Source organism: Aethalodelphis obliquidens, unplaced genomic scaffold, assembly GCF_003676395.1.
Source record: "Aethalodelphis obliquidens isolate GAN/ISIS:26980383/991018 unplaced genomic scaffold, ASM367639v1 scaffold32, whole genome shotgun sequence".
Lineage (NCBI taxonomy): Eukaryota > Metazoa > Chordata > Mammalia > Artiodactyla > Delphinidae > Aethalodelphis > Aethalodelphis obliquidens.
This window is the reverse complement of record NW_020837976.1, coordinates 16,370,192-16,442,280: the sequence shown is the minus strand read 5'-3', so window position 1 is coordinate 16,442,280 and position 72,089 is coordinate 16,370,192.

Below are 72,089 nucleotides of genomic sequence, written 5' to 3'. Positions count from 1 at the left end.
CGTACAACTAGGTCAAATTGGTTGATAATTTTTAGGTTACATATATATACTTTCTGATTTTTCTACCTATTTGTTCTATTAATTTTGGAGAAAGAAATGTTGAAAGCTTCATCTATAATTGTGAATTTGTCTCTTTCTCATTTCAGGTCTATCTGTTTTTGCCACATGTGCTTTGGAACTCTGTTGTTTGTTTCATGGACATATTGGATTATTATGCCTTCTTGAGGAATGTATCCCATTATATAAATCTTTCTCTATCTGTGATATTCTTTCTTGTCCTGAAGTCTAATTTGTCATAATAAATACTCCCACTATATTTTTGTTTTGTTTTCAGAATAAGAAAAATAAAAGTTTTAATTTTACCTTCATTTCTTTCTTTGATGTCTTTCCTTTGTATAGATCTGAATTTCTGAGCTATATTACTTTTATTCTCTCTAATATACTTCTTTGAATATTTCTTGCAATGCAGGTCTACTGGCAACAAATTCCCTTAATTATTGTTTCCTCTAGAGTCTATCTCTCTTTCACTTTTGAAGGATAATTTTACGTCATACAGAAATCTACACTGATGGGGTTTTTCTCTCAACATTAAATATTTCACTCCACTTTCTTCTCACGTATGTGTTCTCTAAGACATTGGATGTAATTCTTTGTTCCTCAATAGATAAGATAAACATCTTTCCTCTTGCTTCTTTCAGGATATTTTTTTCTTTATCTTCGATTCCTTTTGTCTTTGTATTTTGAAAATGATATTCCTAGGTATAGTTTTTGTTTATTTATTTGTTTTGGCATTTATCCTGCTTGGTGTTCGGTGAGCTTACTGTATGTGTGGTTTAGTGTCTGACTTTAATTTGGGAAAATTTTCAGTCATTATTGTTTTGAAGATTTCTTTTTTCCTTTCTCTCTTTCTTCTCTTTTTGATATTTCCATTACATATATGTTACATCTTTTGCTGTTGTCCCACAGTTGTTGGATATTCTATCTGTTCTTTTCAGGCTTTGTTCTCCTTGCTTTTTAGTTTTCAAGGATTCTGTTGATATATCCTCTAGCCCAGAGATTCTTTCCTCAGCTGTGTCCAATCTATTAATAAGTCCATCAAAGTCATTCTTTATTTTGTTATAGTGTTCTTATACTTTAACATTTTGTTTTGTTTTTTCCTTGGATTTCCATCTCTGTTTGCTCTGCCCATATGTTCTTGCATGCTGTCTACTTTATACATTAGTGCCCTGAACATATTAATCATAGTTGTGCTAAATTCCCAGTCTGATCATTCCAACATATCTGCCATGTCTTGTTCTGATTCTTGCTTTGTCTTTTCAAATTGTGTTTTTTGGCATTTTGGTGTACCTCATAATTTTTTCTTGCTAGTCAAACATAACGTATCAGATAAAAGAATTGCTGTAAATAGGCTTTTAGTAATGTATTGGTGATGTGTAAGAGGGAGAGAAGCATTCTACAGTCCTATGATTAGGTCTTAGTCTTTTAGTGACCCTATGCCTCCAGGCTGTGAATTTCACAAGTGTTTCTCAGTTTTCTCTTTATTAAGTGGTACAAGATGGTTAGAGTTGGCTGGGATTGGGTATTTCCATTTTCCCGTGTGGGAGGCTATTGTTGATTGGCATTGGATATTTCCTTTCCCCAAGAACAGTTAGGATATGATAATACCCCAGCAGGTCAGGTTCTGGTTAACTAGTTTTCCCCTGATGGTAAGCCTTGTTAAGAAGAAAGAAGTGCTCTGGTATATATTGAAATGATTCTTTTTCCCCTGCTGGAAGCATGAGGGAATTTTTCTCCAGTGTTCACTGTAGGAACCTGGTCAACCTCTTGAAGATAAATTTCACAATATTGTGGGTGTCTCCTATGACTGGGTCCCCTGGGATTTTTAACTTTCAGACTCATCCACACTGAGCCTCCAGAAATTCTTCAATTATAGTTAAAGTTTTCCTAACCTGGCACTAGCTCCTCTGGTGGTTTTGGCTCCTAAGTTTCTGCCCTGGTAAACAGTGATTCCTGTATTCAGCTGTCTATCTCTCCATTTTGAAGGCAATGGTTTGCTCTGTGTCCTTCCCTCTCTTAAAGAGTCAAGAAAAGTTGTTGACTTTTCAGTCTGTTCACCTTCTTACTTGTCATTAAGAAGAAGCATTAAATCAGTCTAAGAGGTTGGAGAAACATGGAAGCTCGTTATATTATGTTGATAATTTTCCTTTTCACAGAAATTTTTTTCTTCATTATAAAGCTAGGGCTGCCAAGTTGAATTACCGAAGAGAATTTCTAAGAAAAATTACAAAATCTCAAAGAATAAATGAATTATTCATATATATATATATATATATATATATATATTATATATATATATATATATATATATATAGAAGAAGTGATGACTTCCAAGCTCCTTATATGTGGAACTGGAAACCATACTCGTCCCACTATCTTTTGATTAGTGTTTCTGTGGCATATCTTTCTTCAACCTTTTACTTCTAGATTAGCTATTTCTTTGTGTTAAGGGTAGCTTTTTGTAGAAATAGATTTTTTCAGCTTTGAATATTGGGAGTTTTTCAAGCATCCCCTTGATATATTCTCACCACCCCATTTTTTGAACACTTCCTCATTGTCTGGTATTACAAGATGCTCCAGGTATATCTTGCATATTTCCTACCCAAGTCCTAGAATCAGACTTATTTTCAAGGAATCCTGGTTCCTTGTATTAAGGAATGATTTTGGAAACTATGATCTGGATGCTAAGTGTACACATTGCTACTGGAATGTCTTTGCTCCTAAGCCCTCTTCCCTAATACAGCAAGGAAATATATGCATATGTATATATATATATACATCTGTATCACTAATAAGTGAAACATTAGTTCATACTGATGTCTATAACTCCAATCCATTACCAGATGGGTCGTTCTAGCATTCTTCCCTTGCTTATCTGTAACTTTCCATTCTATCAGTAAGAAACCTAGATCCTACCATCTGTCATCCATTTATATAATTGCTCCATTCCAGTATACATGTATAGTGGTTTTAGAATTGGTAACTTCTACCTCTGAGGAACACAAATTTATCAACTAGAATATTGTGGTTATGAATAGTTTCTTTTTTTTCTTTCTTTCTTCCTGCTAGCTTAAGTGACATTGTTTCAAAATTTTGTAAGTTATTTTAAAAGATAACATTTACTCTTTATCAAAATGAAAAAGTTTCCCTGTATTACTATTTTGCTGAGAGTTTGCTTTCATTCCTCTCCATCACTTCTATTGGGCCCCACTAGTGTTTTCAGGTTACACATTTTGATACCCCCCCACCCCCATGCAGATTAGGGCTTTTGTTCCTTAGGGAAGAAAAAGGAAATAGAGTGTAAAGACTTTCATGCTGGCCTCCATTCCCCTTCCCCAACTTCTGTAAGGTTCCACACATTCTTTCTGACTACTTTGGATGCCAGTCTCTTTTCAGATGATTTTATTCCAGAGGAAAGAAAGGTGAGATGGGTCTTGGCAGAGTTTGATAGTAGTTGTTCTTCCTTTTCACTACTGGCATTTTGAGGAAGCTTTCTCAGGATTCTCTCTCTCCTTTTTTTTGACTGAATTATAGTTGCTGTGCAATATTATATGACTTACAGGTGTATAACATAGTGATTCACAGTTTTTAAAGGTTTTACTCCATTTATAGTCATTGTAAATATTGGCTATATTCCTTGTGTTGTACAGTAGATCCTTGTAGCTTATTTTATACCTAATAGTTTGTACCTCTTTATCACTTACCCTTATCTTGCCCTTCCCCTCTTCCCTCTCCCTACTGGTAACCACTAGTTTGTTCTCTGTATTAATGTCTGCTTTTTTGTTGTTATATTCACTAGTTTGTTGTATTTTTAAGATTCCACATATAAGTTATATCATATAGTATTATTTGTCTTTCTCTGTCTGACTTATTTCACTTAGCATAATACCCTCCAAGTCCATTATGTTGCTGCAAATGGCAAAATTTCATTATTTTTTATGGCTGAGTAGTATGCCATTGTGTATATATATACCTCATCTTCTTCAGCCACATCTCAGGATTCTCTTAAAACTTTCCTTTAGGTACCTGGTTGGGGTTCTTTGAGGAAAACCCTGCAAGAATTTGTGAAACCCCCTATGTCTGAGGCCTTTCAGAAGCTCCACAATCTCACAATAGCTCACACACTACTTTCAGCTATTTTTTCAAAATATCTATTTAAATTGATTTATAGGCTTGTATCTTGCTAGATGCAATCTGACCCAGGTAAATGAATGCTCAGGTGTTCCTGCTTCCCTCAGGTGCCTGTTTCTCTCTACATTTTATTAGTTGTTTGCCCCACAACATCAATTCTCTGATAGTTTTCATAAAGTCACTAATTTGCTTTTCTTCCAGTTTTTTCCTTTATTGTAAAGGTGGGAATGGTGTTATTCACAGCTCTTTATATCTTTGTGCTGAAACCAGAAGCCCCCAAGACTATGGTTTTACTTTATTTAATTGAAGGGAAATTCCTGCTGTTCACCACCAGAAACATTACTTAAAGGCATATGCATATGAGACTATATGCTGAATATTGATTTTTGAAATAACAGGTTTGAATGTTTTATCATTCTCTTCAGGTCAGTCTTTTTAGACTTGCTTTCTTCAAATCCATTGCAGTAGTATGAGCTCTTGGCTTTGATGAACTTTGAAAGATGGAAAAATTAGTAGGGCAAAGAAAATAAAAACCTAAAATTGTCCTCATTTTATGAGAACTCATGAGCATTTGAAAAAGAGTTTCAACTGAGATATTTATCACCCAAGCATTCCCATTTCCCCAAAAAAGGTCATTCAACACAAGAACCACTTACAATACAAAGAGCTAATAGAAAGATATGCAAAAATGTTTAGCAAAATGTGAGACAAATTCTAAAATGAGGAACCAATTTAGAATTGGATCAATTAAAATATTGATCAATTACAATCCCAGAATAATGAGATTTTAAATGCCACAAATTAGACAACAATAGAAAAGCAGCAGCAACAATAACTACAACAACAACAAAAATGTTATTTGGTCTCTAGCCCAAACTTACTGGTTTATCCCAATTCAGATATAAACTCTTTCATGAAGGCTTCCTTAATCTTAACCAGAAAGAAATAATTACTTACATATCTGAAACACTTACCTTCCTTTACTGAGCCTAATTCTGATCTGAATCTAACTATATTGTGAATCTAACTACATTGTGGATCAAAGGTATGGACATAAATAAAGATCAATCAAATGAGAACAAGCAAAGTCTACTTAGAGCTATAGCAAGGGAGTCAGGCACCATGACTTATGTTTGGCAAAGGCTTAAATGCAAAAAGATGAGTGGGGAAATTTTCTTGTAGAACAAAGAGGAGGTTTCAGATGATGACCTTACTGGAGGCTGTTGACATGGTGTAGCTGCAGGTGAGCTAACTAGAAGTGGTGCATTCTAGATGATTGGTCAGGCAGGGGTGCGTATTTGCTTTATCTGGTTGGTCTGGTTAGTCCCCAGCTGGAAGTAAGGACAAATATTATGGAAGCTGTCAGTTATTAATCAAGGCCTGGTCATTCTGGGACAATTGGATAGGGGTTATTTTATAGCTTCCTGGATTGTTACTGGAGTTAGTGAGTGGTTTGACTTCCTGCAAGTCTGACTTATAGATAGATAACAGGCTGGTTTCTTGGGCTGGTTACTGTAGATTATGGGTTGGTTTCCTGGGCTTGTTGCTGCAGGCTGTGGGTCAGAGTTCTATTTTTTCATTTGGTCTGGTGATTGTATATTCAGTATCTCAGTGGCAAAGAAATAAGTACCCCAAAAGTCTAGACCTGACCTATTCAAAATCACCTGTCCCTGGACTCCTTCCCAGACATAGTCCCAGGTCTTAAAATTAAGGTTGAACTGAAGTCATCCTCATTAGGCCCCTTCATCTTTTCTAATGAAATGGTGTGCAGGGAAAAGTTTCAGGAAGCCCTAGGGAAGTAAGAGGAGCTACATAGCCATGTTAATAACAATGTTGTGTTAAGAAAGCTCTTCAGCTCTTTGGTTATAGAATATATTACTTAAATAAGGTATCTTGTTTTTAAACCTGAATTTTTAAATTTGTAAATGAATTTGGAAAAGATCTGTAGTTTTGCATTTAAACTCTCTAAAAACTGTGAAAAACCCATTAGTCATTTTTAATATTTCACATAGCTTAACAGAAATAAATATTGCAAGAAGACTGTACAAGCTAATAAAAATATTATATACCATCATTTTTCTTAATGCATTAATATTAATTATACATGATGATATCAATCTTTGAATATTAGTAAGTTAGGTAGCTAATTCTTCATAATAAATATGGAATATGCAAACTATTTCAAATAAGAGGTCTCTAGAGTGTATAAAGGATACACTCGTCACTTTACAGTAAAATAGTGAATAAAACAAACAAAATCTCTTGACAAATAAACTTTAAGGTCTCTTCTGATTTCTATAATTTTATGGTTACAGCAGATTTGTTACTCCATTATTTAAAAAAATATATGACATAAAGAGAACCATCTTTAGTGGGATTTATTTAACACAAGTAGAAAATGCAGTTATTACTCTAAAAATGTAATCAAGCCAAACATATACATTCCAGTTTGACTTTATAAAATTTGAATTTGTAATGAATATGAATTCAAAATATATTTCTTAAAGGAAAAGAGACTGGGGTAGCAAAACAGCAAAGGTTAATTTTTTCAAATAACTTTCATTGAGGAAGCTAATGAAAATTTAAGATTAGTCATTAATTTTTTGAATAATAAGATGGTTGCTTTGGAGAGCCTATAAATTGTCACTCCCTGATATCTAAACATTTCTCTTAGATTGAATTTGTATTATTGATTTGTTCATTATATCTTTTGTATTAGAACATTAAAGTGTAAACTTTCCAAATCATTGTGATTTCCTAATAATGGAGTCTGGAAGGATAATACTCAAAATGCATTTATTTGTTAGCATAGTGCACATATTTCCCATTTACTATGATATATTTATTGGGTTAAAATGTTGAGGAATAATCTATGCCTCTCCCTCCACTTCATTCAACACTTGGAAATAACATCCCTGTTTCAGGAGGACCATTTAGGGGCTGGCCATGGTCAAAGGAGATTTACTTTGCTCCCCTAGATCACAGAAAAGAAAGAACTTTAGAGAAATCCTTAACAGGAAGATTGTTTAAGCTTTATTTCATCATCTTCTAAGATGGCCCCAAATTTTAGTGACAGAGATGTAGTGAATGCTAGCTGTTACAAATAGTGAGAATGAAGAATACAACTTGCAAATTCCCATTGCCCATAATTTTAATAAAAAGTTACAAGCAACTTTTGAAACCATAATCAGGAAGAATTCATGGCCTGAGAGTTGATTTTGCAAAGATGAGTTTCTTTTTACTCTTTAAGATCCAATAAAACACCTTCATAGAATAAAATGACACATTTCCAGACACCAATAGTATCAAATTGTGTGGTTTTATTTGCTCTCTACAAAAATGGTACCAATATATTAACAAAAATAAAAACCCTCAAGAAAGAAAATTCCCAAATAAGATGAATAAAGTACTACACGAACAGTGATTACCTTGATTCTGTTAGCTCTGAAGATGTTCTTAATGAAACCCATAATCTGGTGCCTGACCTATAGTTCTAGGCTACTTTGAACATATGATTTCAAAATACAGTAATTCAAGGTGATCTTGCCATTGATTCATTATAGGAAACAAGGAGCTGTTAAGTGATGTAACTTGTTGGTGTGTATTTTACTCTGTTCATATAAACCAGTGAAGCAAGATCAATTTGTTTCTTGGTTGAATTTGTTTTCTTGTGGGCACCTCAAGCATACAGTCAAGAACAGCTTCCAAGAAACAAATTTATTTTCCTGAAATGATGGTCTTTATTGGCAACATCTAGTTCTTTTAATTTTACAGTTGGTTTCCCAGTTATGATCTCTGTTTTCATGAAGCATGAGAAAAATCCTAGAACAGTTAAATGTGCTTACCATATAGTTTATGAATTAGTTGCTTCTTCAGATTGGCAAAAGCCATAGACTAAAACTGCACTCTCAGTAAGTCAGTTTCTTTCTTTTCCTGACTGTCCCTCCTCCTGGGAAATAAAATTATTTGTTCTGCATGCATCACAGCTTGGTCATGGCAGGTATTAAATTATCTATCTATCTATATAATGTCAAATATCTATCTGCGTAGTGTGTGTATATGTGTATATATATACATATATATATATATATATATATATATATATATAAAGAGAGAGAGAGAGAAAGAGAGACAGAGACAGAGAGATAGAGAGAAAGAAATGAAGTGTTGGAAAAATCCTACTTCAACAGCCATTCATTCATCATATATCTTACAGATATCATATAATCCCATGAGTCTTGGGTGCCCAATCTGTAACAACAACAATGAAATTCAAGCAACCTATTTTGGGATTATCTGCTCCCAAAGGTATTATAACATATAGGGAACTCAGAGAAAGGAATATAATTTGTTGTTGTTGTTTTTAATTTTTTCATTGAAGTATAGTTGAATTACAATGTTGTGTTAGTTTCAGGTGAACAGCAAAGTGATTTAGTTATACATACACATATATCTATTTTTTTCAGATTCTTTTCCCTTCCAGGTATTACAAAATATTGAATGTAGTTCCCTGTGTTATACAGTAGGTCCTTGTTTGTTATCTATTTTATATATAGCAGTAGAAATATACTTTGGAAAGGTAAAGTATTCATTGCACATTTCAGGGAATATTAATTGTCTTTCTGATACTACATCATCAGACAGCTCTGATAAAGCTAAGACTAGCCTGTGTGTTGTATTTGATGTTCCTAACATCAATACAAAATCTCTTTTTGGTGACTTTCTGCTGCATTTAAAGAAAGGGAGGAATACAGGTGCATTTTAAATGACTATTCCAGCTCTGCCCAGAAGGGTTTGCTCAGCCCAGGAGGGACTGCCATTAGTAAGTGAGAAGTGACATGTTCTGTCTCTCAAAGGTTTCTTCGTGTCCACTTTGGTAGCTCTCATTACATTGCCTGAATCCATTAAGACTGAAACAAGGTTACCCCATGAAATGTTTTTGTCACTAAAGAGGACATACTGCTCTTTAATCAGTGACAGAACATCTTCTCTGACAAGACTGAGTGATGCAGTGAGCTCTGGTCCCACCTTTGCTGCCGAGAGGGAATATCCCTTACAAGGACAGACAATATTCTTATTAAATTGTCACTGGTTGATCTATCAATGCTCCAGCGAAAATAATTATTCTGAATATGTTTAATGTAAATATCTATGTTAAATGAAACCTCTGGGAGTGGCAGGTCCCTGAGATAAGACCTGGTTACTAGACCTTGGTACTTTCCTGTTGGTATTCTGCAAGCCTGTTTTTGCTGCTGTTACTGAAACTCAGGTCCAGCTCCTCACCACTTAAAAGCCAATACTAGAGAGGCAAGGTTGGTGGAAAGGAAAATTTGGCTTATTCCAGAGGCCAGCAGCTAGGGGGAGAAGGTGGACATATGTCCAAAGGCCAACTCCCCCACAGACAATCTGAGAGGAGGCACTTTTAAAGGGGAATTTCAGGGGTGTATAGGCAGAGGTAGAGGGGCTACATGCAGAAACAGTACAGTCAACTCTGACAGTCATCTTGAAATTGATCATGTGGTGGTCTGATCAGTGTCATGTTGGTTGTTTTAAGTAGTTAATCTTCAGGTCCAGGGTTGGTTTGTTACCATTTGTTTGAGGCCAGTTATTGGAATTGTGGTAGCTTATGTCATGGCTGCAATCTGGTCATCATGTAGTTAACTTCTTCCACCTGGTGGGGATTTCAGTATCTACAAAACAGCTCAAAGGATGTGGCTCAGAATATTTATCTATAGCCCTTGAAGAGGAACTAAAAGTCCTTGACTTTGTTTAATGACTAAACTATTATTATTTGGCCTTATTTGACTGTTTTCCTTTGTTTCTACATTTTCTCACTTCTCTGATTAAATCTATTCTTTGACTAAAGTTTTTCTACAGACAAAAGGCAGGCTGAGGACATGCGGGCAGGTTCTTGTTCTGGGAAGGCCCCATAGGGTCCTGTTTCATTTCACTTTTGCTGCTACACCCAGCCTAGGACTCTCTCAGTGCATCTCAAAGGTGAGAAACCCTCAGGAGCTTCATCACCTCCTACCACCATTTCCATATCAGACAGATTGCCATCTCCCAGCCCAGAGGCCGGACAAAGGGCAGATACTATTACATCCCCTACAATTACACTTCTCTACTCACTTTTTTCAGCCAATAGGCAAAATTTGACATGTAAATATGTCATGTAAATAGAAATCTAAATAAGTCAGCCACTCCTGCAGAGAGAAAGGTTCTGAATTTCAGCCACGGCTTGGATAGAGCTCACTGAGACTGACACCTTCTGCTTGCCATCACATGTCACACAGTGCCTTCGAGTAATCCTCTCCCTGTCGAGTATCCTCACTACTCAGTTACATACTACTCAGTTCTTCTTTCTTCCTCATCTGAGCATGAGCAAAGAGTGCATCTGAAAGTCTCTTCAACAAATGGCATTGGGAAAACTAGATATTCACATGCAAAAGAAAAAAATGGATCTTTATCTTATACTATAAGTAAAAAAATCAATTCAAAAAAACACAAGACCTGAAATTGTAAAACTCTTAGAAGAAAACATAATGGAAAAGCTTCATGACATTGGTTTTGGTAGTGATTTCATGGATATGACACCAAAAGCCCAAACAACAAAAACAAGTGGGACTAATTCAAACAAAAAACTTCTACACAGCAAAGAAAATAATCAACAGAGTGAAGAGGCAAAGAATGGAATGGGAGAAAATATTTCCAATTCATATATCTGATAAGGGGTTAATCTCCAAAATATATAAGGAACTCCTATAATTCAATAACAAAACAAAACAAAATCCTAATAAATTAAAAATGAACTAAGGATTTGAATGGATATTTCTCCAAAGAAAGTGTACACATGACCAAGAGGTTCACAAAAAATGTTCAATGTCACTAATCATCAGGAAAATACAAATCCAAATCACAATGAGTTATCACTTCACACTCATCAGGATGGCTATTATCAAAAAACAATGACAACAAGTGTTGGCAAGGATATGGAAAAAGTGGAACACTTGCACATTGTTGGTAAGCATGAAAAATGGTGCAGCCTCTATGGAAAATAGTATAGAGCTTCCTCAAAAAAATTAAAAATAGAACTACCATGTGATCCAGCAATATCATTTCTGAGTATATACTCAAAGAAATTGAAATCAGGATCTCCAAGAGATATCTGTACTCCCATGTTTATCTGTATGCTCTCTACAGATAAAAACTGTTTTTCTCTCATAGAACCAATTTATTTAGGTTTGTATTCTGAATGAGGATTAAAGGGGAGCGTCGCCTGCCCAGTATATTTTTACCTGTGAACAAAAAGGAGACTCATACCAAGGACAAGGGCAATCTCACCTATCCCTGTGTTCTCCATTCTTAGTCTTGAGCCTAGTAGTGCTGGTGGATGGACCAGAAAATGCTGGCATGCTCCAAGTTACTAACCAACCTTCACTGTTCACTTACAGACACCAGGAATTTTTTTTTCACTTAGTAATGTTTATACTATTTTTTTCTGATTAGGCATAGTAATTTTTGGCTTCAGAGAAATTTTTAATATCCCCATTTCAGAAAACCTACTTTGAGAATTGTGATATGCCCACCTATGGTGTATTTCTATGGCCTCTGGGTATCAGAGTTAAAGAAGCACAGTGCTTAGGTCACTTCCCAGGCTTGCCTCATGCTTGCTCTATTTATCAGTGGGCCCCCGTAATCCCTCACATTTCTAATATATCTACTTAGAGGATGAATACAGTTGCTCCCCACCTCTTTATCTTGACACCTTTTGCTAAATCCAGTGAATGTCTCAACTAGTTTAATCTACCTGAATCTCCATCATTTCCATTACTTCTTGATTTTGCTTATTTCTTCTACTTGATCAACAAACATATACATTCATCTCTTACAAACTCTTGTGACCACAAAGTCTCTGTCACTTTCTATATTTATTTTCAATTTCCCCTTTGCTTTGTTTTAACACATTAGTCAGCATCTAATATTGCAAGAGCAAATGAAAAATAGATGAAATACTTTAACCTTTACCTTTCAATACCCAATAAGTAAAGTATTAATGTAAGGCCTGTTTCCCTATAAACAGCCAAGTCATTATTTTTCAACTCTGCAGTTTTTTGTTTGTTTGTGGTACTCAGGCCTCTCACTGTTGTGGCCTCTCCTGTTGTGGAGCACAGGCTCTGGACGTGCAGGCTCAGCGGCCATGGCTCACGGGCCCAGCCGCTCCGTGGCATGTGGGATCTTCCCGGACCAGGGCACGAACCCGTGTCCCCTGCATCGGCAGGCAGACTCTTAACCACTGCGTCACCAGGGAAGCCCCTGCATTATTTTTTTTAGTAAAAGAAAAAGGGAAACCATCTACAGACAGCTACCTTACATCTTCTAAACCATGGGAAGGCCAGGTATTCTTGGAGTATTGTAAGAACTGTAGTCAATTCCAGTTTTTAAAATGAGAACTTTCTTCAATAATATTTCTAGTCATCACATTGTTTTACAACACATTATAACAATTATCCAAATATGAAAGTAGGTAAGATTTTGTAACTCAGAAAACAAGGTTTCAAATGTCTACTGACACTATGAAAACAAAGCTAGGCTATTTCTTTCTTTTATGAAAACCTTGCATATTCTATAAAAAACAGAGTAGGAGAACAAAATAATTTTGCTCAATTTCCTGAATATATAAATACAATACACAAGTAGCTAGGAGATTGGACTGAGTGGCTGTTTGATTGACTTATTTCATGGAGGTTTTATAGAAAGTATTAAGGCTTACAAGCTCTATTTTCTTCAAGACTCTGCTGTCTCACCTCCCTTCCTCCTCCAAATTTTCCATATTTTTGAAATTTTAAAATATTGGCTGATCAAGTCAATAAGGAATTTTACTTATGAACATTCTTCATAAGTTTCCAAGGAAGAGAACATTATGTATTGACTTCCTGGGAGATTTTCAAACCAATCGGCTAAGTGTTGTCTTCATAATAATCTCCGTTACAGAGCACAGTTCACCAGTTGTGTTATACTGTTTTTCCCCCCACATGCAGTTGCTTCAAATTACAAAAATAATTTTCTAGACAAAGTGTGTAGCCTCTCAAAAGCTCTAACTGTATTGTCTCCTTCTCTTAGTTTCCCAAACTGCTGGTGTGTGTGTGTGTGTGTACATATATATATATATATATATATGTGTGTGTGTGTGTGTGTGTGTGTATTTATATATATATATACACACACATATATACACACATATATATATACACATACATATATATATATATATATATTTAGAAAATTCCAATTTAAACCTTAAAAGAACTTTCAAACTTTTCTGTGATTCAGAGCAATTGGAACCCTATTTGTCAATGGTCAGAGTAGAAAATAGTACAATTACTTTGGAATAACGTTTGGCAGATTTTACTTATGTACCCTAAGACCCACCAAGTCTACTCCTAGTTATATAAAACAAAGATAAATGAAAACATATGTCCATACAAAGAATTGTGTTAACATGTTCATAGCAGATTTATTAATGATATCACTAAATTGCAAACAACCCATATGTCTGTAAGAGAAAAATATATAAATAAATAAACATATGAAGTAGTATTTGATACTTCTTACGTATAAAAAATGAACTATTAATACACACACAGATATCAAAACAAGTCAAACATTAAAAAGTGAACAGTATATGTTTTCATTCATATAAAGTTATAGAATAGGTACACCTAGTTGATACTTATAGAACTCAGAATAGTTCTTGCTTCAGGGTGAAGTTGTGGTGTGAGTATTGATTGAGAAGGGGAAGAAGGGAATTTTCTAGGGTGATGTAAGTGTTCTTTATCTTCATAGAGGTGTTGGTTACACAGATTTATTTATTTGTCAAATCTCATCTAACTGTACACAGAAACCACCTGCTTTTCACTGTGCGTAAAGTATACCTACTTATTTAAGTCATCTGCTTATCATGTAAAGAATATGGAATCTGTGGGAAAAGAATCTAAAAATAAAAAATATTATTCATCAGGGAAATTTAACTACTATTATTTATGTAATTAAACAGAGAATACAAAGTAATTTAAACATGCTAAAACTAAATAGTTAAGAGAAGCAAAATTAAGGTATTTTAATTCTCTTTCAAAGTAACAAAAAACAATAGTGTTACATAGGTTTTAGATGAATTTACTTCTATAATGGTTCATTCACATGGCTGTTTGTGGGAGGCCTTGGTTCCTTACTGCATGAACCTGTCCACTGTGCTGTTTGAGTGTCCTCATGACAAGGCAGTTGGCTTTCCTGTGAGCAGGTTATCCAGGAGAAAGCAAGGACGAAGCTACATGCCTTCTGAGGCTTTGGGTCAGAAATCACACATGGTTACTCCTGCCCCATTAGAAGTTAGTCACTAAGTACAACCCACACTCTGGGAGAGAGATACTAGGTTCCATTTATTGAAGAGAAACCTGTCAGAGAATTTTTAGACATATTTTAAAACCAACACACAGTGAATGACCTCACCTTCCCCATGTTTCTGACACTTGCAAAGAGAAAAAGGGGCTTACCCTGTAGAATTTCCAAAAATATAGTACTGCTGTCAACAATGAAGCACTGCCGTTTGGGGAGTGACCTGCAGGCTGTAAAGAGAAAGAATAGTCATTCCCAGCACCGATACCAGGGTGAAGCAAGTGAGGTACCAGAGGTTAATGAGACACTTGCCTCAGATACAGATTAAGAGGGTGTAAAATTAATGCAGAATGGTTGTTTTGCATTAATTTTCATTTTTAATAAATATTGCATTATAACATTATGTATGTTGATTACTGAATTTTTTTACTCCCCTTAAAGTTTGCACCCAAAGCTAATGTCTCACTCACTTTTTTTGCTTAACCCTTGCCCCATTCTCTTATACTTTCCCCTTTTCCTACTTTATATATATTGGTGGCTTAAGGCCAGTATAGAGTAGTCTGAAATTAGTAGATCATCAAAATGCTGGAAACAGACTAGGGGTAGCACAGAACAGTGGAAAACAGCCAGGCTTGATATCAGTGGCAGCATGGGTACCAGTGAAGTCCTGCTCTAATTAGCCACAGGACCTTAAGAAAGTCATTTCACCTCTCAGTTTGTCAGTTTCTTGGTGACAAACTTGAAAGCACTGAAGTAGATATTTTCTAATGCCCAGTGAAGGATTAACATTTTGACAGCAGAAAATCTTAGTCTTGGATGATGCTTTTCTTTCCCTGAATCCATCATCTGTAGCTAGAGACATGAAATCCATTACTCTTCAGGGTAAAGCTAATGCCTTTCCTATGTGATTGTTGTTTTAATTTTAATTTGGAATCATTTTTTGTACTCATTTGGCAAGTTTGTCCAATCTCGCTGTGAGGTAGTAATCAGGGCATGATGTAGTATTGGTATCAGTTTGTATTTTCATTAAGGTGCCCTGAGGACTTCCAGCACTAGATGCCAACAAATTTAAATTATTAATTTTATTACAACAAGAATTCTATAATGGCAGAGTTACTGAAATGCTTTTTAAATTGGTTTTTAAATAGAAAAATAAAGAGATCGAATTTAAACACTTGGGAAATAATGAAAAAGTGAGACAGAGCTGCTATTGATTTAAAGTCAGGTAAGGGAATACTTTTTTAAAGTTCAATATTCACAAATCATTGGCCTTAGATGAGATACTAACGAGAATACTCAACAACCTCATAGGTATGTAATAATGAAGAAGAAACCAACTAATAATGAACAAAAACTGTGACACTAACAAGTAAGAAAGAAAAACTGATATCACTGATTAATATTATTTTAATTGATTCTACTTTTTACTAAGAAAATACTACATTTCAACATGCTTATTTAAAAATCTACTGTAAGTAGGAGATATATAATCAGAAACAAGCGAGGGACTCATAGCTGCATTTCTGAATGATCTTGGGTAAATCACAAAAACCAATTTGAAACTGTCTTCACCTGAAAAATGGGGACATTAAAACCCTCACAGAGGGAGTTTTGTGTGGCTCAAATGAGTTACTGTGCATGACTGTAATTTGTAAACTGTGAAATACTCTGCATGTATAAAGAATTTATAAATTTGTAGATATTTCTCATTTCCAATTAATATTATTGGGAGTCCTGTGAAGGGGATAGAGATGAAAGAATAGTGGAATTCTAATGTGACTTTATCCATCAGATGACTCAAAGTTGACCTTGAAACATAGAAGTTCATAGATTTCACTTTCATTCAGAATGATGTGATGAGTTCTGTAATAAATGATAGTAGTGCAGAACTTTTGAAAAATCCTTGTCATTTTTTTGTGTTTATTAGGTACTTAAACAAGAAGAAACCTTTGCTGGCAGACACAGCAACAAATCAGTCAGCAAATCTCATCAGAGTTGCCCTGTGTCTGATTTGCCACAATCAGCCACCCTCATGTTCCCTTCCTAGTTCTGTTTTATCAACACACCCAACCCCAATTGTGGATCACTCTGAGGTGGAAAAATGTTCTTCGGTCTGGCAGGTCTAGACTGGGGCTAGAGCCATACCATTGGTGTAGGTCCAAGGAATCTAGATTGGCTTTGTGCATAAAGGAAGAAAACATTATATCTATGGGGAAGCCAGAAGCTTATTGGCTCATGTAAAAAGAGTGTGGCTGGTGTAGGAGGTTGTAGAGGCATAATCTGAAAGTTAAACCAGGTTACAAGTTTACTGAAAACATTTAAGGGTGATTGATGAGGTAAAGACCATAAAGATTCCAAGACTAGAATATGGGATGGAGAGTGAGCAGCTTAACACTGGCAAAGTAGGAAGGGCAAATCCAGAAACACCACTCCTCACATTCCCTGTCATCACAAGAACAGCCTGAGTCAAAAGAACTTAGTGAGAATCAGAACCATACCTTGGAAACAAGGACAGCCCATTCAGTGTTGAAGTGGTGTTCTGGTGGTGTGTTTAGATTTTTGCTTGTTTGTTTGTTGATGTTGATTCAACCCTCAGCTAGAGCAGAAGGACACAAAGACATCCTATTTGTTGTTCCTACAGGGCAAAGCCAGGGGCTGCTAATAAGAAAATTATTTTCTCTAATATGACAATATGTGGAGAATATTAGAGGAAAAGTAACGTTTGGGTGATGATTGCTTAACAGACCATCCTATAAGAAGAACATTGGGTCCATATATCTATTTGTGAACTAAAATCTGAGGAGCCATTTTCATATTGACTTTCCCTTTTCTCCTAGAATCTAGCTAGACAGCAATGAATGTCAGGGAACTGTTTGGAATAATATAATAGATACAATTTATTGAGGGCTATATGTGTCAAGCTCTGGGCTGTTTTCCATTTATGAGCTCATTTAGGCCTCACTTCAACCTTATGTAGGAAATAATATTATCTCTGTTTTACCCATGAGGAAACTGAGGTCTCCAACCAGCAAATAGTAGAGTGAGACCTGAACACAGTTTCAGTACAAAATCCCACTTTATAGCACCATATTCTACTATTTTGTTCTGGGACTTGTGGAGGAAACCAGATGAAGTTGTGCTCCTGTAGAGTGTGTGAAGTTTTTCTGATGGTGACAGGTCAGGGGGAGGGTGGAGTGTCTTCTGGCAGAGGTGCTGACTGGTCGGGTGGTTCATATAAGCTGGTCTGTAAATTAAGGGAAGGATAACCAAATTAGAAGTGAAGGGAGCACACAAAACTCACCCACTTTCTGAAAGGCTAAAACTTAAAATAACTGCCTTGAGGATTACTAAGGAAAAGTTTAAGTTAACTAGATTTTCAACCTCTGTTATTATGCTGTCATTCTCTCTGGGAGTACTGTGAGCCTTTGGGAAAGATGGGTCTTACATTCTGATAGAAGCAAAGGAGACAACTTAGGCAAATGAGCATTGGGTTGGTCTGGTCCAGTTTCTAGGAAAGAAGGTAACACTGAGTTCCTGGTAGACCTCTAGAGTGTACCCCACGTGGTTGTGGAGTACATGGTTGTGTACTCCACAACCATGGAAAAATCCAAAACTTGGGAAAACAGGAGATGTCCCATAGCAAAATAAAATAAAACCAAGCTTCTAGGGTCATTAAGGGACCCCCTTGGTAGGGTTCTGAATATAGAAGTTACACTCCAAGAGCCCAGGAGGTTACTCTGAGCAGTTTGCTGCTGGTTTTCTCCTGACTTTTGAGTATCCATCTTTTTTTTGAAAAGGAGAAAGGGCCAATAGCAGCTGACTACTTCATTTATTTCCTTTCATAGATTTAGCTTCAGATTCATTTTTTCTGATGACCGCTGAAAGATGTTTCAATGTTTTCTACCCATGGGAATGCCCATCTGTCTGCACTCCATCACTTCCAGCTGGATTTGACAGTTTGTCTCTAATAACGAGTTTCTTTTTCTTACTTTCCCCAATCTCAAACTGAACATCTACCTTGTACATTGGCAAGATTAATATATCCCACTTGAGCAAATGCAATATGGTTTCTTGGTGTCACTCTCAGAGACAGTACTTTGCTTGCCAATTGTGATAATTATACCATATTACACCAAGGAAATATGTATTTTTCATACTGGTCAGGGTAACCAGTGTGCATTGTGGCCCCACTGTCGAGGGCAGTGTCAGGGACCTTATAGGCCCTCAATGGATATTGGTTGAATGCATAAATGAACTTTGTCAAAGAATTCTTAAATTTAAGAATATTATGATTATTGATACTTTCTCGCACACATATTTTCCTTCTCAAAGAACTTAGAATATCACTTGATTTATCATTAGAGAATTCATGCTATCAGGTACAAAAATGTAAGACTTACTCTACAAACTTATAGATATTGTCAAACTACCTAAAAATGGAAAATATCCCCTAAAGTAAAGTTCATGAAATCAGTATTGTGATGTCATAGAATCAGTATTGTGATAAGGATCCAGAAGGTATTTTTTAAAATACAGGTAAATTGATTTCTCTACACCTTTGAATTCCTCACAACTTCCATTATATGGAGTAAAGAATTTTAACCTAGAACTGATTCGTAAACATTTTATGTTCAAAGCCTCTGCCCCAGATAATTTTGCTATGACAGTCTCCTCCCTATGGAAATCTTAAGGTTCTCTAACCTCAAAATTCTAGAATTATGGAAAGTTAAATTGAATTTTGAAATTCAGGCTATAGAAATAGAAGCAATCTTTTGGATGCTAATCTAAAATATGACCATTTCCCAAAGCTCCTGACTGCATCTGTTTTAGAAAGAGACTACTCCTGGGAAAAACACAAGTTACATGCTGTTTCTCTTCACACATAACCCCCCTTTATCACAGACACGACCTGAATTCCAACAGCTGGCTAACCTTATCACTAGTAATCAGCCATCACCCCAAGAAGTGAACATAATCAAAAGCTAAATCAAATAAATATGTCTTACTCTCTGTTCTGACGTCGGCCAAGTTCCATTTCTGGTGAGAGGCCAAGGGAAGAGGATGCCAAAGACATATGGCTGTGGGTACCATTGTGCCAGAAAGATGTCAACACACTGGAAAGGATTCAGAGAAGAGCAGCGGGGGTGATTAAGGGGCTGAGGAATTTACTTATGAGGGAGATTAAGAGAGCTAAGTGTGCATACATTGGCTAGGCAATATATGGGAGGCAGCAGAGTTGGATATAATTTGAAGTGTTGACAAGTCCACACAAGGAATTAGTGGCATGGGAAGCAGAGGAAATACTAAGGCTTGGGAAAGAGTAGTAAATAAGGATGAAAACCAGAGTTTAGTTGTCATCAACATTTCTTAAGAGAATGTTGATTTAAAGTAAGAACATTTTATCATAGATAAAAAGGAGATAAAAAAGGAGAATGTGAAAACAACCTGACTTGGCCTGGGACAAAAAGCTTAAGGAACAAAGAATATCTTTCCTATTCCCTCCCCTATTGGGGCATCATTACTAAGAATGTGTCTACTTCCCACTTTCAACTGCATGTAGTTCCTCAGACATATTCACAAGGATCAGTGGCCCAGGGTTCACCACTTCCCTTGCCCTCTTCCTATCAACACTGTCATCCCTGAACCTTTTCCCCACTTGGGTGCCTCATAAGCACTCAGTACATGATAGTGATATATATTTTTAAAAGCTTCATTGAAATATAATTCACATTTCATACAATTCTCTCATTGAAAGTGTACAATTCAATGGCTTTTAGTATATTTAGAATTGTGCTTCCAACATCATAATCAAATTTGCAGTATTTTTATTACATCAAAAAAGAACTGCACAGCCCTAAGCTATCATCCCCAAACCCTCACAACAATGTGTTTAATTCCAAAAATTAATAGACATTGTCCAAGCTTAATAAAAAATGAAAAAGACTACACTAAAGTGATGATTATACAATCATTACTTTGACTGGGATCAAGATGTGGCTTATAAATATGGGTAAACTGATTTTTCTCCATCTTTGAATATCTCACAACTTCTATCACATAGAGTGAAAAGTTTATAACCTCAAGTTTTCCCTTTCTCCAGCCCTAGCAGAACACTAACTTAATTTTTAACTCTGTAGATTTGCCTATTCTGGACATATCGTATAAATGGAATCATACAATATGTGGTTCTTTGTGACCAGCTTTTTAAAATTAGCAAAATGTTTTCAAGGTTCATCCATGTTATGGAATGAATCAATACTTTGTTCCATTTTATAGCTGAATAATATTCTATTGTATGGATATGCCTCACATTGTCTATCCATTCATCGGTTGATGAATATATATGACTAATAGAGAATATCACAAAATGTTTTTTCTTATGAAAATGCCTGGTCATTCATTTAATCACATGATTCAGCCTGGGGCATTATGAGCTGATTTCATCATCTCTCCCAGGAAAGAGATGCACTGCCTACAATCAAACAAATGATGTTGGAATTTGATGTTCCTTTTCAGGTTTTGTTGGAGATACATTTGGCCAGTCAATCCAATGTCCAATGGTTTGGATAGATTTTACTTCCAGTTACACATGACATAGAACATATGGACGCAGTCTCTCTTTATGGACTTTGCCCTTCAGTCTTTCCCCAGAAGGATAAACAGTATAGTGTAGCAGAGGCTGGCATATCCGTCTTACGCTTCTACAAAAATGAAGTGAGCTATTGTCTGTCTTCTTTGAATGCAGGTTTCCTCCTCAGAAAGTAATGGAACAAGATGCTTTGGAATATTCTAGCAATGGTCTCAAAATCAGACCCCAGTCCATAATAGTGGTGTGACCTTGAGAAAATTATTTTAAATCCCTAGAACCCAGTTTATTCATGGAGACAAAGAAGTTTAGAGGATTGTATGAAGCAAATTAAATGATATACAAAAGTACCTGGCACATACTTGGGGATCAATAATGTTGGTTGATTTTAACAAGAAGTGATCTTACAAGTAGTAAAGGAGTGGGAGCATATGAAGGAAGGAAAAGTCTTAAGGTGATTCATAACAATATCTAATAATACCTCCTATACAGAAGAATAAAAAATAACAACCATCATTTAATAGCTCTTCATATGCCGGGCACTATTCTCCAGATCTTTTCATATATTAGCCCTTGCAACTTTCCTGTGAAGTAGATATTATTATTACCTTCATTTATTAACAGAAGGGTTTTGCAAAGGTCACTCAGCTTGTCAGAGGCAGGATTTGCATGCAGGTAGCTAGTTTGAGGACTGAATTACTAACCACCATACACTGCAGACACCCTTGTTCCTCTGAGTACACAGGCTGGGGACATTGTACATGGAATGGGATATTCAGGTCTTGGATGTAAGAAGGACTTGTTCATCAAGAATCAGCTCCCTGTAGGTTAACAAATTTAGCTTTCACTATTAATTTTAAACATATTGTTTTATTTATCACTCTCTTTTCCCCGTGATAACTTCAACTTTAACAACTCTCTCTTTTACCATGTTAAAGCCCAAGAAAAGACCTTGGCAAAAATTGAGCTGTCCATATCTTTCAGAGTTGTTTTTTGTATGCCATCTTTCATTGCTATAAACTCACAAAGAGGAGCAGGTGGTGAGGATAAAAATATGTTAGTATTCATATTTCTAGCCAAAAGTCACCTACATTTAATTTGAGGCAAATAGGAAACAAGCAAAAATACCTCCGTTCTATTCCTATCGCATCTCTGCCCAACAGTCAGACCGTGATCCTACAGTCCTGGATTATTGCCACTCATCCTGCCTTCCCACGTTCTCTGTTACTTTAAGCCCTTCCTGCACCAGGCTGCCAGAAGAGCCTTTGTATAATACATTACCTGCCCCCGCTTCTTCAAGAGCCTCCAATATATTCCTACTTTTGAAATATATCCAGTTTTAAACCCCTGTACTTCCCCAAGCTCTCCCAACACATTCCTGTGCCTCAGTAAGAGAAATCTCATCATTGTTCCCTAAGCCTGGTCACCCTAACATCTCACATCTGTCTTAATACCCTTAGGAAGACACACTACTCACTACACACACACACACACATACACATACACACACACACATACACGCACACACACACACAGTTATGTATGCACAAGTGCACAGTAGTAGAAAGAATGATAAGCACACAGTAAATATCAGTTCTTCTTATTTATTTTTTTTTAATTTTTATTGGAGTATAGTTGATTTACAATGTTGTGTTCGTTTCAGGTTTCGCTCTCTTGTTAGGGAAAATGGTTTTCCTAACTTTCCCAGCCTAGAGTATCCTCTCTCTGCCTAAACCCCTGCCATACTTGGTGTCACACTGTTTACAATTTAACTGTTCTTTAATGATAAACGTCTAGGACTCATTCTCTGAGGTATTCGGTTAAGGTGCATTTTTGAAACTAGGCTGGTTTTTAAATGGTATTGACTACCTTCTATGTAATTGATTGATTTATAAGATATATCAATGTCTCAGATCAAATATTATCTCTTTTCTGTAATCTTCATGTACCTGAATCCAATTCTTACTACCCTCAGGGAAAACTAATTTCTCCTCTCCACTTCCATAATGATGTGACTAATAGATTGTTCTACCATTGCAGATAGCACCTTGTACTCTGGTTATTGTAATACAGCTATTTCCCCCAAACAGAATATGCACTTCTTGAAGGCAGGAGCCATACTTTCCTTCTATCCCAAGGGCCTCTGTACCTAATAACTTAATAAATTGCTAAACAAATCTGGATTAACTTAATTAAAATAACAGAACTCTGAAGGAAGAGGATTAAATGTGTCAAAATGGGTTAGGGGGTGAAGAGGTTGGGGTTGCTCAGATGTACAGGGTGCTTCTTCTTCTCATACATTGCATTAGATTTGCTCTTTATCCAGGACCCACTGTGCCAAATCAGGCTTGTGATTAAGATCAAGTCTACTGGGAAATCAGCAGAGTTGTAGAGCATTTGAAAAGGGCCTTGCTGTCCAAAGTTTGCAACTCTGGCAAACAGCTGTTATGGTTTTATTGTTTTATTTTTGCTTCCTATAAAGGGCAAGGTTTGAAAAATCAGGGAATTTATAAAAAGAATTTCAGTACAAAAAGAACACTCCAGGAATCATTTTCTCTGGAAACAAGGTGAGTTGCCAACTGCATAGTATCCTGGGTGCATGGTAGCTGTGCCAACTTCGAGAGCTGCTTAGCCCAAACTCACCTTTTTCAAGGTGTAAAAGACCTATTCTGCCCTCAGGGAGGACTGCAAACATACTGACTCTATTTCCAAGAACCGCTTTCAGATCCATTTAGAGCCTCTCAAAGAATGTGTCTCCCATTCTGTGGGGAACTGCAAGTTTTTCCTCATTGGATCAAAGAATATTCGGGCTAGAATAGACCTTAGAGGTCGTCTAGTTTAAATTTCTTTTATTTTGTTTTTCTTTCTTTCTTTCTTTTTTCTCTTAGAGAAGAAACCAAGAGAAAGAAAGAGAAACCACACAGCCAGTTATCACAGAAGGAAGGCTGTGATGTCAAGTTAACTTCATTTTCTGCAACATCTCAGAGCCTCTTCTGGTGTTGATTTTTGCAAAAGTTCACACCAATGTGTTAAAGGGTTCTATCCATATAGTTGATTAAACAAGTTAGTGATCTCATAAAGGCAAAATGCTACCTAATTTTATGTCTAAGCACTTACTTTTTCTATATCAATGTTATAGAAACAGAAGTTCTTGGACTTTGTTATTGTGTATCTGGAGGATGAAAGGTAAGTAAGTATGAAGTTTATACTGAAAATTCCATATGTACATCCAGGAGTGTGTGTGTGTGTGTGTGTGTGTGTGTGTGTGTGTTTGTGTGTGCATGCATTTGCATATGCTTGTTTGCATGGGACTGGTGAGGTTAAAGGTAATGACATATTTACAACATATTTACCTGGTATCCAGTGGCTTCAGGCCCCTTGACAGAAGGGAAAGAAGACAAATGGGGACTGTCAGATTGAGGGAAGGGTAACAAAGCATCCTTGGAAAGTAATGTCCCTGGACTGAGGCTCCCTTGGGGAAGAGCAATGGGCAGTTCTGCAGTGATGACTGGGTTTCACATAGCAAGAAGTCACATTACTAATGTAACTTCCTGCTTGGGTTCTACTTACCTTCTTTATGATTCTTTGTCCATTTATGTACACTAAATGGAACTAGTAACATGATTATGCTCTTGAAATAGTTGATGTAAGAAAGGAAATTTCCTTGAAAGTATAAAGGGATAATTAAATAGAAGTCATCTATTATTTTGACTGAAAGGACAATGTCTTTATAAATATAAAAGTGTTTCTCCATGTAATGCCAGTTCTCCATGGCAAGGACTGGCATAGGTTGGTCTGAAAATAAACCACTTACAGAGCCAGACTCTGCAATAGGAAAAAGAGAATAAAGAGGTCTACGTACTTCATTTAAAATGTGAACCATCAGTCATGTTCAGACATATATTCTGCCCACTGCTTACCTCACCCAATTTGATTTTGGAGCAACCCTCTTTCTAATTAGACATAGACACCAAAAAATATTGATAAAGGTCCAAGTCTGTGTCTGGTAGAAATTTTTCATCTTTCAGTCAAATCAATATTTTATATTTGTACTTCTTGTAGTTCAAAATCCTTGAAATTCTGTAATTTATCCATAAAATTAAGCATGGCTTAATAATATTGCCAGAGAAATTAATAAAGGAAGAGCACGTTTGGGAATTCCATGTGTGGACACCTCGGGTACCTGCGGTGCTCTAAGCTTCTTTGGTTTAAACAAATCACACTGTATCTTCATCTCAGCCCACTTTATAATTTTAATTAAACAAAATTAAAATTAATTATTAATGGAAATAGATGAATTAGCTAAGGTGAGCTGATACTATTTTTGTTGTTCTTTGTAAAGTGTCACTAGTATACCCAACATGAAAGAGTTTAGCTTGAATAGTGCTGAATAACAACAAAGTTCTTGCCCCAAGGAGCTTTCCTTCTATAAACAAGTCAGTAAAAGACAGATCATAACTCAAGGTGTAGCTGACAGAAGCTGCTACTTCCAAAATAAGAGAGTATCCATGGCAAATTCTCATCAAGGATTGAAATGTGGTTCTCTAGAGAATCTAAATAAGGAGTCAGTTCAGTCATTGACTCAGGTTTTATGAATATTTAGAGGCACAAAATGAATTTCTTCTCTCAGGGTACTGCCTCCTGAATGCTGGGACTACCATAGTTTTATAAAGAAACCTTGGTCTCTAATTAAACCTATTTTAGTCACTGAATGGTCACAAGCTGATTCTTACTTTGTGTTCAGTCTTCAGCTTGCCAACCTCAGGGATTGTTTTCATATCTTTGGCAAATATTTCTTTAAAATTTGTTATGGAGCAGACACTAGATGATGACTGTACAATGGCAAGTAGAATAGGTGTGAAGGAATAGATTTTTGGAGAGTATTTCAGAACACACCCCCAGAGAGTGAGGGAACGAAGTGGGTAGTGGTGGGTGCTGCGTGAGCTCTGAGGCTGAGCCTTCTGAGCTGTATAACTCAATGGTTGCAGGTAGAACTCACTCAGAGGCAGAGCAAGTAGAAGACCAGGCTGGAAGGAGGACTCGTGGGTTAGGTTTTAATCACTTTCCATTTGCAGTTAATGAAGAGGCATCTAAGAGCAACCTAATGTCCATAAACAGATGAATGGATAAAGAAGATATGATCTATATACACAATGGAATATTAGCTATAAAAAAGAATGAAATAATGTCATTTGCAGCAACATAGATGGACCTAGAGTTTATCATACTAAGTGAAGTAAGTCAAAGAGAGAAAGACAAACATCATATGATATCCCTTATATGTGGAATATAAAATAATAATAATAATACAAATGAACTAACTTACTTACAAAACAGAAATAAGCTCACAGACATAGAAAAGAAATTTAATGGTTACCAAAGAGGAAGAGAGGGGGAGGGATAACTTAGGAGTTTGGGATTAAAATATACACATTACTATATATACAATAGATAACCAGCAAGGACTTACTGTATATCACAGGGAACTATACTCAATATCTTATAGTAACCTATAAGGGAAAAAAAAATCTACAAAAGAATATATACATGTATATATATATATATATTCTGAATCACTTTGCTGTACATCTGAAACTAACACAAAATTGTAAATCAACTATATTTCAATAAAATTTTTTTAAAAAAGGAAAAAAAAAAAGAAAAGTGAGGTCAAGAGAGCATTTCCATATATGGGTTGGAACCCTGTGGCCAAATTGGACAAGATCCTTTTTTGCTGTCATGATGTCATAATGATAATAGCTACTATCTAATAAGACTTTTGACTGGGGTCTAATGTCCATTGAATGTTTTTCTGTAGGAATCCTGAAGTTGGCTGAAAGCACATGCTCTCACAGAGGATTCCTTTTTGCTTCAGTTGGTTGGCTTAACCAACATTGCACACCATTGTAATATAAAGACTAATTTGAGGTATTTCAGGTGACAGGCACATGAAATTTAGATCATGATCCAGAAGCTCATAGAAAGGTTCATTTAACATTACAAACCCCAGGGGAGATTTTTTTTTCCCTCTTCAATCCAGCATCAAAGTGAAACTGAGAGTGTTTCTTTGTTGGACATTCCTATAGAATGGGTCAATTCCTAACCCTTTGAGGTCTGGTTTTATGCAGAAGGCATAGATCACCCTTGTTTCATGGGCTATAGGCAATGTCTCCTTTCAGTTGCCTCCTCAGAAGATCAAAATGGGAGCTCAAAGACACTAACGTCCACCAAAAGCCCATTTGAAAGCAAATTTATTTCACTGTAGTTCAGCTTTTAATTTGTGTTTTGGCTTTTGAACTTGCCTTGATTTCTTGTCAGTTTAGTAACACATTTGAAAATGAATTTGAAAAGATATTTCATTAAGAACTCTAGTTGCTTTATGTAGTATAGTTGTTTGGAGTATCTAATTTGTCATGGACCCAGAAAAGAAAGTTTGTTTGTTATTATTTACAACATTTGCTATGTGATTTACATTCATTATATTATCAAATCCTTACAGTATCTACATGCAGTGCAGTAGGTATTCTTATCATAGTTTTCAGAGGAAGGGATTGAGGTTAGAAGAGATAAGTAAATTGCCCAAGGCACGAGAACTGTTAGTGTTTTAGGATTTGAACTCATAGTTACTTAGTTCCCAAGCTCATGTGTATAATAACTGTAGACAGTGGAACATTGAAAGAACACTTAGATCATTTTACCACCTGCTCTTTTGTCTATTTTTTTTTCCCCTCCAAAGTGTCTTGTTTTCTTTACCTCTCCAAATCTTTTGCTTCCTGAGTCTTTTATGTCTCAACAAACCACATCACTGTTCATCCAACTATTTGAGCTAAAGCAACCTATAAGTCATTCTTGATATATATATATATATATATATTTTTTTTCTTTAGCATCCACAGATATCCCTCTGGTCTAGGTCACTGTCACAAATTGCCTAGACTCCTGCAAGAACTCCATTAATTAGTTGTATCCCTTCTTCCACTAATGAATATACTTACAGTCCATTTTCACTTAATCAGTTTAAAAAATCTTACTAAAAAGTAAATATCATTGTATTCCTTTACTGAGAAATGTAATGGCTTTCCATCTTTAAATAATATTTCCCCTTCAAATCATAGCCTTTTAGATCTTATGTCATATGGCCTTACAAGTTTCTCCAACATTATCTTGTAAAACTCTCTCCCTCACTCACTACTATCCAGACTCACGGACTCCTCTGTTTATCCAAACATACCAAGCCTGTTCATATCTTACAATAACTGTACTCACTAGTTCTTCAAGTGACATGCTTTCTGCTTAGAACGTTACATGCCTATCTTTTACTTGTCCTTCAGATCTCAGCTCAATCACCCCCAATTTAAACAACCCTCTTATATCACACTGCTTAATTTTCATCTTGTCATTTATCTCTAAATTTATCCTATTTGTGTATAAAATATGTTTTATTTTTTTGTTTTCCTTACTAAAATGCAACTGCATGATAAGAAGAAACCTTATCAATTTATTCAAAACTGTCTTAATAACATCTCAGAAAAATGTGTTATTCAATGAATTCATTGCTGAAAAAAATAATCTGTAGAATTGGAGCATAGTTGAGTAGCATTACCTATGAAAACAAATCACCATTTTGGGGGACTCCCAGCATAAGGTCAAGAAAGGATTTATCATTATTAGCTGTGAATCAGCTACAGGGAGGTAGGGTTGAATTTGAATAAAGCATCCAGAAAGACAGTAAAGGGCAGTACCACTGGCACTATTGAGTTCAAGAACATTCTCCACAGAGAGCTAATCAAGGAATCAGAAAGCCAAATAAAGGATGCCAATGCATTCATAAATGTACCTCACTAAAGCTGAGGCTGATGATTTAACACTGGAATAACTGCCACACCACTGGTCCAATTGTCTCTTAACATTGATGATATTAAGAAACTTAAAATTCAGATGCTGAGTCAGATAAGCTCCCACTTTCCAGCCTTGCTAACTAGAAGAAAGGGCCAAAGCAGCAGGAAGATGGCCTCATCTCACTTCTGACTTCCAGTCTTGCTCAAGTGCATCTCATTAGAAGGAGTTAATTTTCCCTAGAACTTTAGCTTCAAGGAAATGTGAGCTATATTGTCCTTAGGTTTTTGGAACCTGTAATATAGAAGAGTACATAAGAAAGAGGAATGAATGGATGCTGAATACCTATTAAACACAAAATGGCATCTGTGTGCATCACTCAATGTGCTTCATAAAAGCCAGTGTTCCTAGTGTAAATTCATAAAGAAATTGAGCTAAGCTGGACTCCAAAAAATGTACTATGCTCTGAAGATATATTAAAAATGTCATGTGATACACTCTCCCAGGGAAATTAAATTGACAGACAGATTGGTGCTTCTCATTGATTAGAAATGACCTTAAAATCCCCCTCCCCTAATTGGATAACTGATAGTTTTAGGCAGAGCAATCCTATTTTTTTCATCATATTCATTAATCTTTCCATGATATGGAACACTTCTTTCTGAAGAATGAGTCTGGGACACATGTAGTACTGAACCTCAAGTATGATTTCATGGATGACCCTGTTATTTTCTCTTTGAGTGAGAGTACCCACTCTTGCCATACTCACTGGACTTTGCCTAGATCATTGTTGACACATTCCAGGGAAGTCCAAAGTCTTTGGTCATCTCATGAGGAAACTAAACATATGTGTAGAGAATAGAGAATATATCAACTACCTTTAACTGTGTGGAAAAGCTCAGTGCAATTTCTTCCTATATAAAATGGGGGAACTTCGGGAAGGTTATTACGTCTTTAAAATATATTAAATATAAGCATGTGAACCAGTTGCCTTCTTTAAGGCCAAGGGAAGCCAGGTTATGTTTTGGAGCAAATCTTAAAATTCCTCTTCAAATGATATTTCCTCCAAGCCAATAAAAGAGAACAAATAACAACAAAACAAACGAACAAAAAAATGAGAAAAGTTGATGTCCATGAAGTCAGCCCCAACCAGTAACTCTCTTGTTTACTTCTTAATCTTCTGTTTCCACTTTTTTCTCTTTTCTCTCCACTGTTGACTTATAAACCAGGTACATAAACTAGATGATGAACCTATTAGTAGATACTGAGTCAAATCTTACAACACTTTTCCAAGCCTGGGGATAAAAATAGACACTAGAATGATAAAAATCAAGTGAAGATAGTGATTTGACCATGGTGGAAGGGCAAAAGCATTAAGGAACACCACATTTTCTGCCTATAGACATTGGCATGCAAATAATGCAAATATTGGCATGATCTAGAAATTTCTCCACTAAAATATACTCACTCATCTGGGCCACATATACAAACTGACACAGAAGAAATAAGAGATTCCATTTCTCAGTATTCTCTGCCTCTTTTCCTTTTCCTTACTTACTACTTAAAAAACAAAAGTATCTTTAAGTTACTGATAAGGAAACTAAGACCCAGAGAATCTAAGGGCATTCTTAGAGTCACAAAGAGGGTTGGTGGCAAAGCCATGAGTAAAGCCTAAGCTGCCCTTTGGCTCCCAGGCCAGAGATTATGGTCAATATTTCTATCTCATGCCATCTTCTGGGAATGTGCTACTCAAAGAGGAGCTCCAGTTGTCTCTAACAACACAAATGATTGCCCACCCATATGTTCTTTAAATTGGAATGTTTGTAGGTAGGGTTTTCATAAGACACAGTGTGGTGTTATAGACTGAATGTTTGTGTTCTCTCAAAAATCATATGTTGAAGCCCTAACCCTCAATGTGACCATAATGGAAGATAAGGTCTGTGAGGAGGTGATAAAGGTTAAAGGAGGTCATAAGGGTGGGGTTCTAATCTGATATGGCTGGTGCCCTTATAAGATGAGAACTCTCTCTCTTTGTCTTGTGAGGACACAGTCTGAAGGGGCCATCTGCAATCAAGGAAGAGAACTCTCACCAGGAACTGAACTGGCTGGCACCTTCATCTTGGACTTCCCAGCTTCCAGAACTGTGAGAAAATACTCTTCTCTTGTTTAAACCACCCAGGCAGTGGGATTTCATAAGGGAAGCCCTAGTAGACTAATATACCAAAGTATGCCTCTTCCTTCTAGAATACATAGAAAATATTAGACATTTATTTGCAAAGGTACTTTTGGAATTATACGATTTAATATCAGCTTTCCTGAAGAGAGTGGTTATAGTCAATTTTATGAAAAAAATTACCCAAGGTGGTATCCCATTTGTAAAGCAAATATATAATAAAATATATTTGAAGGGATTAACGGATTTTAATACTGTATTGTGCTATTTTTTTTTAAATTTGCTAGAGTATTTTTATTTTTTATGTACTCTTGGCCTTAGTCCAAAATCAGACTCTTTCATTGGAATGAACTATGGTGATCCTGGATGCTAAAACTAAGGAAAGTCTACACAGGGTGTAACCAATTCCTTCCTATCCAAGGAAGATCCATATAACATAATTTGTTTTACCAGCACTTTTTATATCCTATAGGAAGTAGAATATTTATTGATGCCTGTGCAGGAATTAATCTGAGTGATTAAAAGTAGAATTAAATGTTTCTGTTTCTTGAGCAGATTATCTTAATAGGCATTTTCATATCAACTGATATTACATATGCACATATATTTTCCCTTGTGAAGTGTGTGTGTCTGTGTGTGTGTGAATTAACCCTCACAATTTAAATATTATACTTGATAAAATTCAGTTATTGAGTGGCTACTACAAACAGAGAACCAATCTTATGCTGGAGGATTTAAGGCATCAGACACATGACCACTTGGATCGATGAGCTGATGAGGAAGTTAACACACACACAGTGTTTTAAATAAAATATGAGACCAGAATTGCTGGTGCAGAGGACAAGTGAATCCTTGAATTGTGTGGAACTCTTGGAGGATGAAGCTTTCGAGAGCAACATGAGACTGGATATTCCTTAGAGGACTGGTCAAATTTAGTTAAGCAGGAAACAATAATCTGAATATTGAAAGCAGATGGAACATTCCCATGAGAATTTTGTAAAGAAGCGTCTTATATCCTCCCTTGTGTTGTCCCAACACACAAAAAGAACATCTAAGGTAATATGATCTGTATCCTTTATTCACAAATAACTGTCAGGTCACTTTCCTGGCTGCGGGGCACTTCGTACACTACCAAATTAGCCCCATTGGATTTGTGCACAGCAGTGCTTTTTGAGAGACTGTGGCCAGAAGGAAACATTAAGGAACATTAAGGAAGCATCCATATCTCAGTCCCAGGGCCCTTCCCCACCTTGGTCTCTCTCAAGTAAACAGGGGAAGCATCTGGTAGAAGATACAGAGTGGTTATTGGTGGCAAGCAGACCCAGGTGCCAGGTGGTATGTACTACAGACCAGTGCTGTCCACTGGAAAGACCATGAGAGCCACACATGGAATGTCAATATTTTGGTAGCCATATTTAAAAAGGAAAGAGAAAGAGGTGAAACCAAATTTAGTAATATATTTAATTTAACCCAATATATCTCAAATAATATCATTTCAATGTGTACTCAATATAAAAAATCATTAATGTGATATTCTACATTTTTTTTTCATAAGAAGATTTTAAAATCCAGATTGTATTTATACTTACAGCACAGATCATTGGGACCAGCCATATTTCAACTCAGTAGCCATGTTTGTCAAAACAAAGCAATGCAGGGCCTCCTTTTAAGGGGGAAATATCAATATATCTTGGACCATCACAACCCTAAAACTAGGTACAGACCTCTTATACTTATAGCTCATGTATGCTTATAAAATCAACACAAATTGTTTAAATAAATTCCAAGCAAATAAATATAAATACAATGATTTCAATATGATGTATATTTTGCAGAAGCTAAATCATGTCTGTGCAAAATAAAATGGCGATTTTAGGTTTGACCAACCACAAATCTTCCTTTCCACAGGGACAGGCAAGGGTTTCATTGGGTTTTTCTCAAAATAAATGAGTCATTTAAATCTTCTGTTCTCTTCTCATTAACAAATATCAAAGCACCAATACTTAGCATCAATTTTATTCGGTTGAAGAGCCAAGGTGATCAAAAGTATAAAGGCAAAGGTGGGTTCTGAAATCACTCATATTTCTCCTAATTGTATACAATTACTTTTGAATATCTTCACATACTTGTCTACTCTGTATCCCCCTACTCATCCTCTCCCCACACTAGCATTCTTTAAAACAAGTATACTTACCTTTTTCACTTAACATAATATTATAAGCACATTTTTCATGTTGCTCCATAGTTTTCATGACATTGCTTTTAATGGTTATATACTACTCAGTCAAGGACGGATCACCAGCATCAGCTCACTGCTGGACCTACTGTCTCTCATCTTTGATTCCTGTGGTGTGTTGTATTAGATACTAATGAAAATGCTGCTCGGTGCCCATCACCTTATCCTTCTTGAAACTCTTTCCTGAGCACTTTGGTTTCCTGAGTCTTATCTACTCCCAGATTGCTAAGTGCCTGCATCTTTTCCTAGGCCTCTAAATGTAGGCATTCCCAGCAGCCCATTTCTTCTCTCCTTCTACTCTTCCCCTCCCTGGACCCCCCATCATCCAGGATTTTAGCTAACTCCTCTGTGCAGATAAAGCCATTCCATCTCCTCCAGGTTCTAGTTTGGCTTTTCCTACAAAATATGTCTACCAATCACCTCTGTGCAAAACAGATTCTAAACTGTGTGAATTTTCTCTGCTTCAGTACTTCCCCATCACAGAATCACCCAGACTTTTCTCTGTTAATTATATATAGCCTCATTCTACTAATGAACATGGGCTGAAAACTTTGAATTCATACATGTCTCTTACTTTTCCTTTGTCTGCCATAACAAAGCAAAGCACTTGTCAAGACTTCTCACGAGTGATATTCCTATAGATATTGTCACTGTCACCCTTTCACTATTTCTTACCTAAGGCATAGCAAAGGTGCCCACTCTCATCACAGGCACACATGTTCTGGAAGCCAGTGCTGCAAGATCAATTTTCTTAAAGCAGTCACCTGATCTTGAATGTCTGCTCTCAGGGAACATTAGCTTTCATACTTGCCAACCAAATCAAATGCTCCCACTGGAGACATTTCCTTTCTAATCTCAGAATACTTTTCTACCCTCACCCAGTGTGTGAGGACTTTAGATTGTGTAGACATGCCTGTCTTCTCTCCCCCATCAGACTACATGTTCAGGTTCAAGGATCATGTCTGATCATGTTGATTCATAGCCAATACTATTCATAGAGTGAATATTTATCCAATAAATAAATAAAAGTTTTAAAAATGAATTTCAACAATTGACACCCTTTAGCACAAATGATTTCATCAGTCAATTGACAAAAAGACTATGGAGCTAAGAATCAGTGATATATGTTAGGGGAATGAAAAGCCACCCAGTGTAGCCTGGCCTGAGATAAAAAATGTAGGATCATAAATATCAAAATAGGGTTCCATGGGCACTAGAATCACAGAATCTGTGAGTCTGAAGGACCATTTGATTTATATACTGTGGAGTCTCATTGTACAGAGGAGATCATGATTTGTGATCATGATCACAAATTGAAGAAATAGCCTCTTTTCACTACTCCATTACGCTGTCCCCTTACTGGCATAACTACAAGTTGTGCTTATTCCAAAATCATTTGTCTTGAGACATTAAGTTTCTTATGTAGGTTTTCTAATCTTTAATTGATCAGATTGAATCTATAACCAAGTCACAAGTGCTTAAAGCCTTCCGGAAAAGAAACATTAGCCACAGATAAACTTTTGAAAAAGTAATTAACATCTGTTTAGTACTTTACTGTTTCTCATTTGAAAGGTGTAGCAAGCTTTTGAGAGGGTCAGGCAATTATTATTATCTTATTTTACCAATGATAAAATTGAAGCCTAGATTGCTTTTGGGTGACCAAATGTCATAGTACTGATGCAGCATAGCCAGCAGTAAATCCAGTTCTTCAGACACTTGGGCCAGGGTTCGTTCTCCTATTTATTGCTCATTCATTTACTATTTTCCCAATGATTGGACTTGCTTGCAAATAACTGTAACATGCAACATTGCAAATATCAGATACCTATCTCCACTACTGCACTATACCGTATTCTCAATTAAGCTGCTTGCCTATGCTTTTCTTTTCAGGAAGTTTCCATTTGGATCTGCATAGAAAATGTTCCTCTTCCTTAATTTGAGCTCACTGGGAAATAATAATCTTTTAAACAAAATATTTGTTCAATATGATTTAATCAAATCGTAAGTTTCTTTTTTTTCATTTTTTAACTTTCCCCTGACTTTTTTTTTTCAGTTTCCATTGTGGATTCTTAAGCAATTTATATACAGCTCAGAGCTTATACTATAAGGTTCTGTGTTTTAGAGCTCTAAGAGCATTTCCTCTGGGTTTGGTTATTGCTTCAATCCGATCAGTTAAAAGTAAGAAACTTACACGTATGAGACTTGCTGCCTAAAGGCAGATGATTCTGGAATAAATAAAACTTTGGAATTCTTATCTCAATGAGGAGACTCACAGATTTTGTTCCTGTTATTGTTGCAGATTTTCAGCTTTCTATTTTATAACATAAGGAGCAGCTAAGTAAAACATGTTTTTATTTTCATTTTCAACTTGCATATATTAACAAATTAAAGGCAGACAGAGCTACAAGAGTAGTTCACATTCTCTCTCCCTTCCCCCAACTGCATTTTAGGAATTTACAGTAGGGCTACCAGATTTTTTTTCCCTAGCAAATCTAGGGACACATATTTGCGTATCTGTTTGCATGTATTTGAATTTTAATTTACATAAATCTGCATACTAAATGTAAAAGCTTCAACTACAAGTATATAAAGTAAAATAAAATTGATTAATTACTGCAACCTACTATAGTTGTACCCAATTCCATTAATCTGGTTGTGCTGGAAGACTTGTAGTCAGTTGTGGCCTGAAGGCTATGGAGACAGCTTTCCAGCTGTTCCTTAAACTGGGGCCAGCTCCATAAACAATGTATTGTAGGAAATGGGAGGATCAGAATTAAAATTGTTCCTGGAAGGAAACCCACACTTACATACACACACACATGAACATAAAGGAAGAATTTTTATCTTTAGCTAAGGATCAAATCAGAGTATGGTATTGAGCTGGGTATGACCATAGATTTTATCTTACATGCCAGTTAATAGTGAACAAATTAAAGCCTCTTCCAGACCCACAGAAATCACTTACCCTAGAGCCAGTTCACTTCTAGATGCTTGGCAGCTCACCAAGGACACTTGGGGAGAGAACCTACCACTAGTAGAAGTACTTCTAACCCATCGATCCCAGCCTTGTGAGTCCAACTCAATGTGAAGTTGCCTCTCATAACCCCACCATCTTCTCCTTTCTGTACCTTTCTTCCCAAGTTCTTTTCCGACTTGTTCCTTTTCTCATGCTATCCATTCTGCCATTCCTGTCTCCCTCATTCATCAAAGTTTCAACTTCAAGGCTTAGCTTAAGTCTGTCCACATCGTTAAAAATCAATAAGAACAACAATAAAAATAACTATGAAAAAAACCTCACTTTCCTATTTCAGGCCGCAGGTATCCTTTTCCTGAACCTCGATGACATCTACTCTCAATTTTATTCACCTGAGGCTGTACCGTGCTTTATAATAGCATCTGTCTCATATGTGTATGGCTTACCTCCATACCAAGTTGCAAGGTTTTGTGGAATAAATGCTAGGCATCTAAAATCTTCCAAGTGTCCCTCATAATTCTGCAGCCATACCAGGGGATCATTGTGTTTGTTGATTGAATATTCATTATTTAAACAAAGAGTATTGCATGACATAGTAGGCAGAATGACAAGGAAAGAAGAGACTGAAATACAGAATCGGTAAATCTGGGTTCCATAATGTAGGTGGGTCCTTTTTGAACTTTGCCTTTGGCTTGAGTGACCATAACACTTGGTTAAAGAGGCTGAAATGTACCTAGCACTTATTCTGTGCTGTGCACTGAAATAAGTAGATTATAGGCAGTGTTTTATTTAATCCCCACAACAACCTGATGGCAGAGTGACCATTTTAATCAACATTTCACAGATTAGAAAACTGAGACATTAGACAATTTGTCACAGTTCACTCCTCTGTTGCAGCAGAGTTGGGACCCACACCTAATAGGTCTGACTCCAAATACTCTGTTTCAAACCACCAGATGGAACTACTCACTTAAATGTTTTTTGCTTTGGTTCCTCATCTGAAAATACATGTAACAATTTCTACCTAGTACACTATGGGACTCAAATGAAATTATACAGAGGAAAGAAACTTGTGAACTATAAAGAGATATGTTTATAGTTATTTTAGGCAAAAATATTTATCACCTAGTCCATTCACTCTTTCTCACTTAAGATTTAATATTTTGAGAAATCTTGAAAATTGTGACATCACCTTTACTTTGATTTAAGAGAACTCTCCTAACTGGCCACCTGTCAGACTGATGAGAATGCATTTGGATACCAGCAGAACACTTACCTGGGGTCACTTCCCTCAGTTTCTCCAATTACAGAGCTTGCTGCAAGGAGCTGAATCAACCACAAATGTAATCCCATTCCATACTAATGAGCAGGTGCTATCTCTTTGGCCCTTGGCATTTAACCATGTTGAATTATGAATGTGCCTCCAATCCCACTGTTTACCTTGGAGCTGGTTAGAATGAATGCAGTATATTTTGGGGGAATTCGAGTTTTAAAGTAGACTAGGCAATTTTTAAAGCAAAGTTTATTCAGAAAGCCCTGGTTATCTTAAGATTTTCCAGATTATGGTGAATGGCATTGACTCCTGGAAGAGCCCATGGAGTGGTTCTCTGCAAAGCCTGTGGCTTTAGTATTAAATAAAACTGGCTAGGCCAGGCCTGGGGGGTCCTATAAAATCAAATAGCTGATATGTTGGTTTCTCTGTCTCTTCATAGAAAGTGCTCCAGGGAAACTTGGGTCTCGGTTTTGTATGAGATGAGACCTCTCCTTAAATGAGTATGAGCCTTATCTTCTAATTAGGAAGGAGAATATTCTGTTCTGCCCAACAGGCAAGAATAATAAAGTGTTAAATTCAGAAATGGGTACTTTATGTTGTTCTAACTCTAGTGTATGTGTCAGTCTGTGGGCATATCATGGAGACAGAATGGTGACAAATGGAATTCCAGGGATCAGGCCTTTCATCAACCTTGGCCCTCTCCACAACCTGCTGAAGAAGCCAGAAAAAAGGCTATGAAATGGAGGTATTCCATGTACACTCTGACAGGAATTTACAGGTTTTTATGAAACTTCTCAGGGCTGGTCACAATTTCTTTCTTACCTTTAAGATAAAAGAGTTAGAGATGATTTTAGCTTAAAAAAAAGAACACTTTTTGTCTCCACTGCAATAAATCTGTAGTTACTTTCACCTGTTCTTTTTAATGGTTCAACCAGTAGATAAAAAACTGAAGTCATGTCACTTCCCCAAGAATAATGGCTTTCTTAGATTAGATAGTATGTTTTGTATTATAAAAAATGATTAATTTATAGAGTGATGAGCATTTCAGAGAACCCTTTATCCACATTACCAAAGAAGATATTCAAATGGCAAATATGCACATGATAAGATGCTTAACATTACTAGTCATTAGGGAAATGAAGATTAAAACCACAATGAAAAAATAATAAAAAATCATTGGTGAGGATATGGAGAAACAGGAACCTTTATATGTTATTATGCTATGACTCTCTTACTGAGAGTGGTTTGCTTAAGGTCTCTATCCTCAGAAGAAAAAAATGTGTCATATAGATCTTACTATATGTATTATATTATGAAGAAGTGGCCACTTCAAATCTCTCCTTGTACTGGAAAATATCAAATAATTAAATGGCAGGGTAAGATCTTTCTTCTACCTTCCAGTCCTAATTCTTCCTATGAAGCAAAGAGAACAGAGCCCCAAACATGAAATGAAAATCAAAATGAGTTCTAATTCAATGACTTTGGGTAACTTCACACTTTAATTTCACGAACAGGGAACTAAATTTTATGCCAGGTTGTCGCTAGACAAGGTTCAAAATAGACACCCGTTAAAAAAATACTCTGAAAAAATATAAAGTGATTTACAAATATAAGTTAACATCATATGGCTAAAGAAAATGATACTACATATTCTTAACTTAATAACATAAAAATAGAACGCAGTACAGGCCTTAGAGCTGGCATAAATTGGTTTAATTTTCTTCTTACTATATTGGAAGGAAAAAATCCTGATTGCTTTAAAATTCTATAAGCTCTTGGTAGGATGTCATTAAAATTTACCCTTAAGTGAAGTGGTTATAGAAAATGATATAAAAACCACTCTAACCTAATCAAGCCACTTCAACATTTAGAGTAGTTTTTCAAAAATGAAAACATTTTTGACATTTGATGAGTGTTTGGCCATTCAATATATCTTAATGTTGAGAAAGAAAATGATTACTTTAAGACTCTGCAACCAATTGAAATGTTACTACCCCAACAAACCGGGAGTAAAATACAGGTGCTACTCCTATTTAGGAAAAGCTAATATATAGAAATACAGGTTTACAGAGCAGATACACTAGAATATGATAATTTTCATTATAAAACAGTTTTCCACTAATAAAAGGATTTTCCTCAGGGTTCCTCCTAAACATCAGGCTCCTTTAGTTCACTTAAATATAACTCAATTTGCACACCAATTTTCAGAAGCATATTCTTTATGGAAAGGTAGGTATAACCACATAACAGCATGTACCTAGCCAGATGTTAATTCTCAGCACCTAGGACAGTGCTTGGAGCATAGAGCAATCAACATGTAAATGTTTTAGATGAATGAATGAATAAATGAATGAATATTATATAACCAGAGATCTCAAGTCAAAAAGTATCCATTAACAGTCTTTTGAGTGCTTGATAAAATATTCAAACCAAATAACAATGTGTGTGGGGTGGACTAGGAAGTAACTTTCTTTTAGAATTTTCAAATAAATCATATCTTATGCTAGGTACTCATTATTGAGCAAATAATTGAGTGAACAACCTAATGAACTCAGTTAACAACCACATTTCCATGATCATTTTTTGTTTGTTTGTTTGTTATCTCTCTTTTTTTTTAATTGAGGTATAATTGATATATAACATTATATTAGTTTCAGGTGCACAACATAATGATTCAATATTTGTGTATATTGCAAAATGATCACCACAATACATCCATAACCATACATAGTTACAAAATTGTTTTTCTTGTGATGAGAACTTTTAAGATCTACTTTCTTAGTGACGTTCAAGTATGCAACACAGTATTATTAACTATAGTCACCATGTTGTACATCTTGATTATACCCCATCACCAATTCTCAATTGAGAACAAATCAGGATATGACATGTGAAGAAAAAATAAAACTATCAATAAAGGCTGTCTTTCTACAATCAGCAAAACAATTTTGAGGCTCTCCCAGCTGCTTTGTTTGATGCTGAACCTAAAGTATTCAGTCCATTACCTGGGGCATCTTTGTTCATTTTCTTATCCTAAGCTTTACACTGTTTGGCTATTACTACCACTGTAACATAAGCTAGCATTATAGCCCTTTCTTTTCCTTTACCACTCCTCAGACATAATCAAACAAAACATCCCAAACTTCTCCTTTTCCTCCACAATATTCAACTCAATTCTCCAGCCCACTGGCCTGAAGCCACAGATGTCTAAATCCTGGGTGAGGAAGCCTGCTGATGACTCATACAGAAGTGGATCAGCTTACCACATGTAGAAGGTTCTTCAAGGGGTGGCTTCTGCCTCCACATTAACCCCACTAATTCCTCCTGCTGAGAAGCTTCTGCTGCTTAAACACCTCATATTGTCCCAGATTTCCTATTCCTTTGCATGTTTCTTCTCTCCCTCTACCCTGGCTCCCTCACATGAAATACTCTGGTTTCAGTCAGCACTCCCCTCTCTAAGAGCCAAAATCCCAGTTAAGAGCTTACTTAAAAATGGGTTTTTAATTCAATGAGGGGGAGGTAAGAAAAGTGATAATAACTGAGGAGAAAACGGTTTGTACAAGGGAGTTAATCAGTTGAGACCCTGCTCAGGGAAACCTGGGTTGGGGAGGGATGCAGAGACACAGGCTAGTGTCTCTTCAGGCCTGGGATACTCCTCGCTGAAGAAGCTGGCTCCAGAAGGCAAGCCTTGTGTGCCAATAGGAGAGGTAGGTGGGACAGGAGCCTAGGCTTGACATTCTCCTCAGAAGGTAGTTTCCCGAAAAGGATGGGATTGTGTTGCCAAACCCAGTTTTATGTGCTTGACTCACAGTGACACCAAACAAATTGAAATGTAGCTAGGAGCAGAGAAAAGTTTATTGCAAGGGTCAAGCAAGGAGAATGGGTGTCTCATGCTCAAAATACCTGAACTCTTCAATCAGGCTTCAGGCAAGAGGTTTTAAAGGCAAATCTGGGGGGAGGGCTGCAGGGTGTGTGACTTTCTTTTGATTGATTGGTGGTGAAGTAATAGGGTGGTGTTCCAGGAATCTCAATAATCAACCTTCTGGTTCCAATCCATCTGGGGTCCATGCGCTAGTGCTCAGCCTGAAGTTATTATCCTCCACCTGGGTGGGGGACTTAGTTCCTGTAGAAGATCTCGGAAATACATATCAGATGTTTATGTATATCCCTTGAGGAGGAATCAGGACCCTATCCTATCCTGCACTATTGTTTCTTTATGCCATTCCTTTGTTTCTTCATTCCCTCACTCCCCTAATTAGCAAGTGTTTGAATCTACCCTTTGGGACTCAAGGAAGGTCTAGGAGGCTGAAAGCCTTTTTCCTACAAACAAGAAACAGAGGACACAAAAAGACTTTTGTACCCAGGAGGACCCCACAAGATCCTGCTTGGTTTCAATTTCAGAGAAGTTTAATCATTCCATCAAGAAACTTCATACTTGGGCTTCCCTGGGGGCGCAGTGGTTGAGAGTCTGCCTGCCGATGCAGGGGACACGGGTTCGTGCCCCGGTCCGAGAAGATGCCGCGGAGTGGCTGGACTGGTGAGCCATGGCTGCTGAGCCTGCGCGTCTGGAGCCTGTGCTCCACAATGGAAGAGACCACAACAGTGAGAGGCCCGCGTACTGCAAAAAAAAAAAAAAAAAAGAAACCTTATACTTAATTAGCAGTCATCCCCCATATTCCCCCTCTGCATCTTTACCTGTTAGTAAATGTCACTGTTAGGATAGTGTATCAGCCAAGGTATGTATGTATGTATGTATGTATGTGTTGTATATGTGTGTATGTGTATGTGTGTGTGTGTGTGTGTGTATGGAAAGAGAGAAAGAGAATGACCTGGAGACAGAATTGTTTCCTCCTCGGGGGATCTCAGTCTTTGCTTCAAGGCCTTCAACACTTTGAATGAGGTCCACACATATTATGGAGGATAATCTGCTTTATTAAAATTCTACTGATTTAAATGTTAACCACATTAAAAAAAATATATATCTCACAGCAACATCTAAAATGTTTTTTGACCAAACAATTGGGCACCCTAGCCTTGCCAAGTTGACACATAAAATTAACCATCACAGACGTGGTAAAGACAAAGGGAGAGGTAAGGGACTATGTTTAATAAGTGAAACATGACATGCACAGGCCAATCCTGTTTTCTCAACCCACCTCCTGAGACAAGTGTATATTCATGTGTCTGTTCCTTCTGTCCATTTCCAGTTGGCTACTAATACTGACACTTGCTAGATTTGGTTTTGGTCATTGTGTGCAACTGGGGTGCTGCACAGAACATGATTAAAACATACCAAAAACAAAAAAGTATTCATCAGGAAGGGTCTCCAAGTCTTCTCATTCTTCAATTTTATTTCCTCTTACCTTTGCTCCTCCCCCGCTTACAAAGTCCTGCTCACTTAGTCTCTGTCTACTGCTTAGTGATAGGCAAATTTCAAAGGGCAACTCAAGTCCTCGCTTTTTAAATAGGCCTCCTGATCTTATCTCTTCCTTTTTTCATACAGCTCATATTCATTTGGATTTCTGCCCAAATGTTGGATTTATCCACAATATGATCAAGTATTTCACCAACACCATTTCTATGGTCCCTTACAGATATAAAATTCACTATTTCTCTGCTAGGCGTCAAGTAATTCTCGTGAGTTTACTGCTTCCAGAATGAAAAAGAGGGTGAGGTTTGGAAAATATGAGCCTACTGAAGTAAAGACTGATTAAAAGGGAAAATATTCACATGAGTATAGAAGTTCTCTTGTGTTCATTAAAAACAAACAACAAAATCAACTATACCAAAAAAAAATCCTATTATCATATGGTCCAAACTACTATTTCGTATAGTGTAACAAAAAGGTCTTCATGCACGGAAGGTGTTTTAGTGCTTGTTCAACGAATGAGTAAAAAAAATAAGAAATGCTACTTGGAAATGATAGTTTTTGTCAATATCTTAATAGAGAACATTTTTTAATGTCAAAGGTTTTTTTTTTTTTTTTTTTTCTATTTTTAAATATGAGCTTCAGGGCTTGTGAGTACAATATAGTAGATCCAAATCATTATTGACTGTTCAGAAAGAGCTGTGCTTTAGCTAGGATGTAAGAGAAACAACTCCTTGGGGAGGCTTTATTTGATCTGAAAAAGTTGTATTATCATTACTATTATAAGAAAAGTTGGAATACGATTTAATTGGGGACATAACCAAACATATGTGGAGTAACAGAATAAGAAGCCAATGTGAAAGGCTGAATATATTGAGAAAACACTCTGTAAGCATAAAATATGATCCAATTTTGAATTTTACAAGAATGGAAATGAAAAAAAATCAAAGAAGATTTTAACTCTATAATGAAGAGTGTATAATGTTCTGTCAGTAATACCAATAACTTAGAACACTTTTCTAATTTCGATCTACTGTCAACTAATTTGCTTTCAGTATTTTGTGTAAGCTCTGTATACACAGGTGCACATATAAGCTATCAACCAGTTATTTCAAGATGCATAACTATGTACATGAATCAAAGTAAAGCAAAATCCTACTGTCCTTCAAATATAAGAAATTTGACCTACAATATCAGAAAGTTACCTTTGCTTTCTGCTTCATTTTCTGAACAAAAGGAGGTGGGGTTTACTCTGCGAAGACAGAACTATTTGATTCCTCTTGCTAGTTGTGCAGATATCCTTTAAGAGAGCCTAGCATGAGAAGATCAAGTGCAGGGCATGGAGAGGAAGCCACACTGTGGCCACTCTTTCCTTTTACCTTGGCTTAATGTTTGGTAAATAAATGTTTGCTGGGCCAGGCAGAGACAATGGGACAAAGAGAGGAATTCTAACAAACAAATTCTGCCATGTTCCTCCCTCTCTACACACCTAGTTCATGTTATAGTTAATCTAAGGTGACCACTCCCTTCCTGGAATAGGTCCTCTGTCTAGATTCTTTGAATAATCAACTCAAGGTAAAGGTGTTCATTGACACAATATTCATTAACACAACAGCATTCATTGACACATATTTGCTGGACAGAATGCAAGGCACTTCTACACCAACCACCTTATTGAAAACTAAGAAACACACTGCAAGGCACTCAGATTTAGGGGAGCAAAATGTGCAACCCCAAAATATCTCTTTGGAATGTGGATTATTTCACGCTGAAAATAATCAAGACCCAAAAGACCCAGGAAGAACCTTTGACCTTCCCCCCAACAGCCTAAAGTTTGTAGACAGAGGACCTGTTCCAGGAAGGGAGCTATCACTACAGATAATTATATTACAAACTAGGTGTGTAGACAGGGAGGAATCTAGCAAAGTCCTCTCTTTATCCCATTGTCTCTTCCTGTCCCAGCAAACATTTATTTACCAGACATTTGCTTTTGCATCTCCATATGACTTGCCTTACTCTCCCTTGATGTCACAAACCCCTACCTACCCCCAACATTCTCTTGTCTTTAGCTGAAAATGGTATTAAGGTGAGGGTTTCAGCCATTTGGGTGAATTACTTAGTTTTCCTGGGTCTCTCCCATGTATATATAGGTTAGTAAATTTTGCTTTTCTCCTGTTAACCTGTCTCATGTGAATTTAATTCTTAAACCAGCCAGAAGAACCTAGAAGAGTAGAGGAACTACGCAATGGCTTAGCTCACACAGCTCTTTAGTGGAACATTCAACTTTTAACCCAGGTCCCTTTGACTTCATGGAGCTCTTGTACTCTGGAGTTATTTTCATCAGTGGAGGAATGGAAACAGTATTCTAACCCATCTTCTTACACTGTTGATTTTGAGAATTAGTGTGTTCTCTTATATTTAAATAATATATATTTTCCAGACTATTTTATTAAATAGAAGTCCTATTTCCATGATTTTGTATTATTAGACTGATATCAAGATGAAATTTGAGCTTTCCAGTAATTTCCAAATATGGCTTTGCCACTTCCCCAGTGAGGGTGTGGGCTAGGTGTCAGGCAACATGAAGCCCCTGTATCTCTATCATTGGTCCTCAAAACAAGATAGGATGTTTGCAGATGAGGTTAGGCTGCCTGTCAACCCCCCACAGTGGACAAAGAGATGCAAATATAACAAAGCAACATGTTCTCTCTTTTATTACATATTCTAATTCCCAACTCTACCCTTTTAAAATAAATTGTTTTGTTTTCCTTCATGTCATAAAACTTCTATCTCATTCAAACTATTAAATAGTCTACTCCCTTACTTGGGATGCCTGAGACTAACATACCTCCAACTCCTACACAATCATCATACCCAGTTTGATACATCTAGAATGAACTCATCAGTTTGAGGGCTACTGTGCTCTATCTTCCATGGCATTGAACATACATATTTAAGAGAATATTTTATAAAGAAGATTAGTGTTAAATCCACTGTCATTATACTTTGTAAAGACTTTGTAAAGTATACTTTGTATGTAAAACTTTACAAAGTATGTAAAGTATACTTTGTATACTTTGTAAAGACTTGGGAATTGCTTTTCTTTGTAAGAAAAAAAGAATGCATCAGGGACTAACTTATTAGACCTACCTTCTTAGAAGAACCAGGAATGCCTTCTTATCATAGCTGAAATTCCATTGTGCTTGGTGTGTTTCTACAGATTTATACATGTTTTTGAACTCAAAGAAATAGAAAGAGGCCAACACCTATCATGGGGCATTATGTAACATAAACACAATTTATTTTGTAGAGTGATATCTCAGAAGACTGAGGCAGAGATAAAAGAGAAAGAGAATAACACTATATTTTATGGTTACTTATACCCTAGTTGTTCCAGGCCACTGAGGCCTCCTAGGTTTGCCCTCAAATCTTCCTTAATGGACATTTTTGTTGTTGTTGTTTGATGCCACCCCTTGGTTTTAGACTCAGAGAAACTCATGTATCTTTCAAATTTCAATGTACAGTTTCTAGTACATTGTCTGGCCCAGTCCTCACTTTGTAAAGACAACCACAGAAATAAGACGGATTGATTCAACAATAGTAAATAATGGAGAGAATGGAAAACCAAAAAGAAGGAAAATGGCAGTACTTGGTTTATCTCTATGAGAGTTTGAAGTCATTTTTCCAGTTTCCTATTAAGTCTTTTAGGAAACAAATCACACAGGTGTATACTACTACAGAACCTGTTCAGGGAAAGGTCCCATGGGCTCCATTTTTAGCATAAATGAAAGTAAGACATAGAGGAAGGTAAGACTGGCCACTGCTAAAGTCCACACCTCAGATTAGTAGCCACATCAGGGCAACGACTCTTCCTTCTACCCAGGCCTTCTTTATTCCTTTCCATGTGAAGCCCTTGCACCTGTTCTGGGATCTAGTACCCCAAAAGCTAGGCCAGCAAGCCAATGTTTCCCAACATTCCTCCACAGGAGACATGCCCTTGTACCCCACTGCCTTCCACTATTCACCATCCACATACTCAAGGGGGAGAAATGCTTCCATTCCCTTGGAAAATGCAAGCATTACCTGTTAGTGGAAGAAATGCATCCCTGATCAGGTAGCAGGGTCAGAGCCTGGGGAGAACAGATTCCCTCCAGTGCTGGCAGTTGCTTCTGTGTCCCTTTCTCCTGGAGAAGCAAAACCAGGAGTCCAGCTCATCCTAAGCCTCACCCATCTGGCCTTGAAGGCAAGTGCCCACTGGGGTGCTAATGAAAATAGGGCTCAGAGGTTATGGATGGCTGTGGTGGGGGAACAGAGACATGGTATGGGAGGGAAAGAGGAGGGAGAGGGGAGGGAGGGGGTTCCCAGGGAACCCCAGGTGAAGGGTAAGGGAGGACCATAATTGGCCACTGTCAACCACACTCAACTCTCCCTCGACTGGAGTGAGCCAGGCCCTTTAGAAATATTTATTACAGACCTCCCCAGGACAATAGAAGTAGAACCCAAGGTGGTTCTGAAACAAACCAAAAGACCAACTATGACATCAAACAAAAACCCTGAACCCTCTTACTCACTTTCTAGTGCTTCCCAGCTTTGCTTAGACTTAGATCTCTCTCATCTGTTGCCTGCCTGTTTGTTCTTCATTACAAAGAAACCTGGGCAAACAATGTGCTTCATAACTTGTTTATTTTACAAAACAGACAAAACAAAATAACCCAAAGGTGTTTGTTTGAATACACTTGGGTTTATATCTTTTTTCTCTCTGTTCTTTTCCTGTTGATTTCTTGCTTCTTTGGAACTTCGTTCTGCCTGTTTTCCTTTCCGTTCTTCTCTTCTATCTTCCCTCATTTCCTTCTTTTCCTTTTTCTTTCCTTTATTTCCTTTCAATTTCTCCCCGCTCCTTCTCTCGTTTCTTTCTCCATCTCTTTATTTCTCTTGTTTATTGGATACTGGGCAACGTGAGCTTCATATTTCACATTTTGACTATGCGTATGTAACCAAGACTGGGCAATAGGTGAATTAATCCCATAAAGAAGAGACTCTCAGGGCTTATTTTATTTGTCCTCTCTATCTTACCAATTCTACACCTAGGAGCACATCCAGGTTTAAAGAGGCTTTCACCAGGCTAGACAATACAGATAAAAATGTTTTTCTGTAAAAAATGTCTTCAGCAAACTGACTAATTGTGACTTTATTATGATTTAACTTTTTATTCTTTTTGTCAGTTGTATGTGTGCATACACATGTGTGACATCACTGTTCTGACAAACTAGCATGATCTTGCTTGAGGTCGTCCCTCACTCTGCCTCTGAAAGTGGTTGATGTAAAATAGATACACAAAAAGTTCTTGATAACTGATTCATTTTTCTTATTAATACTTTTCCATTCTCTTTTGAAATTACTACTTTAGAAGAGTTTCCTTTTGTTGTCTTTGGAGCCAAACAGTACTATCCAAATAATTTGTCATCACTAACTGGCTATGAGGAGGGAGGAAAAGCAATATATTTTCCTTACATTTCTCTCCCTTAATGGGTTAAATGCTACCAGCTCTCCAGATGTTTTGAGAATAAAATGAGATAATATATAGAAACTTGCTTTAAACAAAATGTCCAAGTTCTTTTCTCAATCTCAACCCCTTACTTCTATTAGGGACTTCAGGTACACTTGGGGAATGAATGAATTATTTTTCCATGCACATCAGTGACTCTATTTACTAGTCTTAGAGCCCTATGAGACATTAATAAAATGAAACTATAATAAAAATAACTTATTTAGAGATTAATATTTGCTAGTTCTAATTTTTTTGCATATCTTCTTGTAATCTTCATGACAAATCTATGAGGTATTTCTTCTTATTATTACCATTTTAAAGTGGAGAAAAATGAACGAGGTGCCTGTTAAATCATCATTCTGAGATCACCTAGCTGGTGAGGGATGAAGCTGTGATTTGAACCATGCAGTCACCTGCACAATGCATTTCTCAACCACCAAGCTCTATTTCTATCACAGATGTTAGCTACTAGCTTCACTACCAGAAAAATTAACACAATATGTTGACCCAATTTTAGGGTATTCCCAGAATTCTTGAAACCCAACAGTGGATCTTACTTTAATAATTCATGTTTAGATTGGACTGTTTCTGAGCAACGCCTAAGTGAGTTTGCTTATATGGTGACAACAGAAAATGTAGCACTCATGTGTTTTCAAGTTCTAGACATTTGGGAGAGAAAAATATAAAAAAACAAAACAGAGGTGGAAGCCTTTCTATGCCAAACTTAGTACATATTACAATTTTTATGACATTGGAGCTGGCAACATTCTGATTAAGGATCCACAACTTCTTCACTCAAAAGCAAACACTAGCTTAGTATAATATGAAATAATGTAGTATTAAATAATTTAGTATGAAATAATATAAAATAGAATAGAATAGAATAGAAATACCATGATTCAAGGTGGAACTGTGAAAACCATACTTCCAAAAAATACTGTCTACTTTCCTCTCCATACAAGGTAGAATTTGGAGGGCAGGTGCTCCATGGTGAATGGCAGAATGAAGAGGAATAAGACAGCAGTGTAGTTGTCAGGATTAACTCCTCTCTGGGAAGGACACCACAAGGGAAAACATTGAAAATCTTTAAAAGCAGTAGATCTTGTCCAGTCTCTTGAAACATCTATCAGCCTGTGTGGCTCAAAAGAAAATTTTACTTGCACTCTTGTTTCCCTTTTCTGTTCTGTGCAGTGGTCTTTGATCCTACCTTCGAATCATGTACTACTTCTTATTTTAATTACATTTGTCCTCAAAGTCAGGCATTTCAAAAGGATGCAACTTGGCTGTTCTTCTTGTCTGCCTAGAACTTCCTGGTGTAACCTCTCTCCTCTGTATTAAACTGGGTGATATTTTCCCATGGGTCACTGAGAGGGTGCTAACTTTATGATTTTTTTTAATTTTGGTTTTCTCTATTCTTCTATTAAACATTCTGTCAAGTCCATGAATGAAATTTTTATTCCACATATTATGCTTTTCCTTTCTAGAATTTTAATATGGTTTGCTTTTACCATTTTTATTTCTCTGCTGATATTTTCCCATCTCTTTATTCATTGTTTTCCTTTTCCTTAAAGATTTTAACATATTTGTAATAACTGCTTTAAAATTTTTGTCTGTTAACAATAACATCTGAGTCATCTTGTAGTTGGCTTCTATCTATTGTTTTTTTCTCTTTACTATATCTAGTAATTTTGTTTGTTTTATAGTAGACATGGTTGATAAATTGGGGAGGTTTTTTTTTTTTTCATTTTCTATTATCTTTTCTGAAGGGAAGTTATTTTTGTTCTCATAACAGTAAATTTTTTTTGACTAAAACTCCAAAGTCTGTCTCTTAGTAGTGCATGTCAGATGCATTTTGCGCTGTTGTTTTTTTCTTTTGGACTTCCTGGTGTTACTTTCTGCCAGGCCACCTGAAATATACTCTGTCAATACATAGTATAATAATCAGATGAGTTATTAGGTAAAGTTCATATACAACTTTTTGGCTGTCCTCTCTGAAGCTTCCTCCTTTCTGGAATTTCTTCTTTACTCTCTAGCTACTCTGGAAATTCAGAACTCTGTTCTGTGGCAGCAATTTGTTGCTGACTTCTTTTGTCTTTTCCCACTGCACCAAATAGCTCTAATGTTTGGTTTTGAGACACAATATTCCTAGTAAAAATACCTATTTACTGTAAAAGTTCCAGTAATATCAAACTAAAATTCTTGCAGCTTTCACATTTTCACATCAGTATTCCTTGCACATCAGTATTCAAATGAAAAAGACATTATTTAAACCAGCTATTTTCAGTATCTAAAAACAGTAATCTATCCCTACTTTCCTATGGCTTTTCTTCTATCTTCTCATCCTTCACATTATCATTATTTCTCTAATAATTTTCTCTTTCCCAACCTCATTCCTTGCTGTACTACCTTTTCTTTCCTGACTCTGTTTTTTCTAACTTACTTTTCTTTCTTTCTTGTTTCTTCATTTAAAAATATATTTCTAGGGGCTTCCCTGGTGGCACAGTGGTTGAGAGTCCGCCTGCCGATGCAGGGGACATGGGTTCGTGCCCCAGTCCAGGAAGATCCCACATGCCACGGAGCGGCTGGGCCCGTGAGTCATGGCCGCTGAGCCTGCGTGTCCGGAGCCTGTGCTCTGCAATGGGAGAGGCCACAACAGTGAGAGGCCCATGTACCACAGAAAACAAAACAAAATAAAACAAAAAAACAAAATTAAAAATATATTTCTTATGTTTTGTGTTCATTAATGAGGCTATACCTTCCCTCACTTTATTGGAAAGAAATTTGTCACTGGCTTCCTTTATTCAAGGTATCAGGCAGCTTCCCACAACAGCTAAAGTTCTACAATTCTGAGCAAAAAGGGCTTTAGGATGTTCTGAGGAACTTCCTTTTTACACCAAGGATTCTGAATTTGTGGTGGAATACTTTTCTATCTACCATAATATATGTTTCCTGTTACATGACAAATAAGGAGCTAATCATTCTGCTTAACATTCCATGTACCCTCCCCACCACACACACACACACACACACACACACACACACACACACACACAGGCAAAGGAACATAGGATACGGTCTCAAAAATTTAGATGTGTATTGGAGAGGAACACCAGACATCCCTTAAACAAGCACCACAAATTTTTATGTATCTGTGTGACTTAGTTCCACACTTTAATTATGCCTCTGCTCAGATGAAATTATTTCAGGGATACCTTCCTTGACCATCTTATCTAAAATAGAAAACCCAGGGTACTATGTTCCCTTCACTCCTTATTTTTCTTCTTGCTATCACTAGATACATTTTCTGTTTATTACTTGTTTATAATGTTTGTTTCCATCAACTTGCTCATCTTCTGCAAGGTCTTATTTGGTAGAACCTCCATTGAATGTAAGGGCATTTTTAAACTATTCAGCACTGAGTCTAGAATCTGGTACCTAATAGAAAACTGTTGAATAGAAATGGAATGGATGACGTGCTTCTAAGCCTAAGTGGTCTCGTCACTTCAAGTCTATAATCTAATCCATTTCACCTATGATCCATGGTTAATCAAATTCCTCCTCTGTTCAAAAAATCTGAATGAGCATTTTACATTTCAGATTAGGAAAAATTGCAAATCCAATATCTAAAATATTTCAGCATATTTCTGCCCAACTTTTAAAAATGTAAACTCCCTCTGTTATCTGATTTATACCCTGTACTAGAGTCATATCTGACCTTTTGGCTACCTGCCTTGAATGTGTTTCTTGTTTGTTTGTTTGTTTGTTTGTTTGTTGCGGTATGCGGGCCTCTCACTGTTGTGGCCTCTCCCGTTGCGGAGCACAGGCTCCGGAAGCGCAGGCTCAGCGGCCATGGCTCACGGGCCCAGCCGCTCTGCGGCATGTGGGACCTTCCCGGACCGGGGCACGAACCTGCGTCCCCTGCATCGGCAGAGCAGACTCTCAACCACTGCGCCACCAGGGAAGCCCTGTTTGTTTGTTTTTTTACTGCCCCTTATATCTGTGGCAATTTCTTACTCATCTTTTGAATTCTGTATTAATTATTGCTTTTTAAAATACCTATAGCTCTTTGATGTTCTCTCATGGCATAGACCACGTTTTTACTACTTTTTGTGCATTTTGCTGTTCACCATTATACTCCAGTAGCCATGTCTTGCTCATCTTTACATGTACATAGCATCTCAAAGAAAGCATATATCATAACAGAGACTTCATAAACTTAATACAGTAGAGTTATTCCAAAGTAGATTGCAATTCTTTTAATTATGGGCAGGCTTAATCAGTGTCATAGGCAATGTAGATCTTGAGCTGGCCTCTTAAGGAAGTATAAATATTGGACTGATGGAGGCAGAGAATGAGTGCCTTCCTACTAAGCAACAGGAACGTTGTAACTCAAGATACAGAAAGAACATGACATTTTTAAGGAAGGTGAAGACAGTGCACTGGCCTAAGAAAAGTGTCAGATGTTATGTCTTGTTGCTACAGTTTCCTGGAAATACAGACTAAAATAAAAAAGTTTAACTCTCGTAGATTCTGTCTCCATGCTCTTGGGTTTTGGACCTATTCATTTTTGTACTGTGAAATCCCTTTGACTGGAAGCATCAGACTATATTGGAAAGGTGATAAAAGCTTTGGCATTCAGTTCTACCATATGAGACCTTGCAGAAGATGAACAGAGGAGAAGAGCCTGGTAGCTATATAATTGAAAGAGAGGGAGGTGAATCAGACATTGTATGTCTTAAGGAATCACATATAGTGTAAGCAGTTCACTGATCTGTATCAACACATTAATGATTTATGTAGCTTTTAATTTACAACACAGACATATCTAAAATAATCGGATAGAAGTAGGCATTAAAAATTCACTGCATGGGTCATAAAATGATTAGTTATTCAAGTGACTTCAGATTTGTATTTCATTAAGGAATAATTTTAATTTACTTTTAAACAGTTTATATACAGAGATTTAAGAACTCTTGCAAGACTATTATGCATACTCCAGCTTTTATGTATCCAATATATTTGAGACACTTGCATCTCCTTTTTTTCTCCTTGCAAGCAGTACTAATTTGTTTGAGAGCACACATCCAAAAATATGGCTCAATAATTTAGTAAAAAAAACTTTAATTTACAGAAAATGCTTGGCATTTCATTCATCATTATTTCTATTATGTGCAGTTCATATGGGTTTGGGACCAGAAGGGGTCTCTTTCTGCTCCAATTGTGAAATTAAATTATCTAGATATTTCTACATCTCCTGGTCACCCTAGGTAAATACTCAACCTTTTATGTCACAAGTATCATCACAGTATCATATAAGGTTATTCTTAAAAGAAATCTTAGAAAATTTTTGCTCCACGTTGATAATTTATAGATTAAAAGTTGGCCTCAAAAGGTGAAGCAGCTTGTTTAAATGCTCACAGGTAGATGGAACTCAGGTATCCTGCTTCTTAGCTGAGTATATGTTTTACCATATCTTGAGGTTCGTTAACTCCATCTAAGCTGTTGAAGATATTTCTACTGTTTAAAAAGCCAACTTGCTGGTTCACTGAAAATGTTTATTTTCTTCTCCTTCCTGATCAAATACTGCAGCAATCTGTAAAAACATAACCAGGCTAGGGGCAGTTTAACTTGAAATTAATCTTATCTAGGCTATTAAGCACCTAGTTTCTCTGGTTTCTGCAATTCTATCACAATAAACATTTTGAGATGCCACTATCAACTCCAAAAACTAACACAATTATATAAAAAGCTTAGCCATTATCAAACTTATCTGGAAGGCAATGTAGCTCATCATGTCGGCAGCATCTCTGTCCTCAGCCTTTTTTTTTTTCTTTTCTTTCCTAGTTCTTTATTCACTCCATGCTCTACCTTGTATCTCCTTAGCTCTTGCCTTCAGTGGACGGCTGTCATGTGGAACTTTATTGAGAGCCTTCTGAAGCTCATGATAAATCATACTGCATGCACTGACACTGTCAACCTTGTCTATAACCTTCTCAAAGTCAAAGAAGTTTGGCAGATTTCTGCTCTTGCCTAGATGAGGTTTTTCTCTATCTCTCTGTAGAAGATGATAAGTCTTGTACCTTGCACACTGAATAAAGTTTCTATTTTTGACACAAGTTATAAGTGCCAAGTTAAATGATCCAGTGAACATTTACTTAAAATGTGTAACTTGCAATACATAAGTTATCCATGCCAGGCTAATGTTCTCTTTCTTTGTCTGTCAGCTCCACATATTACTTCTAAAATCTCCTGCTTCAGAGCCCCATTTTGTCCTTAAAAATTAAGGATAGCAAATGACAATTTAAACATTGAGTTATACATTAGCACATTCAGTGATGTGCCAAATCTCCTAAAACCAGACTTGAAAGTCTCACAGCATTTATTGCTATCTCTCTACTTTTGCCATCTGGAGCTCATCATGCTGACTTCAGTGATCATTCTGTGAAGAGTTCTAGGACTCTATTCTAGTATAAGAAGATGCTAAAACTAACTTTTGTACAACCTTTTCAAAATGGTCTTTTTTTAATATAAACTCCAATTTCTGCAGTTTGCTTTTGTTCACTTAAAATTTATTGTAAGAGATTTTTAATGATTATATTTCATCATTTAATATCCCAGTTTTTTTTCATTCTTTTTATGGCTTTTCTACAACTTCATAGTATTCCATTTTATGGCTGCACCATCAGCTGTGAAACCAGTCTGCCACTAATGGACATTGAAGTTGTTTCCAACTGGGAATGTTTATGTTTTTGTTTTTGATCTCAAGTCTGACCCTGTTTCTCACTTCTCTATCTTCTGGAGGTTTCCCTTTATAGGTACACACTCAGCCTAATTTATAGGATGCTCTACAACTCCCTCCCTTTGTGTATCATCTCAAACCTGATACCAAATATTATACCCTGCTGTGTTCTTATAATACCCACTTTATCCAAACAAGTCTTACTTTTTAATTTTAACTCCTTTGATTAATCTGTTCTTTGCCTGAAAGTCTTTTGGCATAACTGTCTTTTCATGTAAAAGTTTCTCATCATTCATTCAGCTGTCCTTGACACTCCAGGCTGTGATCATTCTGCAACCTCTGCCCTCTTATTGCCCTATCATAACCTGAGCTCCGTGATAAAAGGGACTAGGTCTCACCATCCAGAGGGCCCCAGAATGCTATCCTGAGTGCCTTGCACTTAGCAGGTGTTCACAAAGTATTTTTAGATTGGAATAGTGTTAAGTTGACATTGTCTTCACATTCATTTAGATGACACATCTCTTACTTCATGTGTTTCACTGCATTGTGTATGTGTTTGTTTTTCTGTACACTCACACACATGTGATATATGCACAAGCATTTATATCCATCTTAAACTATTTTATATTCACTCTGACACTATCCCAGTATTCTACACATGATGATGTTTAATAGGTATTTATTGATTGGTATTGCTTGGGATAATATTCAAAGTTCTTAATAATCATAAGGGATGTTCAACCAGTCAAAATAGATGTTGGTCATAAACATTCAATACAGTTATAACTGTGCCTACTGCCTCAATATCAGCCCTGGATGTATCCTGTAAAGAAAAATAAAACCTATGTGTACATTAATTAGGATCCCAAAATATACAGACTGTCAAAATAAATTTACATAAGAGAACACTTCTAATATGATGGGAAGTGAGATTAATTTCACAAGTTTTATTAAAAATAATTGTATCTTGTTGGTCTAGGAATAGACTAAATTCTTTCTGTTTACTTAGTATGCATTTTCCTTCTGTTCTCTTTATAACTAAAGAAATTGAACATGGAAGGAAAAGACTAAATCTAAGGCAATATCAGAGAGAGAATTTGACAGTTCTGGAGTTGCTGGAATTACCCAAGTAGTTTTCCTGAAGCCTCTAATCCTGGAATGTACTAGGAATATGCTATTATTATGAAGATTAAGGATCCCAGTTAAGAAAACATGCACTATTTTCCAAAATTTGAATGTTGGCATCTCCTCATAATGGTGAACCAGGGAGGCCCTGTTGATTTTAGTTCCAAGCTGTAATAGAGACTTGTATTCTAATCAATATGGCTCATTGTTGATGATCTAAATCCATGTGGAGAAACTCAAAACCAAAGCTGGGAGACTGAGCACGAATGCAAATGCCAAAGAGTAAAAGCAGACTTTTTTTTTTTTTTTTTTTTTTTTTTTTTTTAGCGGTGTAAACAAGAAAGAGACAGTTTCAAAACAGGAACCTGGCAAGAAAGACCAGGCAAAAACCTAGGTTATATTCCTGGAGCATCTTTTATATCCATCTCTATGGAGCTTCTAGGGGTAACCTGTATTCAAGGAAGACAGGAGACCAGTTATTTGAATTCTAAAACAAAAAATGCATTCATTCCTTCTTTTGTAACTTACTTCAATAAACATTCTTCAGTTCTTACACTGAGCTAGACCTGGTGCTAGGCAGTAGGGATTCAGTGAGAGCACATTAGAGAACCTCTGCTCTCAGGACTTTACTCAAGTGGAAAAGTGAGGGAAAATGGACATAAAGTAAAGAATTAAGCAGGTGAATTTTAAGTGATAATGAGTGCCAGGAAGAAAACAAATAGGGTAAGGGTATAGAGAAAGAAGTGGGGCTCAGAGAACTATTTCAGTGAAAGCTATCCAAAGAAGTGAACTTAGAGCACAGGGAAGGGAGCCATGAAACCACCTGGAGGAGATTGTCCCAGGAAGAGGAATGTAAGAGCTTCCACCCAGGAGTGAGCAGTTCTGTTAATGGAATAGCAACAAATCAAGAGCAATAGAGTGATTCAGGGGTGCGTAGCACAAGATGAGTCACAGAGATAGGCAGGGGACAGAGTAGGGGGCATTCCAAGTGTAACAAGAAGCAGAGTAATGTTGAAGCAGGGGCAGAAGGTGAAACAATGTATGTCCTAAAATGATAGCTGGTCACTATGTGAAGAAAAGAGAGAGATGATCATGAATGGAAGTAGAGAGACAAGTTAGAAAACTACTTTGGTAGTCTGGCTAGAGACGATGGAGATGGGGTAGGGATGAAGTGTGTAGAAATGTGGTCCGATTCAGTGTACGTTCTAAGAGCAGAGTTGAGAGTACTTGCTTATGTGTTGGATGTAGGGAAGGGGAGAGTTGTTATTTTTCTTTACGATCAAAACAAATGAATGAATAATGGAGAGGAAGACATTGGGAAGAGCACAGTTAAGAGAGAGTGAAATCAAGAGTGAGGTTAAAGACACATTAAGTTTGAAATGCCTATTAGACACACAAATAGGAAGTTTGAGTAAGTAGATAGAAGTGTGAGATTGGAGTTTAACATAAAGGTTAGGGCAATAAGTTTTTTTTTTTTAAACTAGTAGGTATAAGTATCTATGTAAGTAGTATGTTATAGCATATTATCTAGAGAGTATGAAGTTGTACTTTTGCATTGCTTTTTATTACTGTCTTTTTTCCTCCTCAATTAATATAACTTGTTCTATTGCTTTACCCTCTTTGGCCCTTATTTACCAGCATGTTTATTTAACATCTTAAAAGTATTTATTGAACACCTGTTTTGAAAATAATTAAGAGGTCCAGTAAGACTCTGTCTTTCTATATTCTCAGGTTTAAAATAATTATGAATGTCTGTTATCATTTTGGTCTCTAGGTTTTTAAAAGCCCTTGAGATCCTTAAGAGGTCTAGGGAGGAATAATTTGGGGGACAAAGGTATTGAAAATTAAACTATGTAAAGTCTGAACCGTGATTTTTCAGCACTGGCTTAATATTAAATCTTTAAGAAGCTCTTAAAAAATACTGATGCTGGGGTTCCACCCAAGACCAATTAAATCAGAACCTGGGTGACTCCAATAGTGTAAACCCCATTATAACAACCAGTCGTTTAGAGGAACTGGGTTATCAACGACCCAACTGAGAAGTACTTAATAAGTTTCTAATCATCCTATATACAATAATAGATACTGTTAGAGACATATAATATACAATCGTTCTCATAATAAAAACTCATATTCTAGTTGCTGAAATAGAAATTACCAAATTATTTTATTGAAGTAGAAGGTAAGACTGAGAGGTAACAATTATACTAGTACTTATATATAAACCAAAGGAAATCTCAAAAAAATTGTTGGGGAAACTTATATGCAATTTCTGAAAATGCTGTCCATGTGCAAAAATCATTTAGAGAACTTTACTCTGGAATACTACTAATAATGCTAATAATTTATGCTAATAAAGCTTCTTCCAATTGGATGGCTTTATTAATTTATTTTATTTTATTTTATTCTGTAACAACTTTATTGGAGTGCAATTGCTTTACATTGTAGAGTCAGTTTCTGCTATATAACAAAAAGAATCAGCTATAGTATAACTAAATCCCCTCCTTGTGTCTCCCTCCCACGCTCCCCATTCCACCCCTCTAGGTGGACTCAAAGCACCGAACTGATCTCCCTATGCTATGTGGCTGCTTCCCACTAGCTATTTATTTTACATATGGGAGTGTATATATGTCCATGCCACTTTCTCACTTTGTCCCAGCTTACACTTCTCCATCCCCGTGTCCTTAAGTCCACTCCCATGTCTACGTCTTTATTCCTGTCCTGTCCCTAGGTTATTTAGAACCTTCTTTTTTTTTTTTTTTTTTTGAGATTCCATACATATGTGTTAGCATAAGGTATTTGTTTTTCTCTTTCTGACTTACTTCACTCTGTGTGACAGATTCTAGGTCCATCCACCTCACTACAAATAACTCAATTTCATTTCTTTTTATGGCTGAGTAATATTCCATTGTATATATGGGCCACATCTTCTTTATCCATCCATCTCTTGACAGACACTTAGGTTGCTTCCATGTCCTGGCTATTGTGAACAATGCTGTAACGAACATTGTGATACATGACTCTATTTGAGTTATGGTTTTCTCAGGATACATGCACAGTAGTGGGATTGCTGGGTCATATGGTAGTTCTATTTTTAGTTTTTTAATGAACCTCCAAACTGTTCTCCATAGTGGCTGTATCAATTTACATTCCTACCAACAGTGTAGGAGGGTTTCCTTTTCTTCACACCCCCAGCATTTATTGTTTGTAGAGTTTTACTGATGGCCATTCTGACCTGTGTGAGGTGATACCTCATTGTTTTTTGATTTGCATTTCTCTAATGATTAGTGATGTTGACCATCCTTACATGTGTCTGTTGGCAATCTGTATATCTTCTTTGGAGAAATGTCTGTTTAGGTCTTCTGCCCATTTTTGGATAGTTTTTTTGTTTTTTTGATATTGAGCTGCATTAGCTGCTTCTATATTTTGGAAATTAATCCTTTGCCAGTTGCTTGTTTGGCAAATATTTTCTCCCATTCTGAGGGTTGTCTTTTGGTCTTGTTCGTGGTTTCCTTTACTGTGCAAAAGCTTTTAAGTTTCATTAGGTCCTATTTGTTTATTTTTGTTTTTATTTCCATTTCTCTAAGAGTAGGTCAAAGAGATCTTGCTGTGATTTATGTCCAAGAGTGTTCTTCCTATGTTTTCCTCTAAGAGTTTTATAGTGTCTGGCTTTACATTTAGGCCTTTAATCTATTTTGAGTTTACTTTTGTGTATGGTGTTAGGGAGTGTTCTAACTTCATTCTTTTACATGTAGCTGTCCAGTTTTCCCAGCACCACTTATTGAAGAGGCTGTCTTTTCTCCAATGTATACTCTTGCCTCTTATCAAAGATAAGGTGAAAATATGTGGGTGGGTTTATCTCTGGGCTTTCTCTCCTTCTTGTTTAATGTATCATTTAAAGCTTGTGTGTCCTTATTTGTTTTCATTTTGGATGATCTGTCCATTGGTGAAAGTGGGTGGGGTGTTAAAGTCCCCTACTATGATTGTGTTACTGTCAATTTCTCCTTTTATGGATGTTAGCATTTGCCTTATGTAATTGAGGTGCTCTATGTTGGTTGCAGAGATATTTATAATTGTTATATCTCCTTCTTGGATTGATCCTTTGATCATTATGTAGTGTCCTTCTTTGTCTCTTGTAATAGTCTTTGTTTTAAAGTCTATTTTGTCTGATATGAGATGTGTTACTCCAACTTTCTTTTAATTTCCATTTGCATGAAATATCTTTTTCTATCCCCTCACTTTCAGTCTGTATGTGTCCCTAGGTCTGAAGTGCACCTCTTGTAGACAGCATATTTACAAGTCTTGTTTTTGTATCCATTCAGCCAGTCTATATCTTTTGTTTGGAGCATTTAATTCATTTACATTTAGGGTAATTATCAATATATATGTTACTATTGTCATTTTCTTAATTGTTTTGGATTTGTTATTGTAGGTCTTTTCCTTCTCTAGTGGTTCCTGCCTAGAGAACTTCCTTTACCATTTGTTGTAAAGCTGGTTTGGTGGTGCTGAAGTCACTTAGATATTGCTTGTCTGTAAAGGTTTTAATTTCTCCTTCAAATCTGAATGAGATCCTTGCTGGGTACAGTAATCTTGGTTGTAGGTTTTTCCCTTTCATCACTTTGCATTTGTCCTGCCACTCCCTTCTGGCTTGCATAGTTTCTGCTGAAAGATCAGCTGTTAACCTTACGGGGATTCCCTTTTATCTTATTTGTTGTTTTTCCCTTGCTGCTTTTAATGTGTTTTCTTTGTATTAAACTTTTGATAGTTTGATTAATATGTGTCTTGGCATGTTTTCTTTGGATTTATCATGTAATGGACTCTCTGTGCTTCCTGGACTTGATTAACTATTATCTTTCCCATATAAGGGAAGTTTTCAACTATAATCTCTTCAAATATTTTCTCAGTCCCTTTCTTTCTCTCTTCTTCTTCTGGGACCCCTATAATTCTAATGTTGGTGCGTTTAATGTTATCTCAGAGGTCTCTGATACTGTTCTCAATTCTTTTCATTCCTTTTTCTTTATTCTGCTCTGCAGCAGTTATTTCCACTATTTCATACTCCAGGTCACTTATCCATTCTTCTGCCTCAGTTATTCTGCTATTGATTCCTTCTAGAGAATTTTTCATTTCATTCATTGTGCTGTACATCGTTTGCATGCTTTTTAGTTCTTCTAGGTCCTTGCTAAACATTTCTTGCATTTTCTCTGTTCTATTTCCAAGAATTTGGATCAACTCTACTATCATTATGCTGAATTATTTTTCAGGTTAGACTGCCTACTTCCTCTTCATTTGTTTGGTCTGATGGCTTTTTACCTTGAGTCTTCATCTGCTCTGTGTTTCTCTGCCTTCTCATTTTGCTTAAATTACTGTTTGGGGTCTCCGTTTTGCAGGCTGCAGGTTCGTAGTTCCTGCTGTTTTTGGTGTCTGCCCCCAGTGGCTAAGGTTGGTTCAGTGGGTTGTGTAGGCTTCCTAGTGGAGGAGACTCATGCCTGTGTTCTTGTGGATGAGGCTGGATCTTGTCTTTCTGGTAGGCAGATCCTCGTCTGGTGGTGTGTTTTGGGGTGTCTGTGACCTTATTATGATTTTAAGCAGCCTCTCTGCTAATAGGTGGGGTTGTGTTCCTGTCTTGCTAGTTGTTTGGCATAGGGTGTCCAGTACTGTAGCTTGCTGGTCCTTCAGTGGATCTGGGTCTAAGTGTTGAGACTGAGATCTCTGGAGGAGCTTTCACTGTTTGATATTATGTGGAGCAGGGAGATCTCTGGTGGACCCACATCCTGATCTCAACTCTCCCACCTCAGAGGCACAGGCCTGACACCCGGCCGGAGCACCAAGACCCTGTCAGCCACACAGCTAATTAGAAAAGTGAGAAGAAAGAAAGACAGAAAGAAAGAAAGAAAGAAAGAAAGAAAGAAAGAAAGAAAGAAAGAAAGAAAGAAAGAAAGAAAGAAAGAAAGAAAGAAAGAAAGAAAATAATAAAGTTATTAAAATAAAAATAATTATTAAAAATAAAAAATTAAAAAGTAATAAAAAAAGAAAAAAAAAAGAGAGCATCCAAACCAGAAAATAAATCCACCAATGATAGCAAGCATTAAAAACTATACTTAAAAAAAAGATAGAGAAAACCCTAGGACAAATGGTAAAAGCAAAACTTTACAAACAAAATTACACAAAGAAGCCTACACATACACACTCAGAAAAAAGGAAAATAATATATATAGATCATTACTCCCAAAGTCCACCACCTCAGTTTTGGGATGATTTGTTGTCTATTCAGGTATTCCACAAATGCAGGGTTCATCAAGTTGATTGTGGAGATTTAATCTGCTGCTCCTGAGGCTGCTAGGAGAAATTGCCCCTTCTCTTCTTTGTTGTCACAGCTCCTGAGTTTCAGCTTTGGATTTGGCCCCATGTCTGCATGTAGGTTGCCCTCTGGCGTCTGTTCTTTGCTCAGACAGGATGCAGTTAAGTAGCAGCTGATTAGGTGGCTCTGGCTCACTCAGGCTGTGGGAGAGAGAGGTATAGAATGTGGAGTGAGCATGCGGTGGCAGAGGCCAACATGACATTTCAACAGCCTGATGTGTGCTGTGTGTGTGTTCTCCCCAGGGAGTTGTCCCTGGATCATGTGACCCTGGCAGTGGTGGGCCACACAGGTTCCTGGGAAGAGAGGTGTGGATAGTGACCTGTGCTTGCACATAAGTTTCTTGGTGTTTGTAGCAGCAGCCTTAGCATTTCATGCCTGTCTCTGGTGTCTGCGCTGAGAGTCATGGCTCGTGCCCATTTCTGGAGCTCATTTAGATCGTGCTCTGAATGCCCTCTCCTCACACAACCTGAAACAATGGTCTCTTGCTTCTTAGAGAGCTCCAGACTTTTTCCCAGACTCCCTCCCAGCTAGCTGTGGTGCACTAGCTCCCTTCAGGCTGTTTTCATGAGGCCAACACCAGTCCTCTACCTGGGATCTGACCTCCAAAGCCTGAGTCTCTGCTCCCAGCCCCCACCCATCCCAGCTGGTGGGTGAGTCGACAAGCCTCTTGGTCTGGTGAGTGCTTGTCGGCACTTATCTTCTGTGTGGGAATTTCTCCGCTGTGCCCTCTGCACACCTGTTGCTGCGCTCTCCTCCATGGCTCCAAAGATTCCATCCCACCACCCCCCATCTCCACCAGTGAAGGGGCTTCCTAGTATGTGGAAACTTTTCCTCCTTCACAACTCCCTTCCAGTGGTGCAGGTCCCCTCCCTATTCTTTTGTCTCTGTTTTTTCTTTTTCCTTTGCCCTACTCAGGTATGTGGGGGTTTCTTACCTTTTGGGAAGTCTGAGGTCATCTGCCAGCATTCAGTATGTGTTCTATAGGCATTGCTCCCCATATAGATGTATTTCTGATGTATTTGTGGAGAGGAAGGTGATCTCCACGTCTTACTCTTCCTCCATCTTGAACATCTCCTCTGGATTCTTTTATTTCTTTTTCTTCTCTGATTGCTGTGGCTAAAACTTTTTAAATTATGTTGAATAATAGTGGTGATAGTAGGCAACCTTGTCTTGCTCCTGATCTTAAAGGAAATGGTTTCCGTTTTTAACCATTGAGAACAATGTTGGCTGTGGGGTTGTCATATAGGGTCTTTATTATGTTGAGGTAAGCTCCCTGTATGCCTACTTTCTGGAGGGTTTTTATCTTAAATGGGTGTTGAATATTGTTGAAAGCTTTTTGTGCATCTTTTGAGATGATCATATGGTTTTCCTCCTTCAATTTTTTAATATGGTTTATCACACTGATTGATTGGTGTATATTGAAGAATCCTTGCATTCCTGGGATAAACCCCACTTGATCATGGTGTATGATCCTTTTAATGTGCTATTGGATTCTGTTTGCTAGTATTTTGTTGAGGATTTTTGAATCCATGTTCATGAGTGATATTGGCCTGTAGTTTTCTTTTTTTGTGACATCTTTGTCTGGTTTCGGTATCAGGGTGATGGTGCCCTCGTAGAATGAGTTTGGGAGTGTTTCTCCCTCTGCTATATTTTAGAAGAGTTTGAGAAGGATAGGTGTTAGCTCTTCTCTAAATGTTTGATAGAATTCGCCTGTGAAGCCATTTGGTCCTGGGCTTTGTTTGTTGGAAGAGTTTAAATCACAGTCTCAATTTCAGTGCGTGTGACTGGTCTGTTTATATTTTCTATTCAGTTCAGTCTTGGAAGGTTGTGCTTTTCTAAGAATTTGTCCATTTCTTCCAGGTTGTCCATTTTATTTTCATATAGTTGCTTGTAATAATCTCTCATGATCCTTTGTATTTCTGTATATATCATACTGTTCAGTATTGAATAGCATCATGGGTTCAGGACATACTTCCAAATTTAGTGCAGCAACAGATGAGAAGTAAGGTGATGCTGAATGGATTGTTCTCTCTGTGCTTCCATAATTTTCAGATGGTAAGACACAGGCCCCTGTAGGCTTCCTGGGCTCTGTGGTCTGGGCTCTGACACCCCCCGCCATTGTTCCTCCTTCCAGTATTACTACCATCAACAGACAATCTACATATGGATTGCTTATCTCAGACAACCCCATCATTTTGAGAAGAGAGTTGGGTCCCAGGTGCAATGATGAGCCTACTTCACACTCCTGAGCTGGGAATGTGGATTCTGGGTCCTGGATTCCCAGGGTTGGCAGGCTGTTTGGTGGCCTGGACATCATGGAGAAGAAACTGAGACAAATGAAAGTATCTTATACTTTTTAAAAGAAATACACCTATCTTATACTATTAAGCACCTATCTTATACTATATAGATATGGGGTGTTCCTTTGAAGAACCATCCAAAAGTGATTATATTGTCCTTCCTCATCACTTTGTGAACATATAACACTTAAACATGTAGGGCCCTTACTGGCAGATCTTATTTTAGAGTTACAAATTTTTCCTTTCTTTGAAAGGTTCAAATCCAAATCCTTTCTCCAGAAAAGGCTTTGAGTTATCAAAAAGTTGATGGTTTTGGAGAGTATAGTTCTGGCATTAAGACTCTGTCAAGGTGATGTTGTCTTTCCTTTAGTAAGTCCAATAAACTTACATTTGCTTTATCAATAGGAGTTTTGGGCAAACTTTTTAGGAAGTTGACAATCAATAGGAAATTTGTTAAAAACAGATAAAATAAGTAACCTTGTTATTAATATTAATAATCACGAATCATTGTCATTCCCAGTAAATTTTCTCGTGATGGCTGGACACTGAATCAGGTGACTTTTGGGAACACTTCTAGCTCTGGGAATCTGTGAATGATCCTTTTCTAGTCTGCAGGAAGACTGTCTTGCCTTGGCCTTTCTTATTTCCTTGGATTTGTTGCATGGATATTTTTCTGATTATTGATATTTTTTAATCAGTCACTGACAATTTTGATTAGTATTTTGTTTGTTTTCCACTTTCTCCTAATTTCTTTGGGCTTTAACATTACTTGGAATATATGACTTTCCCTTTTTTGGCCAAGTATTTGTTTCAGAGTTAGCATCACTGACAGTAGCTAGACATAATTAGTGATGATGATGTAGCTCTTGTATTACCTTATGATTCAAAATGATTATAGAGTTCTCTATCTCCCAAGTGTTCTCACTCCCAAAGTGCATGTGCTCACAGGTGTAGAAATGATAAAAGTAAAAAAAGAGAGACAAACAGATGTGGTGATTTTGTATGTGTGTGTGTGTGTGTGTGTGTGTGTGTGTGTGTGTGCCTGTGTGTATATACATGTTTGTACTCCAAAATCCCTTATGAATTCAGTACTTTCATTATTGCCATTTTACAGAAAAGGAAACTGAAGTCCAGAGAGGTTATCTAAGGTCTTATTATTTATAAGGTCTTATAAATAATAGGTGGCAGAGACGGTATTCCAAAAACTGTTTAATAGTTTTTGAAATATTTTTAAAATTTAGATTACTATGTCTATTATTATTACTGTTGGTTTGTGGTAATTAACATTTTTAGACCTTTAGGGAGCACTTATACACTTTAATTTGTTGATGTAATTTGAATTGATACAAAAGAGACCATTAATGGGAAAAAGATTGGAGGTTCTTTATAGGGAGATTAGAAGCTCAGGGAAAGAGGTTTGAGCCTGTGGTTGAAGAAACCCAGGGGATGTAAATGGTATGAATTAAGGAATATGGAGGGAGAAAAAAAAATAAGTATCTCGTGAAATGCAATTTATGTACAGTTTATCAATTGTGGAATAAAAAGTCTTAGAATCCTAAATTTAGAAGGGACTGGTATACTCCAGGGCACTACTCGTAGGTACCAGTCTGGGTGTGGGTATAAAGACTCTGACAAGTAGTGAGGGGATCTATGCATTTATCTGTGCATTTATTATTTTAGCCCTACGAAGGAACTTAAAAGTTATCTGAGTACACTTTTTTCATTATCCAGATGAATCTTGAGACCAGGGCCTGAGTTGAGAGGCCATGGTCCTCAGGACAAAAATCCAGTTGTCCTGCTGCCCACTCAATATTCTTCCCAGCTCCCCACTCCTCTGCTTGCCTGTAGTGGAAATTCATCCTGAGAGGCGTTCCTTCCGTCTGACTTTGGCATCACAGCAACTGCCTGCTCAGACACAATTTCCTTCTCAAGCTTGGCACTGAGAAAAGCGTGACTGCATACCTTCTTAGGGAACAGAGGAAGACAGATGCTGTCTGAGGAGGCGGCTGGGAATCCTTCTCCTCAGTGGTACCTGGGCACCTATAGTGCATAGGCCTGTGCTAGTGTAGTTTCACTTTTCACTTGCAAACTCAGAGCTCAGTGCTAATAATAGCCTGTGGTGAGACTTTTCCCCAGAGGCTCTGATCTCCCAGGTGGCTGTTGCTTCTAAAACCGGCCCTCTACTCTGCTCTTCTTGAAGGGAAAGCTCTTGGGAAAATCCCACTTAAAGGGACTTTCAAAAACAGCAAGTAGCAATGTCTTCTTCATCTCAGAATGAAACCAACCTCAGTCCGTGCTCGACAAAGGAGGATGAACAGCAAGAACTAGTTCAGGAGAAGTTCTGTATGTGGCCTTTCCACATAGAGGAATTTAAATCATTTTTTTTTCGATAGACATACAGGATTGTATCTCCTAATATGTGATAATTATTTGGAGAAAGGAGTGGGCTGGTAATGGTTGATTAACATAGAGGTTTTGTGATTTTTCTTATTTAAACCCACAGAAATAAAACAAGCTTCAGAGAATAGTATTACGTTGTGGCAAAGCACGGGACTAAAAGATTTGGTCTTTTTCATGCCTCACTAATCTTCATCCTCATGATCACACAGTTCTTTAGCTTTGTTACTTTATACGTATGTTAGTTATCTGTCTAGCCATGTGTTCTCCTGTTGGTAAAATAGGGATCATAACTAATAGTAATTGCTATCTTCAATTATGCACATTCTCTGTTATCACTTTGCAGTAGCTTATTTAGAAACAACAAGAGGACTGATAGTATTATTGCCATCCTGTAAGTGCGAAGACTACACCTGAGAGAGATGAGATGATTTGCTTAACCTTGTGGAAATCAACCGTGGCACTGGCACTTGATCTCAGGCTGTCTGACGCTTGAGCCAGTGCCCTCTCAAATACCCCAGTCATCATGGTTCAAAGGGAGCCCCACCATGGATCATTGCTTTGTACCCCAGCTGGAGCCCTACTTCACTGGCTGCCAAGAACACTGAGTGAGGGAGTGGGTATGAAGCTGTCCAATGAAGGGATTAATTGTACTCAGGTCGAACGTAGCTTAAAAATCCTGATTAGAAGTCACTCTCTCCTGCACTGAATTTCGCTCAGGAAATAGAGAAAAGAGAAGCTGTTTAGAGAAGTGGTTAAAACCTCAGATCCGGCAATCAAGCTGCCTGTGTTTGAAGACTGGGTCTGATATTCAGTAGCTGTGGGACCTTGAGCAAGTCATTTAGCTTTTATAGTTCTTGAAGTGGGGTTAATGGTAACACCTACTTCCGGAGTTAGTGCTGTTTTAAAATGGCAATGCATATAATAGGCTTAGCACACAATGAAGGCTCAATGGACATTTTTCCTCCCTCCTCTTCCCCTCACCTTTTTCCTCTCCACCACACTCTCCAGGAAACTAGATCACTATCAGAGGATGGCAACATGAAATATCTGCATGATGTAAGTTATATTCAATGATGGGCACTTGTATGACATTTTTCAAAGCAGTGACTGGGATTGCAGAATTAAAATAATCCAAATGCCTATGAGATGTTGAGCTTTGCAATATGACATGATGCTGAAAATGGACTTATTGAGTCTAATGTCATGTGCTAGTCTAGAGTGATCTGGATTTTACAATTTCTGCCACATAACCATAGAAAGTGTCTATTCTAGCTTTCTTTGTCAAAAATATAATGCATTAAAATTATGTATATATAAATACATAAATATATATGTGTGTGTACAAACACTCACATACACACATACATATATCATATAGAGTAGTTTCATAGATATCAATTTTCCCATATCTCAACCATGTAAGCAGAGATTTGTCCTTGTCTTAAATACAGGACTTAAATCTCAGACATGTTAGGTTTACATTGAGACACAGGTGTCTTTTCATTTTGACATCCTGCCCACTTCAACTAAGAAACTCCTGAGAAAACCTTCAGTTCTGGGAACCCAGGATGGAAAACAGGCTAATGGGGTATGTATTTGCACATCCCATCACAGAGGACTTTGTTGATGACTAACCCCATTGGGTGGTCTGTAAGAAACAGAGCCGACTTGAGCCCTAAACTTCCTTTCTTCTCTTGGCCCCGTGCCCATGATTTGTCACATGTAATTCCAAAGATGAATCCAACCTCTTCAATCTCACATGGAAAAATTCCCACCAAGTTTGATAGTATCAATAATTCCACAAATCATGTAGACCTATCTGCAACAGTATTAGAACACTGAGAATCCCATATTACATCTACCTCTAATTCCAGGTAAAATATCATGGACAAGAATCATGGAATCTTTAGCAAATGAAACTCAAGTGATATTTTGCTCCAAAATTCTCATTTTACAAATGAGAAAAGTGAGAATCAGAGAGATTAAAATAAATTTGTCCAAAATCATAATTTCACTCATTGGTTTTAATTGTTTCTAGAATTTCATTTCTGTATGCATTTCCCCACAAAGAAGAAAACAAAGAATCATTTTCCTTTCATAAAGAGAAAGAGAAAAAGACAGAAGCAAAGAAACAGAATTTATCTTTATGAAAGCAAATTCTGTAGATATTTTGCCAAAAAGGACACATAGTGAAAATGGATTAGTTCATTTGAGTGGTTTGTGGAAAATATATATTTCCTGAAGCAGGTGGTGCTATCAAAGTGAATAGGGAGAAAAATGTCGTGTATGAACATTTTTTTTAAATGCTAAACTTTTTTAAATGCTATTTTTCAAGTAGAAAGGGAAATAACACAAAATCCTACCACTGACTCTGACAGCATATTCTAATGGGTTCTGACTATATTTTAGAGAAACACACACCCACATACAAACAGAAACAAACATTTTCAGAAAGGATACGTATAGAAAACCCTGGAGGTTTTACATTTGTTAGAAGAAAAAAAAAGACAAATAGATAATGAGATGAGTGAACAAGTAAGTCATTGGAAACTCACAAAATGCACTTTTCTGAGACATTTGTGGTACTGTTGATATAAGCAGAGGGACATGGATGGAATAAGAAGCAAACTATTACCCCATGGGCGTTTTAGCAGAATTGTAGAATTCAGAACTTAAAAAAAATATCTCCATGGAGTAATGTGTAAATTAATTTGTTTTCAGTTTATTTCTATCTCACTATCTTTCTTATTTTTTCTAGTTTTTTTTCTCTTTTTTTTTTTTAACTAGTAATAAAGTTCAATTCAACAAGCATTTACTGAGCTCTAGTCATACAATATGTTTTGAACCATAGTAGACATTAAAGGGCATTTGGAAAGATTAGAAACGGTGGGAAAAAATGCACTTATCCATTAGGAGAATTAGCCTATTCCTTTACGTACTAAACTATGTGTCGGTCTCTGCTTTCCATACAGACCAAGTAATTTATCATCCTCACAGGGATACCTTTTTTCATCTTTCTATTGGAAGACAATCTACATAAAATAGGGTATATATCATAATTATACAGCCTCATGCCTCTTTCTCCTCCGTATTCATGGACTTACCAATCTGTCTGTTCAGGACCAACCTACATTTTCCTCCATCTGGACTGGGTGTTCTGTGTAACAGTACATCACTGCTGTCCATACCCATTTAGAGAGTTGCTATTCACCACAGGCCCCAGGGCATGGTCACCCAGAGAGGAAAGGCCAGATCACAAGCTCACGGGTGCCCTGTTTTAAAGTTCTGCTTCCTTCTCTACCTCCCAGTAGTCTTTGCTTGTGGGCTCCAGGAGGCTGTTCTTCACTCCTAAGCATATTGAGAGCTCACTCAAGGCTCAGCTCTTGAGTGTAGCTCCTCCTGGTCCTGGCACACTCTCTAACAAATTTCCCCAATTCTTTTCATTTTTACCATACAATTTAGTACCTAATTGAATGCCTACATTTTCTGGTCACTGTTGCTTTATAATTACATAATGCAGTCCCTAACAAATTGTAAGTACTCAGTGATTGAAATCTCTACTTGAACTTGCCCTCAGGGTTACACTGCAGTCTTCCTAGGCCAGAGGGATTAGGTAGGCTTCTTGACAGGTTTGTGCAGGGTCTTGTTCTTTAGTCCTCTCATGAATAATACGTTGATGTCTATGCAGTGTCTCAAGCTTGAACACTCAGAAACATCACAAATAATTTCCCAAACCTCATGCTTAGTACACACTGAGGCACCATCTTGTTAGTTATATATCTTAGTGTTAGTTATAAATCTATAGTGAATATGTTTCCTTATCATCATCCTTAATATCCTCTCTTGGCTCAATCCATCAGTCCTTTTCCACTCCTACACTTTTACCACCATGTCTTAGCAGAGATGCCTTGTTAAAATGACAATGAAATTGATGCAAGGGCCTGCTTGAAACTACAAATGGCTCTTCTTTGGTGCCAATTCCACAGTATGAAATTCAAGGTCTTTCGTGACATCTTATCCAGAATGGGCATGACCAAACCCTTACCAGATCGTGATCAGAAAAGAGAGGTAGGGCTTCCCTGGTGGCGCAGTGGTTGAGAGTCCGCCTGCCAATGCAGGAGACACGCGTTCGTGCCCCGGTCCGGGAAGATCCCACATGCCGCGGAGCGGCTGGGCCCGTGAGCCATGGCCGCTGAGCCTGCGCGTCCAGAGCCTGTGCTCCACAACGGGAAAGGCCACAACAGTGAGAGCCCCGTGTACAGCAACAAAAAAAAGAAAAGAGAATTAACTAAACTTCCTTGTTACCATCTTCCTTGGGAAAGCAAAATTTCAGATTTAATGGCTTCCTAGAAACAGGCTCAGTTTATGGCAGTAAAGACATTAATTAAGCAGAGTATGGGAAAATGTCGATGAGAATTGACAGCTGTGACTTCTCACTTAAAATATTAAGTAAAAGTTGCCGCATGCCTTTCTCCTGCACCCTCTCCTCTTTCTTGCTTCTCCACTATTTGATTAAATACTCTAGAATGAAAATATCAATTCACTCTCGATAGAGGGCAAGACATTATGAATTAATGAAGTCAGATTTGTGGG